Source organism: Anomaloglossus baeobatrachus, chromosome 12 (genome assembly GCF_048569485.1).
Source record: "Anomaloglossus baeobatrachus isolate aAnoBae1 chromosome 12, aAnoBae1.hap1, whole genome shotgun sequence".
Lineage (NCBI taxonomy): Eukaryota > Metazoa > Chordata > Amphibia > Anura > Aromobatidae > Anomaloglossus > Anomaloglossus baeobatrachus.
In genome coordinates this window covers 139,200,856-139,272,360 of record NC_134364.1, presented here as the reverse complement: position 1 = coordinate 139,272,360, position 71,505 = coordinate 139,200,856, and the positions used below count along the sequence as shown (strand labels likewise).

General features: G+C 51.4%; 1 protein-coding gene across 1 annotated transcript; it reads right to left on the bottom strand.

Annotated features, from left to right (window-relative positions):
• Window positions 1-23,009: 23,009 nt before the first annotated feature.
• MUC1 (mucin 1, cell surface associated) lies at window positions 23,010-64,478 on the bottom strand. Its single transcript, XM_075331288.1, has 7 exons — window positions 64,389-64,478; window positions 30,724-32,117; window positions 30,566-30,639; window positions 30,334-30,470; window positions 30,111-30,229; window positions 29,800-29,931; window positions 23,010-24,245 (listed from the first exon to the last, which is right to left on the bottom strand). Exons 1-7 carry the CDS (start codon window positions 64,435-64,437, stop codon window positions 24,177-24,179), a joined length of 1,974 nt encoding a protein of 657 aa, XP_075187403.1. The 5' UTR covers window positions 64,438-64,478; the 3' UTR covers window positions 23,010-24,176.
• Window positions 64,479-71,505: the final 7,027 nt, after the last annotated feature.

Genomic DNA, 71,505 nt, shown 5'->3' with positions numbered 1-71,505 from the left:
TAATTGTTATTGCATAGAATTATTGGAGTGCCATCATTAAGGGTACCGAGGTATATAAATATTCCATTAGCAGGAATCAGAGATATACATTTACCCTTGCTGTGAGACCTCCAATATTTGGCATTCTCAGCTCAGCAGCCTCATCTTATGCATTGTCCTGCAGTACCAAAAGTGGCCTGCAGACAAGGGGGGGGCGCTAGAGAGTAGTCGCGTGTAACAAATCAGTGAACAGCTGCGGATTTCTGAGGGACTTCCCCGCCTGTTCGTGACAAATTGGTGGCAAGCGGTGGGATATATAAAGCATTAGTGATCTGGTTTGAGCAATCATCCCTTTCACTAAAAACTTGCAAAAGTTTTGAGGATCGAACTCAGTGTTTAAATATACCTGGAACAATACTGTACGTGTAGCAGTTACCCCCTCCCTTCTCTCTTGTTTTCTATCCTATCTTTTATTTGGCAATTATGGAGGCTGTGTCAGAAGCCTGGTACAATTGTTTTGCCCGGGGACCAGGGGGTACTCAGATCCGGGCCACAGAGTCACTTCTGTGGGTATCACGATGGCGTGACCCGGTCTGTGATCCCAGGCTCCACAGTAAAAGGGGATTTGGGTAAGGGAGATTGTCCGTGACGCCACCCACGGTTGTGGTGATGGTGGAACACCACCGCTGCTCTGGAAGGGGATCCCGGGAGCGATGACAGGGAGCAGCGTAGTTGTTATGTCCCCTCCGTGGGTAGGGGGGTTGGTTGTCCCGGGGCCCAGTGATGGGGTAAGCAGGGGGCGGCAGGGCACAGTGCTGCAGTGCAGTGCCCGAGGGCACGGGTGTACTCACAATAAAGTCACACGGAGTCACTGGTGAACTAAGAATTGCCGGTGTCCGCAGCCTTCGGTACGGGGGTGTTTGTATCCCACACACGGTGCAGCAGCCCTGGTTGTTCTTTCCCTGCAGCAAGTGTCTTTCTCTCCACTCTCTTCCACTGCTCCTCAGCCGGGAACGGGGAATCACTCCCCTGTAGTGATCCGGGTACCCAGGTACCGATGGGCCACCGCCCGGCTCCGGCTACCTGTTCTGGCCCCTTCCTCACTGCGGCCTGTCCCGGCCCTCTCAGAGCACACTTCACTCCCAGCCGGGAGCTACTACTTCAGACCTCTCTCCTGTCTCCTCTCCACACACTGTCTGCCCCAGCTCCTCCCCTCTCCCCTGCCCTTCCCCCACACTGGGGGCTGTGCTTTGTCATGCTGCACCGTGTGAGATCATATTACCAAGGAGGATTAACTCTTTATGTGACACCCTGGCTGTGCCAGGGCGTCACACACCCCCTTGGTAAAACACGGCCCGTCCTCGGGCCGGCTAGGCACCGACATTTTATTAAACTGGAAAAGATAAAACATCAAACATTTTCAATCCTCCCAAAACGGGATGCACATCACTTTAACATTGCAGTAACAGTCCAACACTTTTAATAATAACAGGGTAACGGTTCCTTCAGTCACCCACCCAAACAACCTAGCCTTGGTGCTGCCCCTAAAACCCAGGCAGCACCCCTTGACCCCAGTCCAGACACGGTTCCAGATTGGTCAACGGGACCGGTACTTTGCTGCCGTTGCGGCCGGGCGGACTGCCGGAGCCGTCGTCATCTCCGTCGCGGCCGGGCGGAGTGCCGGGGCCGGTGGCAGGGTGGTGACAAAGGTGAGGCCTGGGGACCCCAGGTCTGGGTCCTCCCCAACAGGCGCTGCGGGCTCCGCTACCGGTAACAGGGGTAACGGCTCGATGCATCGCTGCGGCGGCCTCTTCCAGGAACCAAATGCTGGCAGAGTCCTGGCGTCCCTGCTTCCACAGTCCTTGTCACATAAGCTGCGGTTCATTTCTACTGCTCCCCCTTGGTACTCGGGAGCAGTCCTTCCAGCAACTTTTAAAGTTTCCCTTTCGCTTCCGGTCCTCCGGAGCTTCACTTCCGCCCGCGTTCTCGGGGGGGCGGAGCCTCTTTTTCGCGCCCAACGCTTGGGGAAGAAGGTGCTGGGCGGGAGATTTTCGCGCCCAAAATGGCGGCAAAGATGGTGACTTTAAGATTTTTGCAGCGGATCACCGCTGACAGTCCAGAATAAGGCGCACTTCCTCCAGATAACTGGATGGGTTCGATCCTGTTCGTGACGCCAAATGTTTTGCCCGGGGACCAGGGGGTACTCAGATCCGGGCCACAGAGTCACTTCTGTGGGTATCACGATGGCGTGACCCGGTCTGTGATCCCAGGCTCCACAGTAAAAGGGGATTTGGGTAAGGGAGATTGTCCGTGACGCCACCCACGGTTGTGGTGATGGTGGAACACCACCGCTGCTCTGGAAGGGGATCCCGGGAGCGATGACAGGGAGCAGCGTAGTTGTTATGTCCCCTCCGTGGGTAGGGGGGTTGGTTGTCCCGGGGCCCAGTGATGGGGTAAGCAGGGGGCGGCAGGGCACAGTGCTGCAGTGCAGTGCCCGAGGGCACGGGTGTACTCACAATAAAGTCACACGGAGTCACTGGTGAACTAAGAATTGCCGGTGTCCGCAGCCTTCGGTACGGGGGTGTTTGTATCCCACACACGGTGCAGCAGCCCTGGTTGTTCTTTCCCTGCAGCAAGTGTCTTTCTCTCCACTCTCTTCCACTGCTCCTCAGCCGGGAACGGGGAATCACTCCCCTGTAGTGATCCGGGTACCCAGGTACCGATGGGCCACCGCCCGGCTCCGGCTACCTGTTCTGGCCCCTTCCTCACTACGGCCTGTCCCGGCCCTCTCAGAGCACACTTCACTCCCAGCCGGGAGCTACTACTTCAGACCTCTCTCCTGTCTCCTCTCCACACACTGTCTGCCCCAGCTCCTCCCCTCTCCCCTGCCCTTCCCCCACACTGGGGGCTGTGCTTTGTCATGCTGCACCGTGTGAGATCATATTACCAAGGAGGATTAACTCTTTATGTGACACCCTGGCTGTGCCAGGGCGTCACACAATCATCAGAAGAAGGAGGTTCTTTCTGCACTCTGCAGATCCAAGTTGATTGATGGCCATGGCAAAACGAGGCAGGACCTCATTAAAGAACTTTTACAATGGGACGCAGAGCATGTCCGTCCCCCCAGTGCTGAAGAAGGGGAGGCAAGCCAAGCCCAGGACGGGACTGCTGCAGAATCCCCACCATCAACTGCGAGCCAGAGCAGTGACCAGGGCAACATGGACTCCTACCTGCAAATGGCCCTACAACAGTTCACTGCCGAGGACCGGCAGGGACGGCTGGACCTCATTCAGCAATATCGAGAGGCTGAGAGAGCTGAGCGCCAGGCTCAGGCTGAGAGAGCCGAGCGAGAGGCTGAGAGAGCCGAGCGAGAGGCTGAGCGAGCCGAGCGAGAGCGCCAAGCCCAGAGAGACCATGAATTGAATATCCTCAAAGCCCGGCAGCAGACATCTTCCTCACTAAACGGTGAGTCCAATAATGCCAGCAGCTTTAAGCCCCGACCGGAGCACTTTCCTGTGATGGAAAAGGACGGGAATTTGGACACCTTTCTGAGGGGATTTGAAAAGACTTGCTTGCAGTACCAGTTGCCCTCAACACAATGGGCACAATACTTAACCCCAGGGCTGCGAGGCAAGGCCCTGGACGCGTTTGCCAGTCTCCCTCAAGAGCAGAGTGGAGACTATGGGGCCATAAAGCAGGCCCTAGTACGGAAGTATCAGCTGACTCCAGAGGTGTACCGAAAAAAATTCCGGACCCTCCAGCTCGGACCTCATGACAGCTACAGCGATTTGGAGGGTGGGCTCCAGCGCACCTTTGACCAGTGGATCCAAGGACTGTCCGTTACAACCTTTGAGGAGTTAAAGGACCTCATGGTGAAGGACCAACTCCTACATGTCTGTCCTGTGGAGGTTCGACAGTTTGTTATGGACCGAGAGCCCAAGGAGGCCTCAAAAGCAGCCCAGATTGCCGACGCCTATGTGGCCAACCGTGCATCGGAGGTGCGGAAGCCGTCCACCACTAGCTGGAAAGGGGGTAAGATGACAACTACAACCACCCCTGCCCCTACCAGCCGACCTCCCGTAGGTCCTGTTTCATCCACCAGTGCCCGGCCCACCTCTGACACTCGCAGGTGTTTTTCCTGCAACCTGCCTGGACACCTCAGCTCTGGTTGCCCAGAGAGGCAGAAGAGGAACCCCACATCCAAGGCCCAAGGGCCTACTGGAACTGTCCTGTTGGCAAGGAAAGCGGGTGGTAGGGCCTGCGAAAACCTACACCCCGTCACCGTAGGCGGAACCCCCACTGTGGGGCTCAAGGACACTGGGGCCGACAGAACACTGGTCCGCCCTGAACTGGTACCCCCTGAAAACTTTATCCCGGGAAAACTCCTGACTGTCGCCTTGGCGGGGGGTGTCCACCAATCCTTCCCAATGGCCCTGATTCCCCTCGACTGGGGTGCTGGGAGAGGGTGGAGGGAAGTGGGGGTGGATGAACATCTACCAACCAATGTTTTATTGGGAACTGATCTGGGGCGATTAGTTGCACAATTTCTCCCTGATGATCCTCCCGAATCCAAAAAGTCAGGTGATACAAATGTTGTTGATCAGTCATGTGATGCAAATGTTGTTAAATCATGTGATGCAAATGTTGTTGATAAGTCATGCGACCCGAATTCGGATATCCAGAACGTGATTACAAATGTTGTGCATGGTAATAAAGTGGAGGTTTGTACAGGGGAACTCAGCCATGCCACACGGCAGGGTGACGTGGCTGAGGACAACCCCAAGGTAGCAAGTGTCTGTGCTGACAGAGATGGAGGCAGACATGAGAACCACGAGGACAGTGGCCAAATGCAGCTGAGCAGTGTCACAGCGGACAGTGACACAGCCAGTAGTACCTGTCAGGCTGATGGGGAAGAGTGGTTATTCCCCGGGGAGACAGCCTTCATCGGTGCTGTCACCCGAAGTCAGAGTGCCCAGAACGCAAATGAAACCCTGCCTTCTGACACCTCTTCACCCAGAGGGATAACGGAACTGGTGATGGACCCAGAGCAGGTCCCAGAGGGTCCCGGTGAGGTTGGAACCTTAACGTCACTTTTGGCTGCCTCTAGCCAAGAGTTTCAGGTGGCTCTACGAACTGATGCCAGTCTAGAGACGTTAAGGGACCTCGCAGAGAAGCCCTCCTCCGAGACCGATAAGGAGAGGGTATTCTGGGACCAGGGAAAGTTGTACCGGGAGACAATTCCCTGTAACCCCCAACAAGAGTGGCTGAAGGAAAAACAGCTGGTGGTGCCTCACCGCTTTAGGAGTGAGTTGCTGCGGATTGCCCATGAGATCCCACTCGCCGGACACTTGGGGGTTAGCAAAACCAAGGCCCGGCTGTCTCACCACTTCTATTGGCCCAAAATGGGGACAGATGTTGCCAACTACTGCCGCTCCTGTATCACATGTCAAAGAGTGGGAAAGTCAGGGCCTGCTCCCAAAGCTCCCCTGATCTCTTTGCCGGTGATAGAAGAGCCTTTCCAGAGGGTCGCTGTGGACATTGTCGGGCCTCTGGCCGTCCCCAGCAGCTCTGGAAAACGGTTCGTCCTTACTGTGGTAGACTATGCTACCCGGTATCCGGAGGCAGTGGCTCTGTCCTCAGTTAGAGCCGATAAGGTGGCAGATGCCCTCTTGACCATATTCTCCCGAGTAGGATTTCCCAGGGAGATGCTTACCGACCAGGGGACTCAGTTCATGTCTCGTCTAATGGAGGCTCTCTGTAAGAAAATGCAGGTGCGGCATCTGATATCAAGCGCTTATCACCCACAGACCAATGGTTTGTGTGAGCGATTTAATGGTACCCTTAAGCAGATGCTTAAGATGCTGGTTGAGTCACATGGACGCGACTGGGAGCGGTATCTCTCACACCTGCTGTTTGCCTACAGAGAGGTACCACAGGCCTCAACGGGATTTTCCCCCTTCGAGCTCCTGTATGGCAGACGAGTCCGGGGGCCTCTTGGTCTGGTAAGGGAATCCTGGGAAGAGGAACTGAATTCCCCAGAAGTGTCCGTTGTGGAGTATGTTATTCGGCTCCGTGACAAAATGCAGTCAATGACGCAGATGGTGCATGAGAATATGGCGCAAGCCCAGGCCAGCCAGAAGCGATGGTACGACCAACACGCTCGAGAGCGGGTGTACGAAGTGGGTCAGAAGGTGTGGGTCTTAGTCCCAATGACCCAGAACAAGCTTCAGGCGGCCTGGGAGGGTCCATACCTGGTGCATCAGCGCCTCAATGACGTAAACTATGTGGTCACCATCGACCATGCCAGGAAGAGGCAAAAGGTCTTCCATGTCAACATGATGAAAGCTCATCATGACAGGGAAGCCTTTGCTCTTCCTGTGTGTAGTCTTCCCGAGGAAGGCGAAAGTGAAGTCTTGGTGGACTTGCTCGCCTCAGCCCGGGATGGAGGGTCTATCGAGGAGGCGGCATTCAACCCACAGCTATCCTTGGACCAAAAGTCCCAGCTGCGGGAGGTATTCCGGCCCTACCTGATGACCTTCACGAATGTCCCAGGGAAGACATCCCTAGCCACCCACCAGGTGGACACAGGGAGTCATTCCCCAGTTCGTCAACCCCCATACCGTGTCTCCCTAGAGGTACAAAAGGACATAAAAAGGGAGATCGATGAAATGCTAGTCCTGGGAGTGATCCAGAGGTCCAAAAGTGCATGGGCCTCGCCTGTAGTCTTGGTTCCAAAAAAGGACCGGACAACCCGGTTTTGTGTGGACTACAGGAGGCTAAATGCAATCACAGCACCCGATGCGTACCCAATGCCACGCATCGACGAGTTACTGGATTGCTTAGCCGGGGCCCAGTACCTGACCATCATGGACCTGAGTCGAGGGTACTGGCAGATTCCTATGTCCAAGGAAGCACAGGAAAGGTCCGCCTTCATCACCCCATTCGGGCTGTATGAATCCCTTGTCATGCCCTTTGGCATGAGAAATGCTCCTGCCACTTTCCAGCGATTGGTCGACCAGCTGCTCGAGGGACTAGGAGGGTTTGCAGTAGCTTACCTGGATGACATTGCCATCTTTAGTCCCACTTGGGAGGAACACCTGGGGCACCTGGAGCAGGTGCTCAGGCGGATCCAAAGCGCTGGTCTGACTATAAAGCCAGGGAAGTGTCAGATCGGCATGACTGAGGTACAGTACCTTGGACACAGAGTGGGTGGCGGAACCCTGAAACCAGAGCCAGGGAAGGTTGATGCCATCACCTCCTGGCCTACCCCCAAGTCAAAGAAGCAGGTGATGTCCTTCTTGGGTACGGCAGGGTACTATAGGAAGTTCGTTCCTAACTATAGTGCTCTTGCTAAGCCGTTGACGGACCTCACCAAAAAGAAGCTACCGCAAGTAGTCACCTGGACAGATGACTGTGAACGGTCCTTCAGGGCACTAAAAGCTGCCCTCGCCAGTTCCCCAATCCTACAAGCTCCGGACTTCACCCGACGGTTCATAGTTCAGACAGATGCCAGTGCGTTTGGCCTTGGTGCAGTACTCAGCCAGGTAAATGGGAAGGGAGAAGAGCATCCGGTGATGTTTCTCAGCCGCAAGCTCTTATCCCGGGAAGTGGCCTACGCCACTGTGGAGAAGGAGTGCCTCTCTATAGTGTGGGCCCTGCGGAAACTGCAGCCCTACCTATATGGATGCAACTTCACCATAGTGACAGACCACAACCCTCTCAGCTGGCTACATCGGGTGGCCGGCGACAATGGTAAGCTACTGCGGTGGAGCTTGGCACTACAGCAGTATGACTTTACCATTCAACACAGGAAGGGTGTTGAGCATGGCAACGCTGATGGGCTGTCCCGGCAGGGGGATGCCAGCGAGGTAGGCTTAGGAGACGATTGGCAAATCAATCTCCCATGCTACCTCAAAAAGGGGGAGGTGTCATGTAGAACTGTTGAAGGGTCTTCATCCCCCTCTTCTTCACCAGCTACAGGTCGTCATGGCGATTATCTGATTGGCCTGGAAGCTTAAGGTATTTATGACTTTGGGTGATGGTAGAACTAAAGCCAAAAGCTGCAGAGAAAGACAATTCTTTGTAATATTGGCGGGAAAACTCCCAAAGCAGGTTTTGAAGTGCGACTTTAATGCTAGAAAGATGAAAAACACATTGCCAGAATCCCTGCGTCGTGCGGAACCCAGCGCACCGTCTCACCTGACGAGGAGATCGACGGAATCACGACAAATTAGTATTGGCCAGTAAAATTGTGCTAGAGGCGTTGTGTTTGGTATCAATGTAACTGTAAAATCGAGATATTAAATATGACGCTAATATCTTTCACCTGTGTGACCCAGGAGCAAAGATATGAAAGACCCTAGAATTATGGAACTTTGTGACCATCTCAAGCCCAGCCCACAAGTGACTGTAAAATGATGTCACAGGCAAGGGGGGCTAGCAAGAGCATAAGAGACAGTTCCTGTCTTGGGGGCTCAGTCAGCACGTGGAGGGCATCATGAAGGGTGATGCTGGCCGATTCTAACATCTCTTGGAGACCCTCCCTCCATAAGCTTGGACGTCACTTCTATGGCACAAGCTTAGTAAGTTTCACGTTTATACCTTTTATTTTAATGTAACTGTTATGCCGTAATGTGTATTGTTCCCTTTTGTAAATTCTTGTATATTCTTTAAACACTGCCTATTTTCGGATTAAATATATAAAAATTTAAGAGTTTCTTTCCTTATGCTTTATATACGAATCCAAAACCCCGAAGGGCCTTATGCTATCTGAAACGGGTTCCCAGCTACCTGTAGAAAGTCTGGGTGGTGGCAGCGTAATTGTTATTGCATAGAATTATTGGAGTGCCATCATTAAGGGTACCGAGGTATATAAATATTCCATTAGCAGGAATCAGAGATATACATTTACCCTTGCTGTGAGACCTCCAATATTTGGCATTCTCAGCTCAGCAGCCTCATCTTATGCATTGTCCTGCAGTACCAAAAGTGGCCTGCAGACAAGGGGGGGCGCTAGAGAGTAGTCGCGTGTAACAAATCAGTGAACAGCTGTGGATTTCTGAGGGACTTCCCCGCCTGTTCGTGACAGGCGCCACGACCATTTTTGGCCTTTGTCAGTTCAGGAGGGCACAGTTAAACTGTGGTGCTGCCCAATTGTCTACCATCTTCTACTGGAGCCCCTCCCTCCCTAAATTCGAACGTCACATCCATGGCACAAGTTTAGTAAGTTTCATGTTTATCCATTTTATTTTTATGTAATTGTCTACACTGTATTTGTATTGTTCCCATTTTGTAAAAGCTTGTATATTTTATAAACACTGATTATTTTTGGATTAAATATATAAAATGTAATAGCTCGTTCCTCCTGCTCTATAAACGATCCGATCCCCGAAGAGCCTTTTGCTATCTGTAACAGGTGTCCGGACTACCTGTGGAACGTCCGGTGGTGGCAGCGGAATTATTGTTGTGTAGAATTATTGGAGTGCTACCAGTAAGGGTACGGAGGTATATCTATATTCCATTAGCAGTAATCGGTGATATATACATTACTCATGCTGGGATACTTTCAATATTCGGCATTAGTAGCTCAGCAGCCTCATTTTCTTATTGTCCGGCAGTACCAAAACTGACCTGCTGACAAGAGAGGCGCTAGAGCGCAGTCTGATTGTGACAAATTGGTGAACAGCGGTGAATCTTGCGAGACGCCCACCCGGCTGTTTGTGACAGCCTGCCTACAATACGGCCCCCTAAATTGCAGCCGACCTAAAATACGAACCCCTAATTTGCAGCCAGCCTATATTATGGCCCCTAAGTTACAGCCAGCCTACAATACAGCCCCCTAAGTTACAGCCGGCCTACAATACGGCCCCCTAAGTTACAGCCGGCCTACAATACGGCCCCCTAAGTTACAGCCGGCCTAAAATACGGCCCCCTAAGTTACAGCCGGCCTACAATACGGCCCCCTAAGTTACAGCCGGCCTACAATATGGCCCCCTAAGTTACAGCCGGCCTACAATACGGCCACCTAAGTTACAGCCAGCCTACAATACGGCCCCCTAAATTACAGCCGGTCTACAATACGGCCCCCTAAGTTACAGCCGGCCTACAATACGGCCCCTAAATTACAGCCGGTCTACAATACGGCCCCCTAAGTTACAGCCGGCCTACAATACGGCCCCCTAAATTACAGCCGGTCTACAATACGGCCCACTAAGTTACAGCCGGCCTACAATATGGCCCCCCTAAGTTACAGCCGGCCTACAATACGGCCCCCTAAATTACAGCCGGTCTACAATACGGCCCACTAAGTTACAGCCGGCCTACAATATGGCCCCCCTAAGTTACAGCCGGCCTACAATACGGCCCCCTAAATTACAGCCGGTCTACAATATGGCCCCCCTAAGTTACAGCCGGCCTACAATACGGCCACCTAAGTTACAGGCAGCCTACAATACGCCCCCCTAAGTTAAAGCCGGCCTACAATACGGCCCCCTAAGTTACAGCCGGCCTACAATATGGCCCCCCTAAGTTACAGCCGGCCTACAATACGGCCACCTAAGTTACAGCCAGCCTACAATACGGCCCCCTAAATTACAGCCGGTCTACAATACGGCCCCCTAAGTTACAGCCGGCCTACAATACGGCCCCCTAAATTACAGCCGGTCTACAATACGGCCCCCTAAGTTACAGCCGGCCTACAATACGGCCCCCTAAGTTACAGCCGGCCTACAATACGACCCCCTAAGTTACAGCCGGCCTACAATACGGCCCCCTAAATTACAGCCGGCCTACAATACGGCCCCCTAAATTACAGCCGGTCTACAATACGGCCCACTAAGTTACAGCCGGCCTACAATATGGCCCCCCTAAGTTAAAGCCGGCCTACAATACGGCCCCCTAAGTTACAGCCGGCCTACAATATGGCCCCCCTAAGTTACAGCCGGCCTACAATACGGCCCCCTAAGTTACAGCCGGCCTAAAATACGGCCCCCTAAGTTACAGCCGGCTTACAATACGGCCCCCTAAGTTACAGACGGCCTACAATATGGCCCCCTAAGTTACAGGCAGCCTACAATACGGCCCCCTAAATTACAGCCGGTCTACAATACGGCCCCCTAAGTTACAGCCGGCCTACAATACGGCCCCTAAATTACAGCCGGTCTACAATACGGCCCCCTAAGTTACAGCCGGCCTACAATACGGCCCCCTAAATTACAGCCGGTCTACAATACGGCCCACTAAGTTACAGCCGGCCTACAATATGGCCCCCCTAAGTTACAGCCGGCCTACAATACGGCCCCCTAAATTACAGCCGGTCTACAATACGGCCCACTAAGTTACAGCCGGCCTACAATATGGCCCCCCTAAGTTACAGCCGGCCTACAATACGGCCCCCTAAATTACAGCCGGTCTACAATATGGCCCCCCTAAGTTACAGCCGGCCTACAATACGGCCACCTAAGTTACAGGCAGCCTACAATACGCCCCCTAAGTTAAAGCCGGCCTACAATACGGCCCCCTAAGTTACAGCCGGCCTACAATATGGCCCCCCTAAGTTACAGCCGGCTTACAATACGGCCACCTAAGTTACAGCCGGTCTACAATTCGGCCCCCTAAGTTACAGCCGGCCTACAATACGGCCCCCTAAATTACAGCTGGTCTACAATACGGCCCCCTAAGTTACAGCCGGCCTACAATACGGCCCCCTAAGTTACAGCCGGCCTACAATACGGCCCCCTAAGTTACAGCCGGCCTACAATACGGCCCCCTAAGTTACAGCCGGCCTACAATACGGCCCCCTAAATTACAGCCGGTCTACAATACGGCCCACTAAGTTACAGCCGGCCTACAATATGGCCCCCCTAAGTTAAAGCCGGCCTACAATACGGCCCCCCTAAGTTACAGCCGGCCTACAATACGGCCACCTAAGTTACAGCCAGCCTACAATACGGCCCCCTAAATTACAGCCGGTCTACAATACGGCCCACTAAGTTACAGCCGGCCTACAATATGGCCCCCCTAAGTTACAGCCGGCCTACAATACGGCCCCCTAAGTTACAGCCGGCCTACAATACGGCCCCCTAAGTTACAGCCGGCCTACAATACGGCCCCCTAAGTTACAGCCGGCCTACAATACGGCCCCCTAAGTTACAGCCGGCCTACAATATGGCCCCCCTAAGTTACAGCCGGCCTACAATACGGCCACCTAAGTTACAGCCAGCCTACAATACGGCCCCCTAAATTACAGCCGGTCTACAATACGGCCCCCTAAGTTACAGCCGGCCTACAATACGGCCCCCTAAATTACAGCCGGTCTACAATACGGCCCCCTAAGTTACAGCCGGCCTACAATACGGCCCCCTAAGTTACAGCCGGCCTACAATACGGCCCCCTAAGTTACAGCCGGCCTACAATACGGCCCCCTAAGTTACAGCCGGCCTACAATACGGCCCCCTAAGTTACAGCCGGCCTACAATATGGCCCCCTAAGTTACAGCCGGCCTACAATACGGCCCCCTAAGTTACAGCCAGCCTACAATACGGCCCCCTAAGTTACAGCCGGCCTACAATACAGCCCCCTAAGTTACAGCCAGCCTACAATACGGCCCCCTAAGTTACAGACAGCCTACAATACGGCCCCCTAAGTTACAGACAGCCTACAATACGGCCCCCTAAGTTACAGACAGCCTACAATACGGCCCCCTAAGTTACAGCCAGCCTACAATATGGCCCCCCTAAGTTACAGCCGGCCTACAATATGGCCCCCCTAAGTTACAGCCGGCCTACAATACGGCCACCTAAGTTACAGCCAGCCTACAATACGGCCACCTAATTTCCAGGCAGCTTGTAGCTGTAATACAGGCACGCTGCGGTATGTAGTGCCTGGATGCGGAGTACTTAATCATCACCCTATATCCTCCGGCTCCGCGTTGGGGGGAGACAGTGTTGATGTGTCCGGTTGTGAGCGGCTCGGACAGTCGTCCTGTTCTCTGTGATATCGGGGGCTGGTGGTTCTGGGTTGGGACTTTGTGTAGTTTCTCTCTCAAGGGCTGAGGAGGTAACACATACGGTACATAATGTGTTAATGTTATGATCTGCACAAAAGTTTTAGGCAGGTGTAAAAAAAATAAAATAAAAATAAAAGGCATTATAGTAATTAGAGCGTGCCTGCTGACACGGCTGCCCCCATACACAGTGCTGGGTGTGAGGCTGTGCCGCCGCTCCCTAATATTGTCTATAAACATCAGCCGCTGGCACCGCACCAACCGTCCAAAGGATGAAGCCAGAGGACATCATCTGGGCTGTGTGTGCAGGGCGCGGCCCTGGTGACCCGGGTCAAGGACTGAGGAATCTAGGATACATCAGACCCAAAAATAGCCACACCTTCTGCCAGCTATACATCCCACTCATCCCACCAGGGCTTCACTGCTGTGCTCCTGGTGTCCCGCTGATTTTAGTGCTGTGCGCCTGTTGTCCCGGTGATTTTAGTGCTGTGCGCCTGTTGTCCCGGTGATTTTAGTGCTGTGCGCCTGTTGTCCCGGTGATTTTAGTGCTGTGCTCCTGGTGTCCCGCTGATTTTAGTGCTGTGCGCCTGTTGTCCCGGTGATTTTAGTGCTGTGCGCCTGTTGTCCCGGTGATTTTAGTGCTGTGCTCCTGGTGTCCCGCTGATTTTAGTGCTGTGCGCCTGTTGTCCCGGTGATTTTAGTGCTGTGCTCCTGGTGTCCCGCTGATTTTAGTGCTGCGTTCCTGGTGTCCCAGTGTTTTTAGTGCTGCGTTCCTGGTGTCCCAGTGTTTTTAGTGTTGTTTTCCTGGTGTCCCAGTGATTTTAGGGCTGTGCCCCTGTTGTTCCTATGATTTTACTGCTCTGTTCCTGGCGTTCTGGTGATTTTAATGCTGTGTTCCTGGTGTCCCGGTGTTTTTAGTGCTTTGTTCCTGGTGGTGTCCCTGTGATTTTAGGGCTATGCCCCTGTTATCCCAGTGATTTTACTGCTGTGCTCTGGTGTTTTCATTGCTGTGCTCCTGGTGTCCCGGTGATTTTACTACTGTTTCCCTGGTGTCCCGGTGATTTTACAGCTGTATTCCTGGTGTCCCAGTGCTTTCAGTGCTATGTTCCTGCTGTCCCAGTGATTTTAGGGCTGTGCCCCTGTTGTCCCTATGATTTTACTGCTCTATTCCTGGTGTCCCGGTGTTTTTAGTACTTTGTTCCTGGTGTCCCGGTGATTTTAGGGCTATGCCCCTGTTATCCCAGTGATTTTACTGCTGTGTACCTGGTGATTTTACTGCTCTGTTCCTGGCGTCCTGGTGATTTTAAAGCTGTGTTCCTGGTGTCCCGGTTTTTTAGCGCTGTGTTCCTGGTGTCCCAGTGATTTTACTGCTGTGTTCCTGGTGTCCCGGTGATTTTAATGCTGTGTTTCTGGTGTCCCAGTGTTTTTAGGGCTATGCCCCTGTTATCCCAGTGATTTTACTGCTGTGTACCTGGTGATTTTACTGCTGTGTTCCTGGTGTCCCGGTGATTTTACAGCTGTATTCCTGGTGTCCCAATGTTTTTAGTGATGTGTTCCTGGTGTCCCAGTGTTTTTAGTGCTGTGTTCCTGGTGTCCCGGTGATTTTACTGCTGTGTTCCTGGTGTCCCGGTGATTTTAATGCTGTGTTTCTGGTGTCCCAGTGTTTTTAGGGCTATGCCCCTGTTATCCCAGTGATTTTACTGATGTGTACCTGGTGATTTTACTGCTGTGTTCCTGGTGTCCCGGTGATTTTACAGCTGTATTCCTGGTGTCCCAGTGTTTTTAGTGATGTGTTCCTGGTGTCCCAGTGTTTTTAGTGATGTGTTCCTGGTGTCCCAGTGTTTTTAGTGATGTGTTCCTGGTGTCCCAGTGTTTTTAGTGATGTGTTCCTGGTGTCCCAGTGTTTTTAGGGCTATGCCCCTGTTATCCCAGTGATTTTACTGATGTGTACCTGGTGATTTTACTGCTGTGTTCCTGGTGTCCCGGTGATTTTACAGCTGTATTCCTGGTGTCCCAGTGTTTTTAGTGATGTGTTCCTGGTGTCCCAGTGTTTTTAGTGATGTGTTCCTGGTGTCCCAGTGTTTTTAGTGATGTGTTCCTGGTGTCCCAGTGTTTTTAGTGCTGTGTTCCCGGTGTCCCGGTGATTTTAGTGCTGTGTTCCTGGTGTCCCGGTGATCTTAGTGCTGTGTTCCTGGTGTCTAAGTGTTGCGGGCGGGGGCCAGGCCGCTGCAGGGGCTGTTCGGATCCGAGTTCTTTACTGTGGCTCGAGTGGTAGCCGGACCCGGGCTCGTACAGCCGTCCGTCCGCACAACCGTAGAAAGGGGGTATTTACAGGGGAAACGTTTGTCAGTGACGCCACCCGTGGGTTGCGGTGAGAGTTGGCAGCACCACCGCTGCCTGGTGATTGGACGCCCGGGGCTGATGGAGCCAGGCAGCAGGATGGAATCCCCTCCACGGGTAGGGGAGGTGTAGTCCCAGGGGCCCAGGTGAACGGGAGTGGTGGCTACGGAGAGTGTCATGCAGGGTTGGACCGGGGATGAATGGTGTACTCCAGTTCCAAAGAATTGCACACAGACTCCAGTGGTAAACTCAATTGCCAGTGACCGGTTGCCTCCGGCGGGTGTATTCAGGTCCCACACCCGGGTGTAGCAAACAGAGGTCCCTTCCTCCTGCTCAGTGTTTGTGTCTTCAATGGGACGACTCCGCTTGAAACGGGGAAGTCCACTCCTGGTACTTTGACTTTGTAAGTTTGGGAGCTGTGGCCCGCGAAATCTGACCCTTGGGATCTCTGTGGGTTCTAGCGGACACCCTATCCCACTGTTGGGCTTCAGTTTCGCTCTCTTGGCTTACTGTGGAACAAGGCCTGAAACCTTGTCCCCAGCTGGTCAATTGACAAGGGGCTTGAAACCTTCCTCGCCCTAGGGTCCAGGTAGCCCGACTGTGCACGGCCTCCGGATCGGATTCCCGCTATCGGCACCGGCGGGCTACAACCCTTCCCCGGTCCACTTAAGGTCTTTCGTGACCGGATCTCCTCCGCCTGTGGTACTGCTTGCCGTCTGCCACCTAGCCCATAGTCCAGGGGCCCCAACACCTGATTCCACTGCACTTCACACTCCTCCACTTCCACTCTCTAGACTAGACTACTGTATTCCCTCCCCTGACACCTCAGGACCCCTAGGTGGTGCTCCCATTTGCCTGATCCCACCCACTGGTGTGTCCCTATTATCATGGGTGGTGACTAGGCTTTACTGGCTGGTGTTGTGCACCTGGGTGTGGGTTTTGTGTTGGTAAGCCAAGAAGGGTGGAGTCCTGCACCTGTGAGATTTGTATAACCTCTGTGACTACCTGGTTTTGCCAGGGCGTCACATAAGTGATTTTAGTGCTGTGTTCCTGGTGTCCCAGTGTTTTTATTGCTGTGTTCCTGATGTTCCGGTGTTTTTATTGCTGTGTTCCTGATATTCCAGTGTTTTTATTGCTGTGTTCCTGATGTTCCAGTGTTTTTATTGCTGTGTTCCTGATGTCCCGGTGTTTTTATTGCTGTGTTCCTGGAGTCTCAGTGATTTTAGTGCTGTGTTCCTGGTGTCCCGGTGATTTTAGTGCTGTGCGCCTGTTGTCCCGGTGATTTTAGTGATGTGTTCCTGGTATCCGGTGATTTTACTGCTGTGTTCCTGGTGTCCCGGTGATTTTACTGCTGTGTTCCTGGTGTCCCGGTGATTTTACTGCGGTGTCCCTGGTGTCCCGGTGATTTTAGTGCTGTGTTCCTGGTGTCCCGGTGATTTTAGTGCTGTGTTCCTGGTGTCCCGGTGATTTTAGTGCTGTGCGCCTGTTGTCCCGGTGATTTTAGTGATGTGTTCCTGGTGTCCCGGTGATTTTAGTGCTGTGTTCCTGGTGTCCCGGTGATTTTAGTGCTGTGTTCCTGGTGTCCCGGTGATTTTAGTGCTGTGCGCCTGTTGTCCCGGTGATTTTAGTGATGTGTTCCTGGTATCCCGGTGATTTTAGTGCTGTGTTCCTGTTGTCCCGGTGATTTTAGTGATGTGTTCCTGGTATCCCGGTGATTTTAGTGCTGTGTTCCTGGTGTCCCGGTGACTTTAGTGCTGTGCGCCTGTTGTCCCGGTGATTTTAGTGATGTGTTCCTGGTATCCCGGTGATTTTAGTGCTGTGTTCCTGTTGTCCCGGTGATTTTAGTGATGTGTTCCTGGTGTCCCGGTGATTTTAGTGCTGTGTTCCTGGTGTCCTGGTGATTTTAGTGATGTGTTCCTGGTGTCCTGGTGATTTTAGTGCTGGGTTCCTGGTGTCCCGGTGATTTTAGTGATGTGTTCCTGGTGTCCCGGTGATTTTAGTGCTGTGTTTCTGGTGTCCCGGTGATTTTAGTGATGTGCGCCTGTTGTCCCGGTGATTTTAGTGCTGTGTTCCTGGTGTCCCGGTGATTTTAGTGATGTGCGCCTGTTGTCCCGGTGATTTTAGTGCTGTGTTTCTGGTGTCCCGGTGATTTTAGTGATGTGCGCCTGTTGTCCCGGTGATTTTAGTGCTGTGTTCCTGGTGTCCCGGTGATTTTAGTGCTGTGTTTCTGGTGTCCCGGTGATTTTAGTGCTGTGTTCCTGGTGTCCCGGTGATTTTAGTGATGTGTTCCTGGTATCCCGGTGATTTTAGTGCTGTGTTTCTGGTGTCCCGGTGATTTTAGTGCTGTGTTCCTGGTGTCCCGGTGATTTTAGTGATGTGTTCCTGGTATCCCGGTGATTTTAGTGCTGTGTTCCTGGTGTCCCGGTGATTTTAGTGCTGTGCGCCTGTTGTCCCGGTGATTTTAGTGCTGTGTTCCTGGTGTCCCGGTGATTTTAGTGATGTGTTCCTGGTGTCCCGGTGATTTTAGTGCTGTGCGCCTGTTGTCCCGGTGATTTTAGTGCTGTGTTCCTGGTGTCCCGGTGATTTTAGTGCTGTGTTCCTGGTATCCCGGTGATTTTAGTGCTGTGTTCCTGGTGTCCCGGTGATTTTAGTGCTGTGTTCCTGGTATCCCGGTGATTTTAGTGCTGTGTTCCTGGTGTCCCGGTGATTTTAGTGCTGTGTTCCTGGTATCCCGGTGATTTTACTGCTGTGTCCCTGGTGTCCCGGTGATTTTAGTGCTGTGTTCCTGGTGTCCCGGTGATTTTAGTGATGTGCGCCTGTTGTCCCGGTGATTTTAGTGATGTGTTCCTGGTGTCCCGGTGATTTTAGTGCTGTGTTCCTGGTGTCCTGGTGATTTTAGTGCTGTGTTCCTGGTGTCCCGGTGATTTTAGTGATGTGCGCCTGTTGTCCCGGTGATTTTAGTGATGTGTTCCTGGTGTCCCGGTGATTTTAGTGCTGTGTTCCTGGTGTCCCGGTGATTTTAGTGTTGTGTTCCTGGTGTCCCGGTGATTTTAGTGTTGTGTTCCTGGTATCCCGGTGATTTTAGTGATGTGTTCCTGGTGTCCCGGTGATTTTAGTGCTGTGCGCCTGTTGTCCCGGTGATTTTAGTGCTGTGTTCCTGGTGTTCCGGTGATTTTAGTGATGTGTTCCTGGTGTCCCGGTGATTTTAGTGATGTGTTCCTGGTATCCCGGTGATTTTAGTGATGTGTTCCTGGTGTCCCGGTGATTTTAGTGCTGTGCGCCTGTTGTCCCGGTGATTTTAGTGCTGTGTTCCTGGTGTTCCGGTGATTTTAGTGATGTGTTCCTGGTGTCCCGGTGATTTTAGTGCTGTGTTCCTGGTGTCCCGGTGATTTTAGGGCTGTCTCTGTTGAGCAGTGGGACATTCCCCGCTGGGTACCCAGAGTGTAATCTCTGCGGCTCAGACATTTAACCCATTACACCATGGCATAGAGGGGGGAGATATGAGGGGCAGAGAAGGGTGAGGAGCTGAGCCCTCAGGTATGTAATGATATGGAGGAGGCGAGGCTGATGGAAAGTTCCTTTATTTATCACAAATCACAGAACAGTTTACATATAAATACTCTTGTCTGCCGTCACGTGGAGCCGATCACAGTCTACAACACCTGTACACGGCACAATCTGCACCGCTGAGGGGCACACAATCACATTACAGAGTACATGAGCGGAACAGTCCGCGGGGGCACGCAGGCGGAACAGGCCGCGGGGGCACGCAGGCAGAACAGTCTGCAGGGGCACACAGGCGGAACAGTCCGCGGGGGCACGCAGGCGGAACAGTCTGCAGGGGCACACAGGTGGAACAGTCTGCAGGGGCACACAGGTGGAACAGTCCACGGGGGCACACAGGCGGAAGAGTCCACGGGGGCACACAGGCGGAACAGGCCGCGGAGGCACGCAGGCGGAACAGTCCGCGGAGGCACGCAGGCGGAACAGTCCGCGGGGGCACGCAGGCGGAACAGTCTGCAGGGGCACACAGGTGGAACAGTCTGCAGGGGCACGCAGGCGGAACAGTCCGCGGGGGCACGCAGGCGGAACAGTCTGCAGGGGCACACAGGTGGAACAGTCTGCAGGGGCACACAGGTGGAACAGTCTGCAGGGGCACACAGGTGGAACAGTCTGCAGGGGCACACAGGTGGAACAGTCCGCGGGGGCACGCAGGCGGAACAGGCCGCGGGGGCACGCAGGCGGAACAGGCCGCGGGGGCACGCAGGCGGAACAGGCCGCGAGGGCACACAGGCGGAACAGTCCACGGGGGCACGCAGGCGGAACAGGCCGCGGGGGCACGCAGGCGGAACAGGCCGCGAGGGCACACAGGCGGAACAGACTTTAATGGCTACAGATGTCAGGTGCAGGTCACTGGTGATGTATTGGCATCGGGGTAGAGTGCGGGATGAGAGTTTGGCATTTAATAGAAGGGAGGAGGAACGGTGATACGTCCTTCATATCTGCAGAAGGGGATCATCCCAAACCTGCCCTCACCCAAAAATGAAGGCTGGGACAACGAGGGTCCTAATACACTCTGCAACATATCAGTGCTCACTATGTTGTCACATTACCGTAACCAGCACCTTAATTACAAGCCACATATCTACTCTCCACAGCCCCCCATGTCTAGTTACAGCATCCCCCCATGTCTGGTCACAGCCCCATCCCCCCATGTCTGGTCAAGCCCCCCCATGTCTAGTTACAGCATCACCCCATGTCTGGTCACAGCCCCATCCCCCCATGTCTGGTTATGGTCACAGACCCCCCCCCCACCCCCCCGTGTCTGGTAATGGCTCCCCCATATCTGGTCATAGCCCCATCCCCCCATGTCTGGTCACAGCCCCATGTCCCCCATGTCTGGTCACAGCCCCATATCCCCCATGTCTGGTCACAGCCCCATCCCCCCATGTCTGGTCACAGCCCCATAGCCCCCATGTCTGGTCACAGCCCCATCGCCCCCATGTCTGGTCACAGCCCCATGTCCCCCATGTCTGGTCACAGCCCCATCCCCCCAGTCTTCTGCTGCTCACGGTGGAGTGGGCAGGTGATGGGGGTCATTAGGCCTGTGTCCAGAGTGCAGTCACATAGGTGGTCTGCACAGGCCACGGGAGGCACTGTACAGGTGTCCACACTACGGCTGCTGAGAAGTGGATTACTACAGAGCCATGACGAGAAAGACGGAGAATCACTGCCAAAGCAAATAGGCGGCTCCAGAGCAAGCGAGTTTCTACAGGTTGCTGAGAGCATCACTATAGGGAGAGGACATTCCTACTGGTCACTGGGGCAGAAGATGGCACCGAGCAAAGAGGAACAGACAGGTCCCCGCTATACAACAGCTGTACACTCCTGTACGTAACAATCCCACAACGATGTCTCCATAACACACACCACACCTAAAATATCTGCACAATCCTCCAAACAACTGGACTGCCCTCTCTCCATATAAATAGAATTATCTAACAGCCCTACAGTCCCCTCTCCATGTATAACAGTCGTACAGTCCCCTCTCCATGTATAACAGTCCTATAGTCCCCCTCGCCATGTGTAACAGTTGTACAAGTCCTCTCTCTTCATTTATAACAGTCCTTTCTCTCCATGTGTAACAGCCATATAGTCTCCTCTCCATATCTAACAGCAGTATAGTCTCCTCTCCATATCTAACAGCAGTATAGTCTCCTCTCCATATCTAACAGCCGTATAGTCCCCTCTCCATATCTAACAGCCGTATAGTCCCCTCTCCATATCTAACAGCCGTATAGTCCCCTCTCCATATCTAACAGCCGTATAGTCTCCTCTCCATATCTAACAGCCGTATAGTCCCCTCTCCATATCTAACAGCCGTATAGTCCCCTCTCCATATCTAACAGCCGTATAGTCCCCTCTCCATATCTAACAGCCGTATAGTCCCCTCTCCATATCTAACAGCCGTATAGTCCCCTCTCCATATCTAACAGCCGTGTAGTCCCCTCTCCATATCTAACAGCCGTATAGTCCCCTCTCCATATCTAACAGCCGTATAGTCCCCTCTCCATATCTAACAGCCGTATAGTCCCCTCTCCATATCTAACAGCCGTGTAGTCCCCTCTCCATATCTAACAGCTGTATAGTCCCCTCTCAATATCTAACAGCTGTATAGTACCCTCTCCATATCTAACAGCCGTGTAGTCCCCTCTCCATATCTAACAGCCGTGTAGTCCCCTCTCCATATCTAACAGCCGTGTAGTCCCCTCTCCATATCTAACAGCCGTATAGTCCCCTCTCCATATCTAACAGCCGTATAGTCCCCTCTCCATATCTAACAGCCGTGTAGTCCCCTCTCCATATCTAACAGCTGTATAGTCCCCTCTCAATATCTAACAGCTGTATAGTACCCTCTCCATATCTAACAGCCGTGTAGTCCCCTCTCCATATCTAACAGCCGTGTAGTCCCCTCTCCATATCTAACAGCCGTGTAGTCCCCTCTCCATATCTAACAGCCGTATAATCCCCTCTCCATATCAAACAGCCGTACACTCCCCTTTCCATATCTAACAGCCGTATAGTCCCCTCTCCATATCTAACAGCAGTATAGTCCCCTCTCCATATCTAACAGCCGTACACTCCCCTTTCCATATCTAACAGCCGTATAGTCCCCTCTCCATATCTAACAGCCGTATAGTCTCCTCTCCATATCTAACAGCCGTACAGTCCCCTCTCCATATCTAACAGCCGTATAGTCCCCTCTCCATATCTAACAGCCGTATAGTCCCCTCTCCATATCTAACAGCCGTATAGTCCCCTCTCCATATCTAACAGCCGTATAGTCCCCTCTCCATATCTAACAGCCGTATAGTCCCCTCTCCATATCTAACAGCTGTATAGTCCCCTCTCAATATCTAACAGCTGTATAGTCCCCTCTCCATATCTAACAGCCGTGTAGTCCCCTCTCCATATCTAACAGCCGTGTAGTCCCTTCTCCATATCTAACAGCCGTGTAGTCCCCTCTCCATATCTAACAGCCGTATAGTCCCCTCTCCATATCTAACAGCCGTATAGTCCCCTCTCCATATCTAACAGCCGTATAGTCCCCTCTCCATATCTAACAGCCGTACAGTCCCCTCTCTATATCTAAGGGGTACTTCTCACATAGCGAGATCGCTAGAGAGATCGCTGCTGAGTCACGGTTTTTGTGACGCACCAGTGACCTCATTAGCGATCTCGCTGTGTGTGACACTGAGCAGCGACCTGGCCCCTGCTGTGAAATCGCTGATCGTTACACACAGTGCTGGTTCAGTTTTTGGACATTACTCTCCCGCTGTGAAGCACACATCGCTGTGTTTGACAGCGAGAGAACAACGATCTTAATGTGCAGGGAGCAGGAGCCGGCATCTGACAGCCTGCGGTAAGCTGTAACCAAGGTAAATATCGGGTAACCAAGCGAAGTGCTTTGCTTGGTTACCCGATATTTACCTTGGTTACTAGCGTCCGCCGCTCTCAGGCTGCCAGTGCCGGCTCCCTGCACACGTAGCCGGAGTACACATTGGGAAAATAACCAAAGCGGTTTGCTTATTAACCCGATGTGTACTCTGGCTACGAGTGCAGGGAGCCAGCGCTAAGCGGTGTGCGCTGGTAACTAAGGTAAATATCGGGTAACCAAGCGCTTGGTTACCCGATATTTACCTTAGTTACCAAGCGCAGCACCGCTTCCTTGCGTCGCTGGGGGCTGGTCACTAGTCGCTGGTGAGATCTGCCTGATTGACAGCTCACCAGCGACCATGTAGCGACGCACCAGCGATCCTGACCAGGTCAGCTCGCTGGTGGGATCGCTGGAGCGTCGCTAAAGTGTGACGGTGCCCTTACAGCCGTTTAGTCCCCTCTCCATATCTAACAGCCGTATAGTCCCCTCTCCATATCTAACAGCCATATAGTCCCCTCTCCATATCAAACAGATGTATAGTCCCCTCTCTATATCTACCAGCCATACAGTCTCCTCTATATATAATAAAGGTACAATACTCTCTTCAAATATATAAACTGTACAGTCTCCTAAAAAATAACGGTCCACTTTTGTCTTCATACGGTATTATATATATTTATGTACACATACATATACACCATATAACCCTCTCAATAATGTACAGTCCTCTCTTTACAGCGTCACATGAAATTGGATGAGTTCCTCCTCTTATTTCTATCTGAAGACCATGGACACGGGGGCTGGCACCATCAGACCTCGTATCTTATAAGGAGTGCTGGGGTTTGTAGTCCTTTTTCCAGTGTCCATTATTTTCTATTTTTTATGGGGATGATGGTGCAGATTGTAGTCATCATTCGCTTCTAGCAAATGTCAGCATTGAGTCCATATCTGTATCTGGGCTGTAGGCAGATATCACATATTGTCTTTGCCCTGAAGATGTCATCTTTTCATGAGGAGTTATTTATTAAAAAAGGAAATAATCTGGGTGGTGACCCTGGGCGGGCCGATGTCATCAGATGAGCTGTGCACAATGGTAGAAGACAATGGTTTCCAGCTGAGCACTGATACCACAAACGGAATGTGGTCAGAGACCACAGAAGACAATGGTGTGGAGCCAAGAGAATGAGGAAACTCCATAATCTGTAATGTCAGGAAGCCAAGATGCATTGATAAGGAGATGTGGAGACATCACGATGTAGAGATACAACAATATGATCATATGATGTACAGATACAACACATGGGTTCTTTAAGTGTCCGTTTACTCGACAGGTCCATAACACGTCTGTGGGCAGAAAGAGGCCTTGTGGCCCCCACCCTGGAGCTCCGGCCCCTTCCCCTAGTTTTGTGGAGGAGCTCACAAGTCATTAGTCTCTAGGCCTTGGTTGGAGTAGGAGTAGAGGTTCTTAGTCCCATTACCTGAAGGCTGAAGAGAGAGAAAGAGAAAGGGTTAATGTAAGATCCGAGGCTCTTCAAGCTGCAGGATATGAAAAGTCTCCAGCAATAAGAGGCTTAAGAAGAATGAGGACGTGACCACGGACGTGTTCAGTTACAGAAAGAATCCAATGACTTCCCCAGAACAATGGAAGGAATTGACTTAAGAGGACAAGAAGAATCAAGACACAAGTGTGCAGGAAATCAACGTGACTCAAGGAGAGTCGTGGTAGGGGGTGGACATTGTGTAAAAGTGCGGAGGGTACCCGGCGTCCAAGAGCACCTGTGGACCAGAGGGCTTTACCTCACTGTTGTCTTATGGAAGTTCATACAAATCAAGGGAGTAATGATTAACCCTGGAGGACACATCTCGTGCTTCACATCCCCGCAGAGGACAAGCTTCACACGTCTGAGCAAAAAAGATTGCTCCATGGAGCTGCCGGAACACTAGAAAGGAGAAGGGCTACAGGGGTCACCAGAAAGGAGAGGGGCTGCCGGGGTCACTAGAGAGGAGAGGGTCTGCCGGGGTCACCAGAAAGGAGAGGGGCTGCCGGGGTCACTAGAGAAGAGAGGGTCTGCCGGGGTCACTAGAGAAGAGAGGGTCTGCCGGGGTCACTAGAGAAGAGAGGGTCTGCCGGGGTCACTAGAGAGGGGAGGGGCTGCCGAGGTCACCAGAAAGGAGAGGGGCTGCCAGGGTCACGAGAGAGGAGAGAGGCTGCCGGGGTCACTAGAGAAGAGAGGGTCTGCCGGGGTCACTAGAGAAGAGAGGGTCTGCCGGGGTCACTAGAGAAGAGAGGGTCTGCCAGGGTCACTAGAGAAGAGAGGGTCTGCCGGGGTCACTAGAGAAAAGAGGGTCTGCCGGGGTCACTAGAGAAGAGAGGGTCTGCCGGGGTCACTAGAAAAGAGAGGGTCTGAGGGGGTCACTAGAGAAGAGAGGGGTCTGCCGGGGTCACTAGAGGAGAAGGGCTACCGGGGTCACTAGAGGAGAGGGGTTGCCAGGGTCACTAGATAGGAGAGGGGCTGCCAGGGTCACTAGAGAGGAGAGGGGCTGCCGGTGTCATAATGTGGCTGCATATCGTGGTGCAATGCTCTGCAAGAGGCTCTGCCATCCTGCTGGGACCAGTCACACCACTGCCAGGGACAGGAGATGTGACCTGCAGGCAGTATGGAAGCAGTGGGGGGGGTAATAATGGGGGACATGATGAGGGTCTGCCAGGCAACAGGTAGATGAAAGGGATTACAAAATGGGAAGAGAAATAGGAGGGGTACGGGGGGGGGGGGGTTGAAGAGGAAAAGGATGGGAAAGAAGACATGGAAGAGAAATAAGAGTAAGAGAAGGAGGAGAAAAAGAAAAAGTTAAATGGGGTGGATGACAAAGAGAAATCAGAGGAAAAGGAAGCAGAAGATGGGGAGAAAGCGGAAAGAGTGGAGGAAGAAGATTGGGGGAAAGTGGAAGAGGAATGAAGGAGGAAAATAAGGAAGAACAATATGAGGACAAAAACTAGGAGAACTAATGAGAGATAATAGGGGCGGAGGAAAAGTAGGAGAAAGCCAGGAAAGGGTTATGAGGAGCAAGAAAGAAGGAAGTACAGTGAGGGGAAAGCAATCCTGCAGAAGAAAGAATTGGAGGGAAAAGCTGTATATTTAAACAAAACAACGGAAATGAAGGCAAGGCGTGACGAAGAGTGAGCTGGAGAATAATGCTCGTACCCCAAGATTGTTTCACTTACACGTGAGACTGTGACCACAAACGTCCTCTAACTAAATACTCCATCCCCCAATACTCCTGTACCACAATACTGAGGGCCCAACATAGGAGTGAATAGAATAATGAATGCATAAACAGCTGTGGCTGCTTCCTCTTGTGTCACCTGCTCAATTCACATGTCCCAGCTGAAAAGTCAATCATTAACCAGGTGGAACAAGCCAAGAAATGTCTATAAGCAAAAATGTTTGAACTTACATCACAAAATTAAAGAGGCCACAACCCCTAAGTAGAGTTACCTCAGCTGAATGAACCATGAGCCCTGAGAGGAGCTGCTTCTATATCTGGAGCCAACAACCCTCAGAAGAACATTCTTTATAGACTGAACCATGAGCCCTGAGAGGAGCTGCTTCTATAGCTGGAGCCAACAACGCTAAGAAGAATCTTCTTTATAGACTGAACCATGAGCCCTGAGAGGAGCTGCTTCTATAGCTGGAGCCAACAACCCTAAGAAGAACATTCTTTATAGACTGTACCATGAGCCCTGAGAGGAGCTGCTTCTATAGCTGGAGCCAACAACCCTAAGAAGAACATTCTTTATAGACTGTACCATGAGCCCTGAGAGGAGCTGCTTCTATATCTGGAGCCAACAACCCTCAGAAGAACATTCTTTATAGACTGAACCATGAGCCCTGAGAGGAGCTGCTTCTATAGCTGGAGCCAACAACCCTAAGAAGAACATTCTTTATAGACTGTACCATGAGCCCTGAGAGGAGCTGCTTCTATAGCTGGAGCCAACAACCCTCAGAAGAACATTCTTTATAGACTGAACCATGAGCCCTGAGAGGAGCTGCTTCTATAGCTGGAGCCAACAACCCTAAGAAGAACATTCTTTATAGACTGTACCATGAGCCCTGAGAGGAGCTGCTTCTATATCTGGAGCCAACAACCCTCAGAAGAACATTCTTTATAGACTGAACCATGAGCCCTGAGAGGAGCTGCTTCTATAGCTGGAGCCAACAACCCTAAGAAGAATCTTCTTTATAGGCTTAACCATGAGCCCCGAGAGGAGCCATACCTATAGATGAAGCCACTAACCCTAAGAAGAATCTTCTTTATAGGCTTAACCATGAGCCCCGAGAGGAGCCATACCTATAGATGAAGCCACTAACCCTAATAGAAGCCACCTCTATAGCTGGAGCCACCAACCCTTAGAAGATCTCTTTCTGTAGACAGAGCCACCTCTACTGACTGAACCATGAGCCCTGAGAGGAGCTGCTTCTATAGCTGGACCCATCAACCCTCAGAAGAACATTCTTTATAGACTGAACCATGAGCCCTGAGAGGAGCCATATTTATAGCTGAAGACACCAACCCTAACAGAAGCCACCTCTATAGCTGGAGCCACCAACCCTCAGAAGAGCTCTTTAAATAGACAGAGCCACAAGCCCTAAATGGAGCCACCTCTGCTGACTGAACCATGCGCCCAGAGAAGAGCTGCTTCTATAGCTGGAGCCACCAAATCTCAGAACATTTTTATAGACTGAACCATGAGGACTGAGAGGAGAGATACCTAGAGATGATGCCACAAACTCTGACAGAAGGCACCTCTACATCGCAAGCAGACTTATTAGGCAAGTTGTATTTTAGCGGATTTTTTTTATTATTGTTCAACAACCATGTTCTCAATCAACCCAAAAGACTCATAAATATCAAAGCTTAATATTTTTGGAAGTTGGAGTGGTTTTTTTTTAGATTTGGCTATCTTAGGAAGATATCTGTTTGTGCAGTTAACTATTACTGTGCAGAATTATTAGGCAACTTAATAAAAACCAAATATATTCCCATCTCACTTGTTTATTTTCACCACATAAACCAATATAACTGCACAAAATTTAGAAATAAACGTTTATGACATGCAAAAACAAAACCCCAAAAAATGAGTGACCAATATAGCCACCTTTCTTTATGATGACACTCAACAGCCTACCATCCATAGATTCTGTCATTGCTTGATCTGTTTACGATCAACATTGCGTGCAGCAGCCACCACAGCCTCCAGACACTGTTCCCAGAGGTGCACTGTTTTCCCTCCCTGTAGATCTTACATTTTATGAGGGACCACAGGTTCTCTATGGGGTTCAGATCAGGTGAACAAGGGGGCCATGTCATTATTTTTTCATCTTTTAGACCTTTACTGGCCAGCCACGCTGTGGAGTAGTTGGATGCATGTGAAAGAGCATTGTCCTGCATGAAAATCATGTTTTTCTTGAACGATACCGACTTCTTCCTGTACCACTGCTCGAAGAAGTTGTCTTCTAGAAACTGGCAGTAGGTCTGGGACTTGAGCTTCACTCCATCCTCAACTCGAAAAGGTCCCACAAGTTCATCTTTGATGATACCAGCCCATACCAGTATCCCACCTCCACCTTGCTGGCGTCTGAGTCAGAGTGGAGCTCTATGCCCTTTACTGATCCAGCCTCTGGCCCATCCATCTGCCCATCAACAGTCACTCTCATTTCATCAGTCCATAAAACCTTTGAAAAATCAGTCTTGAGATATTTCTTGGCCCAGTCTTGACGTTTTATCTTCTGTTTCTTGGTTAGAGGTGGTGGTTTTCAGCCTTCCTTACCTTGGCCTGTCCCTGAGTATGTCGCACCTTGTGCTTTTTGATACTCCAGTAACGTTGCAGCCCTGAAATATGGCCAAACTGGTGGCAAATGGCATCTTGGCAGCTTCACGCTTGATTTTCCACAATTCATGGGCAGTTATTTTGCGCCTTTTGCCCAACGCGCTTCTTGCGACCCTGTTGGCTATTTGCCATGAAGCACTTGATTGTTTAGTGATCACGCTTCAAACGTTTGGCAATTTCAAGACTGCTGCATCCCTCTGCAAGACATCTCACAATTGTGGACTTTTCAGAGCCCGTCAAATCTCTCTTCTGACCCATTTTGCCAAAGGAAAGGAAGTTGCCTAATAAGTATGCACCCTTTATATAGGGTGTTGATGTCATTACACCGCACCCCTCCTCATTACAGAGATGCACATCACCTGATTTACTTAATTGGTAGTTGGCTCTCAAGCCTATACAGCTTGGAGTGGGACAACATGTATAAAAATTATCGTGATCAAAATACTCATTTGCCTAATAAGTCTGCACGCAATGTATAGCTGAAGCCACCAACCTACAGAAGATCTTTTTTAATAGACAAAACCACAAGCGCTAAGTGGAGCCACCTCTGCTGACTGAACCATGAACCCGGAGAGGAGCTGCTTCTATAGCTGAAGCCAGTAAACCTCAGAGGATCCTTCTCTATAGACTGAACCATGAGCCATGAGAGGAGCCATATCTATAGCGGGAGCCACTAAACCTCAGAATATCTCCCTCTATAAATGGAACCACAAACCCTTAGAGAAGATGTTTGTAAAAATGGAGCCATGGGCCCTGAGAGAAAAACTGTTTTTCTAAGTGGAGCCAAGAGCCACAAACCCTTATAGAAGCCACTTGTTTTGATGCACCCACCAAACCTTAGAGGAGCAATATCTATAAATGAAGGCACCAATCCAGGGAAAAGACAACTCTGTAGATGGAGCCATTGGCCCTAAGAGGAGTGATCACTAAAGATAAGCCTGGGACGAATCAGGGCTATATAAGAAGTCATGTAGAGAAGCAATATGAACATATTTTATAGATAAGCTGCACCTCTACAAAAAACACCACAACCTTCTAAACAATTGTGGCCATCAGTTCACTCCACAGTCTGAGAAAAAGCTCTACACATTACCTCAGCCAAGTCACATGCAATTAACAGCCCAAGCCTTGAGTATGAGGAGCACTTACGTCATGTTTGGTTGGGGCCACATATCGTCCATGGGTTTGGTAGGATGTATAATCATTCATGGAGTGGTAGGAACCACGGGTCGCAAATACATCCATGTATCCAGTCGACCTTCTTCTGCACAACATGATGGACTGAGAAGAAAATAACCAGTTAGTAGGATACAAGTGGTAGAGGAACCTCTGGAGAGCCAGGACACACGAGCGATGATCACTACATAGACAGAATTGAGCCCTTACTCTTCCTAGGTCACTGCGTCCCCCTTCCTCCCTAACAATTAAAGGTAAATGTTGTAAATGGGGATTACGCTCACCATGATAATCAGGAAAATGGTAGCAACCAGCAGTATGATGGCGACCAGAACCAGCAGAGCGATGCCCCATCCCGGGACTGTGTCTGAAGAGGCACCAGATGATATTGGACTGGCACTGACTGTAAGAAAGAGAATCATGGTCTTATTATAGGAGTCTTATTATAGGAGTATAATGGACAGAGAACGGTATGTCACACGCACGGTTCAGACCCAGGAATCTCACCTTGTAGGTCAGTGATTTTGAGTCCATTGAGTTCATTTGAGTTGCTGGACAACTGTCTGTCCAGGATGGCTTTAGCGTTTTCAGCAGTCTGAGGTCCTGTAAAGTCAACTCTGGTGTTGGCGATCACAGATCCAGGGCTGATGAGAGGAAATTACCAATGACGTGAGACTGAAGCCAAACAAGAGGAGACACCCAGCCTCTGAGATCAAGCCCGAGTCCCACTCATACTCACCTGAAGGTCAGGATGTTGGCTCCGGCATACGTTGTTTTGGTGGAGCAGGTGGAGCAGTTATAGACAAGATTGAACTGTAAGAAACAAAAGCAGTATAAACAGTGAAAAAAGTGTTCAACACCGCCACGTATCGGCCACAGAGGACACAGGCTGCTTACCATTGTTTTAATGCCTGCCTCCAATTTTTTAAATTCTTCAGAGGTGGAGTCAGTCATTAAGGTCGAATAAACGACATTGGTAATTCGCATTTGTATGTAAACATTTGTGACTGCTGGCTGCGTAGATGCTGTCGTAGCAACTGTTGTTGTTGTAGGTTCTGTGGTATTGACACCTTTAGTGGTAGATTCTGTGGTATTAGAAGGAGTTGTAGCAGTTGTAGTAGGTTCTGTTACACTGACACTTTTAGTGGTGGTCTCCGTGGTATTGGAAGGAGTGGTGGCAGTCATAGGTTCTGTAGAATTGATATCTTTAGTGGTAGATTCCGTGGTATTAGAATGAGTCGTAGCAGTTGTGGTAGATTCTGTGGCACTAACATCTTTAGTGGTAGATTCTGTGGTATTGGAAGGAGTGGTAGCAGTTATTGTAGGTTCTGTAATATGGTCACCTCTAGTGGTAGATTCTGTGGTATTGGAAGGAGTGGTAGCAGTTATTGTAGGTTCTGTAGTATGGTCACCTCTAGTGGTAGATTCCGTGGTATTGGAAGGAGTGGTAGCAGTTATTGTAGGTTCTGTAATATGGTCACCTCTAGTGGTAGATTCTGTGGTATTGGAAGGAGTGGTAGCAGTTATTGTAGGTTCTGTAGTATGGTCACCTCTAGTGGTAGATTCTGTGGTATTGGAAGGAGTGGTAGCAGTTATTGTAGGTTCTGTAGTATGGTCACCTCTAGTGGTAAATTCCGTGGTATTGGAAGGAGTGGTAGCAGTTATTGTAGGTTCTGTAGTATGGTCACCTCTAGTGGTAGATTCCGTGGTATTGGATGGTGTGGTAGCAGTTATTGTAGGTTCTGTAGTATTGTCACCACTACTGGTAGATTCCGTGGTATTGGAAGACGTGGTAGCAGTTATTGTAGGTTCTGTAGTATGGTCACCTCTAGTGGTAGATTCTGTGGTATTGGAAGGAGTGGTAGCAGTTATTGTAGGTTCTGTAGTATGGTCACCTCTAGTGGTAAATTCCGTGGTATTGGAAGGAGGGGTAGCAGTTATTGTAGGTTCTGTAGTATGGTCACCTCTAGTGGTAAATTCCGTGGTATTGGAAGGAGTGGTAGCAGTTATTGTAGGTTCTGTAGTATGGTCACCTCTAGTGGTAGATTCCGTGGTATTGGAAGGAGTGGTAGCAGTTATTGTAGGTTCTGTAGTATGGTCACCTCTAGTGGTAGATTCCATGGTACTGGAAGGAGTGGTATTAGTTGTGGTTTCTGTGACATTGGGAGTGGTATCAGTTGTAGTGGTTTCTGTGACATTGGCAGTAGTAGTCTCTGTGGTATGTTGATCCATTGTTGTCGGTGCTGTATTTTGATCTGCAGTTGTAGGAACAGTCGATTCTGCTTTAATCTCTGAAATGGAAATTAACATACAAAAATCAACATCTCTGTAGAGCAGAAGCCTCAAACACGTGGCCCCTGAGGCTACTTCTTGTGGCCCGCAGACACCCGTGACTATTGCGGCCCGCTACACGGAGCCACCACCATCAGCGATTTCCTTCAGGTGAATATATAATTTGCGGCTCCGCACAGAGAAGCAGGTCTCTACACATCCTTACTAATGGCAGCTACCGCCGGCCAATCAGAGGCCAGCAGCTAGTGTGGGTCTATTCTGATTGGCTGGCGGCTGCCATCAGTAAAGATGTGAGGAGAGCAGTGCTGCAAATCGTTCCCCAGTAGGAAAACGCAAATGGCGGCGGCCCAGTGTACCAGACCGCAATCGTCACAGAGACTAGGTGCCTGCGTGCTGCATGCAGGTAAGGAAAACACCAGAGGAACGGAGGAAAGGTGAGAAAAATCTTTTTTTTTTTTCTTTTGTATGTGTGCAACATTTTAACGGGATATTACTACAGGGTTGGACATTAGTAAAGGGGACAATATGGGCACATTACTATAAGGGAATGATATGGGCACATTACTACAGGGGACAGTATAGGCACAAGATGGGCACAATATGAGCACATTACTACAAGGGGCAATATGTGCACATTACCACAGTGGACCTTATGGGCACATTACTACAAGGAGACAATATGGGCACATTACTTCAAGGGGACAATATTGGCACAGGAGTAGTCCTGGGGGGGATAATAGGAGTAGTCCTGGGGGGAGAGGAGGATAATAGGAGGAGTAGTACTGGGGGGAGAGGAGTCTAATAGGAGGAGTAGTCCTGGGGAGAGAGGAGGATAATAGGAGGAGTAGTCCTGGGGGGAGAGGAGGATAATAGGAGGAGTAGTCCTGGCGGGAGAGGAGTCTAATAGGAGGAGTAGTCCTGGGGGGAGAGGATAATAGGAGGAGTAGTCCTGGGGGGAGAGGAGTTTAATAGGAGGAGTAGTCCTGTGGGGGAGGTGTCTAATAGGTGGAGTGGTCCTGAGGGGAGGAGTCTAATAGGAGTAGTAGTCCTGGGGAGAGAGGAGTATAATAGGAGGAGTAGTCCTGGGGAGAGAAGAGTATAATAGAAGGAGTAGTCCTGGGGGGTGTCTAATAGGAGGAGTAGTCCTGGGGGAGAAGAGTATAATAGGAGGAGTAGTCCTGGGGGGAGAGGAGTATAATAGGGGGAGTAGTCCTGGGGAGAGAGGAGTATAATAGGAGGAGTAGTCCTGGGGAGAGAGGAGGATAATAAGAGGAGTAGTCCTGGCGAGAGAGGAGTATAATAGGAGGAGTAGTCCTGGGGGAGAAGAGTATAATAGGAGGAGTAGTCCTGGGGGGAGAGGAGTATAATAGGGGGAGTAGTCCTGGGGAGAGAGGAGTATAATAGAAGGAGTAGTCCTGGGGGGGAGCTGTCTAATAGGAGGAGTAGTCCTGGGGGAGAAGAGTATAATAGGAGGAGTAGTCCTGGGGGGAGAGGAGTATAATAGGGGGAGTAGTCCTGGGGAGAGAGGAGGATAATAAGAGGAGTAGTCCTGGCGAGAGAGGAGTATAATAGGAGGAGTAGTCCTGGGGAGAGAGGATGATAATAGGAGTAGTAGTCCTGGGGGGAGAGGAGTATAATAGGAGGAGTAGTCCTGGGGAGAGAGGAGTATAATAGGAGGAGTAGTCCTGGGGGGAGAGGAGGATAATAAGAGGAGTAGTCCTGGGGAGAGAGGAGTATAATAGGATGAGTAGTCCTGGGGAGAGAGGAGTATAATAGGAGGAGTAGTCCTGGGGGGAGAGGAGGATAATAGGAGGAATAGTCCTGGGGAAAGAGGAGGATAATACGAGGAGTAGTCCTGGGGGGAGAGGAGGATAATAGGAGGAGTAGTCCTGGGGGGAGAGGAGTATAATAAGAGGACTAGTCCTAGGGGGAGAGGAGTATAATAGGAGGAGTAGTCCTGGGGGGAGAGGAGTATAATAGGAGGAGTAGTCCTGGGGGAGAAGAGTATAATAGGAGTAGTAGTCCTGGGGAGAGAGGAGTATAATAGGAGGAGTAGTCCTGGGGAGAGAGGAGTCCAGGGTGGAGAGGAGGATAATAGGAGGAGTAGTCCTGGGGAGAAAGGAGGATAATAGGAGGACTAGTCCTGGGGGAGAGGAGTATAATAAGAGGAGTAGTCCTGGGGGGAGAGGAGGATAATAGGAGTAGTCCTGGGGGGGAGGTGTCTAATAGGAGGAGTAGTCCTGGGGGAAGAGGAGGATAATAGGAGTAGTAGTCCTGGGGAGAGAGGAGTATAATAGGAGGAGTAGTCCTGGGGGGAGAGGAGGATAATAGGAGAAGTAGTCCGGGGGAGAGAGGAGGATAATAGGAGGAATAGTCCTGGGGGGAGAGGAGGATAATAGGAGTAGTAGTCCTGGGGAGAGAGGATGATAATAGGAGGAGTAGTCCTGGGGGGAGAGGAGGATAATAGGAGGAGTAGTCCTGGGGGGAGAGGAGGATAATAGGAGGAGTAGTCCTGGGGGTGAGGAGGATAATAGGAGGCGTAGTCCTGGGGGGAGAGGAGGATAATAGGAGGAGTAGTCTTGGGGGGAGAGGAGGATAATAGGAGGAGTAGTCCTGGGGGGAGAGGAAGATAATAGGAGGAGTAGTCCTGGGGGGAGAGGAGGATAATAGGAGGAGTAGTCCTGGGGGGAGAGGAGGATAATAGGAGGAGTAGTCCTGGGGGGAGGAGTATAATAGGAGGAGTAGTCCTGGGGTGTGAGGAGTATAATAGGAGGCGTAGTCCTGGGGAGAGAGGAAGATAATAGGAGGAGTAGTCCTGGGGGGAGAGGAGGATAATAGGAGGAGTAGTCCTGGGGGGGAGAGGAGGATAATAGGAGGAGTAGTCCTGGGGGGAGAGGAGTATAATAGGAGGAGTAGTCCTGGGGGGAGAGGAGTATAATAGGAGGAGTAGTCCTGGGGGGAGAGGAGTATAATAGGAGGAGTAGTCCTGGGGGGAGAGGAGTCTAATAGGAGGAGTAGTCCTGAGGAGAAAGGAGTATAATTGGAGTAGTAGTCCTGGGGTGTGAGGAGTATAATAGGAAAAGTTGTCCTGGGGGCAGAGGAGGATAATAGGAGTAGTCCTGGGGGGAGAGGAGTCTAATAGGAGGAGTAGTCCTGTGGGGGAGGTGTCTAATAATAGGTGGAGTAGTCCTGGGGGGAGGAGTCTAATAGGAGTAGTAGCCCTGGAGAGAGAGGAGTATAATAGGAGGAGTAGTCCTGGGGGAGAGGAGGATAATAAGAGGAGTAGTCCTGGGGAGAGAGGAGGATAATAGGAGGAGTAGTCCTGAGGGGAGAGGAGTATAATAGGAGGAGTAGTTCTGGGGAGAGAGGAGGATAATAGAAGGAGTAGTCCTGGGGAGAGAGGAGTATATTAGGAGGAGTAGTCCTGGGGGGAGAGGAGTATAATAGGAGGAGTAGTCCTGGGGAGAGAGGAGTATATTAGGAGGAGTAGTCCTGGGGGGAGAGGAGTATAATAGGAGGAGTAGTCTGGGGGGAGAGGAGGATAATAGGAGGAGAAGTCCTGGGGAGAGAGAAGGATAATAGGAGGACTAGTCCTGGGGGAGAGGAGGATAATAGGAGTAAGTCCTGGGGGGAGAGGAGTCTGAAAGGAGGAGTAGTCCTGGGAAGAGAGGAGTATAATAGGAGGAGCAGTCTTGGGGGGAGAGGGGGCGTGGCCGAGCGGGCACAGTGTGCGGGGGCATGGCCCAGCGGGCACAGTGTGCGGGTGGCGTGGCCGAGCGGGCACAGTGTGTGGGGGGCGTGTCCGAGCGGGCACAGTGTGTGGGGGGCATGGCCGAGCGGGCACAGTGTGTAGGGGGCGTGTCCGAGCAGGCACAGTGTGTGGGGGGCATGGCCGAGCGGGCACAGTGTGCGAGGGGCGTGGCCAAGCAGCCAATGCGTGCAGAGGGCGTGGCCGAGCCGAGCGGCCAATGCAACAGTTGTCACTGTAATGACGTCATCTTGGAGCAAGGCAGACATACAGAATAAGGAAATTATATATATATATATATATATATATATATACAGTGCCTACAACTAGTCTTCAACCCCCTGCAGATTTAGCAGGTTTGATAAGATGCAAATAAGTTAGAGCCTGCAAACTTCAAACAAGAGCAGGATTTATTAACAGATGCATAAATCTTACAAACCAACAAGTTATGTTGCTCAGTTAAATTTTAATACATTTTCTACATAAAAGTGTGGGTCAATTATTATTCAACCCCTAGGTTTAATATTTTGTGGAATAACCCTTGTTTGCAATTACAGCTAATAATCGTCTTTTATAAGACCTGATCAGGCCGGCACAGGTCTCTGGAGTTATCTTGGCCCACTCCTCCATGCAGATCTTCTCCACGTTATCTAGGTTCTTTGGGTGTCTCATGTGGACTTTAATCTTGAGCTAGTTCCACAAGTTTTCAATTGGGTTAAGGTCAGGAGACTGACTAGGCCACTGCAACACTTTGATTTTTTCCCTCTTGAACCAGGCCTTGGTTTTCTTGGCTGTGTGCTTTGGGTCGTTGTCTTGTTGGAAGATGAAATGATGACCCATCTTAAGATCCTTGATGGAGGAGCGGAGGTTCTTGGCCAAAATCTCCAGGTAGGCCGTGCTATCCATCTTCCCATGGATGCGGACCAGATGGCCAAGCCCCTTGGCTGAGAAACAGCCCCACAGCATGATGCTGCCACCACCATGCTTGACTGTAGGGATGGTATTCTTGGGGTCGTATGCAGTGCCATCCAGTCTCCAAACGTCACGTGTGTGGTTGGCACCAAAGATCTCGATCTTGGTCTCATCAGACCAGAGAACCTTGAACCAGTCTGTCTCAGAGTCCTCCAAGTGATCATGAGCAAACTGTAGACGAGCCTTGACATGACGCTTTGAAAGTAAAGGTACCTTACGGGCTCGTCTGGAACGGAGACCATTGCAGTGGAGTACGTTACTTATCGTATTGACTGAAACCAATGTCCCCACTGCCATGAGATCTTCCCGCAGCTCCTTGGAAAGGGTTTTGTACCCCTTGCCAGCCTTGTGACCCTCCGTGATCTTGTCTCTGATAGCCTTGGAATGCTCCTTTGTCTTTCCCATGTTGACCATGTACGAGTGCTGTTCACAAGTTTGGGGAGGGTCTTAATTAGTCAGAAAAGGCTGGAAAAAGAGATAATTAATCCAAACGTGAAGCTCATTGTTCTTTGTGCCTGAAATACTTCTTAATACTTTAGGGGAACCAAACAGAATTCTGGTGGTTTGAGGGGTTGAATAATAAATGACCCTCTGAATAAACGTTTCACAATTTAAAAAAAAAAAAAGAGATAACATTCTTTTTTGCTGCATTTCACACTTCCAGGCTGATCTACTGTCCAAATGTCATAATGCCAAGTTAATTCTGAATGTGTAAACCTGCTAAATCTGCAGGGGGTTGAATACTACTTGTAGGCACTGTATAGATATAATATATAAAGCTGAGTGTATGTATGTATGTATGTATGTATGTATGTATGTCCGTCTGCTAAAGGAATCCGCACCTTCTCATTTACAACCACGAAATTTTGCACAGACACCCCGTGTGACTCCGGGAATGTCATAGACTATGTTTGAACGGGAAAATTTAACCCTGCGCTTTACAGCTACACTCCAAAAAACCTGCCTCCATTAAAGTCAATGGAGCTGCAAGCTATTAGGTTATTAGTTTATTCATAGGAGGTGTAATTGGTTGCTATAGGAACAAAATCTATTGTTAGTATAAGAAGCTTATGTGTGAGGTAATAAGATGTCGGTGGGTAGACGGATAGAGAGAGACAGAAAGAGACAGAGAGAGACAGACAGTCAAAGAGACAGACAGAGGCAGACAGACATTCAGGGAAAGAGACAGCCAGAAAGACAGATAGGGACAGACAGGGAAACAGACAGACCGAGAGACAGACAGACAGAGACAGACAGGGAAAGAGACAGCCAGACAGGGAAAGAGACAGGGAAAGAGACAGGGAAAGAGACAGAGACAAGTAAAGAGACAGGGAATAAGACAGAGACAGATGGGGAAAGAGACAAACGGGGAAAGATAGACATGGAAAGAGACAGACCCGGAATGAGACAGACCGGCAACAAGACAGAGGAGGAGCGAGACAGACGGTAAATGAGACAGATGGTGAAAGAGACAGACGGGGAAAGAGACAGATGGGGAAAGAGACAGATGGGGAAAGAGATGGGGAAAGAGACAGACCTATTTGAGACAGACCTGGGATGAGACAGACCTGGAACGAGACAGACGGCGAAAGAGACTGACAGATAGATAGAGAGAGCCAGACAGACACAGAGATAGAGAGATACAGACAGAGAGACTGATACAGAGACAGAGAATGATACAGAGAAAGACAGAGAGACTGATACAGACAGATAGACACAGGCACACAGAGATAGACAGACAGAGCCAGACAGACAGAAACTCGGAGAGAGACAGAGAGACAGTTACTATCCCAGGCAACGCCCAGGTACTACAGCTAGTGTATATATATATATACACACTGAAATAAAAAAAGTGCACATTTGTTATAATAAACAAGTGAAAAATGTTCAAGAAAACGTAATCCAAAAGGTGTATGGAAAAAATATGCGATCACTAAAAATGTCACTGGGTCCAGCAAAGAATGCGGCCCCCCAAATAAAAATGTTTTCTGTGTGTCCCATATACCCAGCCGAGTTTGAGACCCCTGGTGTAGAGCAGTGTACAGCGTCCTCTCCCTGCCTTGTGCTAACATTTGTCAATGACGCATAAATGTAGATGTTTCCTGTACAAGCAGAATGTGGAGAGAAACGAAACTTGCCTATGTAGAAAGAATGAACCCATGGAGGGAGAAGAGACCCAACATCCAACCATGGAAAGGACGACACTCTGGAGGGAAAAGACACCTGACCATAGAGAGCAGATGAGACTGTGCAGAGATTAGAGAGAGACTTGACCACGGAAAGCAGATGAGACGGAGAAGAAAGTACATATGGTAGGGCTTTGCTATCACCATAGGTAGTCGGTGCTCAATATAGAGGGTTAAGAGACCTGACCATGGAGAAAGGATAAGACTGTGGAGGGAGAAGACACCTGACCATGAAAAGAGCATGAGATTGTGGAGAGATTAGAGACCTGACCATGGAAAGAGTATGAGACTGAAGAGGAAAAATATCTGACCATGGAAAGAGAACGAGTCTGTAGAGGGAGAAGAGACCAGACTGTGGAGAAAGAAGACACCTGACCATGGAGAGAAGATGAGACTGAAAAGAGATAACACCTCACCATGAAGAGAGGAAGACACTGTGGAGAGAGAAGAGAATTGGCCTTGGAGAAAGGATGAAATAAGAGGGAAGAGACCTGACTATGCAGAGAGGATGACATTGTGGAGAGAGAAGAGACCTGACCATGGAGAGAGGACAAGACTGTGGAGAAAGAAGAGACCTCACCATTGAAAGAAAATAAGACTGAAAAGGGAAAACCCCCTCACAATGAAAAGGTGATGAGACTGCTTGGAGAGAGGAGACCTGTATATAGACAAAGAACAAGATTATGTAGAGAGAAGGGACCTGACCAAGCAGAGAGGAAGAGACTGTGGAGAGAGAAGAGACCTGAACATGGAGAGAGGATGAGACTGGAGAGAGAAGAAACAGAGGGCAAAAACTGCGGAGGATATTAGACCTGACCATGAAGAGAGGACGAGATTGTGGAGTCAAAAGAAACCTGACCATGGAGAGGTTAAGACTGAAGAGGGAAGAGACCTGACCATGGAGAGAGGATGAGACTGGAGAGAGAAAAGACCGGATCATGGACAGAGGACGAGACTGAAGAGGGAAAAGATCTGATCGTGGAGAGAGGACGAGAGTGTGGAGAGAAAAGGGACTTGACCATGGAGGAAGATGAGAGCTGACCATAGAAAGCGGATGAGATTGTGGAGGGTGAAGGGAACTGACCATGGAGAGAGGACAAGACTGTGGAGGACATCAGACCTGACCATGTAAAGAGGAAGAGACTGAAGAAGGAAAATAACTTGTGACGTCCTGGCCTATCAGGTCGTCACAGGGTATTGTGCAATCTGCTCTCCTGCACAGTATCCACTCTCCTTGGTTACGGATCCTGGTCCTTTGGTGTTGCTAACAGCTTGGCCAATCAAAATCCTAGGAACACTTCCCACTTGAACCTACCAGACACACCATTGGGGGGCCTGAAGGGAATAGGGCCGTCCACATGGGGGGGTTGGTGAGGAGAAAGTGAGGACAGTGACAGTTGAGAGTGAAGGAGAGAGGAGGTGAAGTGGCACTCGTGAGGAGAGGCCACGGAGAAGAGCTCCTGTGTACTAGGTGGCAGACGTTGGTCTGGGCCTAATAGGAGCTGGAACCCGGTCGCAGGGGACAGTGTTAAGGGGCACGGACTGCCGAGGAGGGCAGCCGGCGGCCTTGAGCTATCACCGGGCAGGGGCCAGGGCACAACGGGGTACGTGGACCCCAGGCCGGAAAGTAGCTTCACGCGTTCCGGTAATTTACCCGACGGGGGTGAAGACTTCAAGTGTCATCCCCAACCCGCTCCAAAATCGGGGTACTAGCGCACCGATGGGATAGGACTTTCCCACTACAGTCCAAAGAAATCCTACGCGTGAACCCTGAGAGCAAGCTCACTCCATTAGCCATATGGGTGAGCGGGACCCGGAGAGTTTCATACCAACGGGTCCAATCGAGACTAAGGTGCCAGGGACAGGGCCACAGACCAACAGTAACACCAAGGGCACGGATCCAGGCATGCTCCCCGCAGGCTGCAGTGTTCAGAATTCTGGTTTACAAGCTGTCGGTGTAGTTATTCCAGGACTGAGTGAGTACATTGGAAACCCCTGTTCCTATCCCCTAACGGCACCCAAACACCATCCATTATCAACGGGCCCCGGGACACAAACTCCCTACCCACGGAGGGGTTAAACATCAGGCTGCCACACCATCGTCACCAGGCTCCCCAACGGCAGCGGTGGTCCCTCACCTTACCACGCACTGTGGGTGGCATCACGAACTTTCCAAAAAACCCCTGTACATATCTCCACCCCCCCTTCTTTTAATCGAGTGGCCGCGCGACCCCCGGGTCCAGAGACCCCTCGAGCCACCGTGGATCCGGATCCGAGCGGCAGCAGCCAGTCTGCTTGCACGGGGGCGGTACAAACTCACCATGAAGAGTGGATGAGACTGGAGGGAGAAAAGAGGTGACCATGGAAAGTGGACGAGACTGTGAAGGGAAAAGAAACCAGAACATGAAGAAAAGACAAGACTGTGGAGAGGGAAGAGACGTGACTATAGAGAAAGGACAAGACTGTGGGGGCAGAAGAGACCTAACAATGGAGAGAGGATGAGATTGTGGATAAGGAAGAGACTTGACCATGGAGAAAAGATGAGACTTCGGAATATATCAGACCTGACCACGGGGAGAGGATATGACTGTGGGGAACATCCAACCTGTCCATGCAAGAGGATGTGTCATTCTTTCTCCCTCCAGTGTCTTATTCTTCCTCCATGGTCAGGTCTCTTCTCTCTCCAGTCTTGTCCTCTCTTCATGGTGAGATGAGACCATGACCATGGAGGAAGAATGAGACACTGGAGGGAGAAAGAATGAGACACTGGAACGAGATGATTAATGACCATAGAGGTCAAGATTGTGGAGGGATAAGAGACCTGACCATGGAGAGAGGACAAGACTGGGGAGGGAGATGAGGTCTAACCAAAGAAAGCTGATAAGATTGTGGAGGGAGAAGGGACCTGACTATGGAGAGAGGACAAGACGGTGGAGGACATCAGACCTGACCATGCCAAGAAGATGAGACTGAAGAGGGAAGATATCTGACCATGGAGAGAGGACGAGAATGGAGAGAGAAGAGACCTAACCACGGAGGAAGAATGAGACACTAGAGGGAGATGAGAAATTACCATAGACAGACTTCGAAATTATGGAGGGATAAGAGATCTGACCATGTAGAGGGGACGAGACTGGGGAGGGAGATTAGACCTGACCATTGAGAAAGGACCCGTTTCCCTCATAAACATGTCTACTGCTCTATAGCGGGAAAGAAGTGCGGCTCAGCACATTGTGTGATACCGTTCACATACAAGAATGTGTAATGCAGACAATGTCGGAGACTTTCTCCTTCGGCTGTTATGATAAGTCAGAACAACTTGTAGGAACTTGTAAATCTCATGTCTGTCTCTAACAGCTGCTGATGCCTCCAGCGATGTCTTACGTAGCTAGAAATATGCTGACCAGTGTGAAAGATATCCAAGTAAAAACTGCGTTTCTTCAGTAAATATTTATGGTCTAAACAGAACATGTTTTGAGGCTTTCACCTTGTTCTTCAGATGAAACGAAAGGATAAGGATCACCACAAGCAGGGGCATAACTACCACGGTCTCAGAGGTCGCCTTCTTGACCGGGCCCACAGGGGTAGGGGCCCGGCAGCCGCCCTGCAGATCAGCAGCCAGCTCCTTTCTGTGAGAGAGGAGCTGCGCTATTCAGTGGCAGATTACGTGGCTGCTATGTGCCCATGAGTCGCTGTAAGTGATGACAGGTGAGGGGGGCCCGGTGCAGCCGCTGCTGACACCGGGCCCCCGTCACCCATCATCGCACACAGCAATGATGAAGAATGGAGAGGAGCTCTCCGCTCCATTCTTCATTTTCCCCCTGTGCCTGCGCTTTCAGAGCATGGTGACATCATCACTGCGCGCTGCTGTGCTGACGCATGCAGAGCGCAGGACAGGAGGATGTTGATCGGAGCAGCAAGGGAACGAGGAGAGGTGAGGACTTCAGTGGCTGATATATAGCCTGTGCAATTGTTGTACTGGGACACAGGGGAGGGGTCCCTCGCAACTAAAGGAGGGCCATGCACTGTAATAATTATTATATATTTCCGGAGTCTGACTCACTCACCAGGAAACTACTGAGTGCCGATGATCCCCGGAACCAGTAAGAGACCCTTCCTATGCTGCTCAGTGCTCTGCAGGACACTCTGCCCCTCCCCCAGCTAAGAGCGAGGGGAGAAGATGGAGGCCGCAGCCAAAGAGGAGCAGCTGATTCCTAAAGTTTTGTGTGTGTGAAGCTGATTTCTGCAGGAGCGGACGTCAGAACTGAAAGGCAGCAGAAAGATGGAGGCTGCACAGCTCCACATCCACAGCAGGAGTGGAGGTCAGAACTGAGGGGCAGCAGGAAGATGAAGGCTGCACAGCTCCACATCCACAGCAGGAGTGGAGGTCAGAACTGAGGGGCAGCAGAAAGATGGAGGCTGCACAGCTCCACATCCACAGCAGGAGAGGAGGTCAGAGCTGAGGGGCAGCAGAAAGATGGAGGCTGCACAGCTCCACATCCTCAGCAGGAGAGGAGGTCAGAGCTGAGGGGCAGCAGAAAGATGGAGGCTGCACAGCTCCACATCCACAGCAGGAGAGGAGGTCAGAGCTGAGGGGCAGCAGAAAGATGGAGGCTGCACAGCTCCACATCCACAGCAGGAGTGGAGGTCAGAACTGAGGGGCAGCAGGAAGATGAAGGCTGCACAGCTCCACATCCACAGCAGGAGAGGAAGTCAGAGCTGATGGGCAGCAGAAAGATGGAGGCTGCACAGCTCCACATCCACAGCAGGAGAGGAGGTCAGAACTGAGGGGCAGTAGGACGATGGAGGCTGCACAGCTCCACATCCACAGCAGGAGAGGAGGTCAGAGATGATGGGCAGCAGGAAGATGGAGGCTGCACAGCTCCACATCCACAGCAGGAGAGGAGGTCAGAGATGATGGGCAGCAGGAAGATGGAGGCTGCACAGCTCCACATCCACAGCAGGAGTGGAGGTCAGAACTGAGGGGCAGCAGGAAGATGAAGGCTGCACAGCTCCACATCCACAGCAGGAGAGGAGGTCAGAGCTGATGGGCAGCAGGAAGATGGAGGCTGCACAGCTTCACATCCACAGCAGGAGTGGAGGTCAGAGCTGAGGGGCAGCAGAAAAATGGAGGCTGCACAGCTCCACATCCACAGCAGGAGTGGAGGTCAGAGCTGATTGGCAGCAGAAAGATGGAGGCTGCACAGCTCCACATCCACAGCAGGAGTGGAGGTCAGAGCTGATGGGCAGCAGAAAGATGGAGGCTGTACAGCTCCACATCCACAGCAGGAGAGGAGGTCAGAGATGATGGGCAGCAGGAAGATGGAGGCTGCACAGCTCCACATCCACAGCAGGAGTGGAGGTCAGAACTGAGGGGCAGCAGGAAGATGAAGGCTGCACAGCTCCACATCCACAGCAGGAGAGGAGGTCAGAGCTGATGGGCAGCAGGAAGATGGAGGCTGCACAGCTTCACATCCACAGCAGGAGTGGAGGTCAGAGCTGAGGGGCAGCAGAAAAATGGAGGCTGCACAGCTCCACATCCACTGCAGGAGTGGAGGTCAGAGCTGATGGGCAGCAGAAAGATGGAGGCTGCACAGCTCCACATCCACAGCAGGAGTGGAGGTCAGAGCTGATGGGCAGCAGAAAGATGGAGGCTGTACAGCTCCACATCCACAGCAGGAGAGGAGGTCAGAGCTGAGGTGCAGTAGAAAGATGGAGGCTGCACAGCTCCACATCCACAGCAGGAGAGGAGGTCAGAGCTGAGGGGCAGCAGAAAGATGGAGGCTGTACAGCTCCACATCCTCAGCAGGAGAGGAGGTCAGAGATGATGGGCAGCAGGAAGATGGAGGCTGCACAGCTCCACATCCACAGCAGGAGTGGAGGTCAGAACTGAGGGGCAGCAGGAAGATGAAGGCTGCACAGCTCCACATCCACAGCAGGAGAGGAGGTCAGAGCTGATGGGCAGCAGGAAGATGGAGGCTGCACAGCTTCACATCCACAGCAGGAGTGGAGGTCAGAGCTGAGGGGCAGCAGAAAAATGGAGGCTGCACAGCTCCACATCCACAGCAGGAGTGGAGGTCAGAGCTGATGGGCAGCAGAAAGATGGAGGCTGCACAGCTCCACATCCACAGCAGGAGTGGAGGTCAGAGCTGATGGGCAGCAGAAAGATGGAGGCTGTACAGCTCCACATCCACAGCAGGAGAGGAGGTCAGAGCTGAGGTGCAGTAGAAAGATGGAGGCTGCACAGCTCCACATCCACAGCAGGAGAGGAGGTCAGAGCTGAGGGGCAGCAGAAAGATGGAGGCTGTACAGCTCCACATCCTCAGCAGGAGAGGAGGTCAGAGATGATGGGCAGCAGAAAGATGGAGGCTGTACAGCTCCACATCCACAGCAGGAGATGAGGTCAGAGCTGATGGGCAGCAGGAAGATGGAGGCTGTACAGCTCCACATCCACAGCAGGAGTGGAGGTCAGAGCTGATGGGCAGCAGGAAGATGGAGGCTGTACAGCTCCACATCCACAGCAGGAGTGGAGGTCAGAGCTGATGGGCAGCAGGAAGATGGAGGCTGCACAGCTTCACATCCTCAGCAGGAGTGGAGGTCAGAGCTTAGGGGCAGCAGGAAGATGGAGGCTGCACAGCTCCACATCCACAGCAGGAGTGGAGGTCAGAGCTGAGGGGCAGCAGGAAGATGGAGGCTGCACAGCTTCACATCCTCAGCAGGAGTGGAGGTCAGAGCTGAGGGGCAGCAGAAAGATGGAGGCTGCACAGCTTCACATCCTCAGCAGGCGTGGAGGTCAGAGCAAATGGGCAGCAGGAAGATGGAGGCTGCACAGCTTCACATCCTCAGCAGGAGTGGAGGTCAGAGCTGATGGGCAGCAGGAAGATGGAGGCTGCACAGCTTCACATCCTCAGCAGGAGAGGAGGTCAGAGCTGATGGGCAGCAGAAAGATGGAGGCTGCACAGCTCCACATCCTCAGCAGGAGTGGAGGTGAGAGCTAATGGGCAGCAGGAAGATGGAGGCTGTACAGCTTCACATCCACAGCAGGAGTGGAGGTCAGAGATGATGGGCAGCAGAAAGATGGAGGCTGCACAGCTCCACATCCACAGCAGGAGTGGAGGTCAGAGCTGAGGGGCAGCAGAAAGATGGAGGCTGCACAGCTCCACATCCTCAGCAGGAGAGGAGGTCAGAGATGATGGGCAGCAGAAAGATGGAGGCTGCACAGCTCCACATCCACAGCAGGAGAGGAGGTCAGAGCTGATGGGCAGCAGAAAGATGGAGGCTGCACAGCTCCACATCCTCAGCAGGAGTGGAGGTCAGAGCTGATGGGCAGCAGAAAGATGGAGGCTGCACAGCTCCACATCCACAGCAGGAGAGGAGGTCAGAGATGATGGGCAGCAGGAAGATGGAGGCTGCACAGCTCCACATCCACAGCAGGAGAGGAGGTCAGAGATGATGGGCAGCAGGAAGATGGAGGCTGCACAGCTCCACATCCACAGCAGGAGTGGAGGTCAGAACTGAGGGGCAGCAGGAAGATGAAGGCTGCACAGCTCCACATCCACAGCAGGAGAGGAGGTCAGAGCTGATGGGCAGCAGGAAGATGGAGGCTGCACAGCTTCACATCCACAGCAGGAGTGGAGGTCAGAGCTGAGGGGCAGCAGAAAAATGGAGGCTGCACAGCTCCACATCCACAGCAGGAGTGGAGGTCAGAGCTGATGGGCAGCAGAAAGATGGAGGCTGCACAGCTCCACATCCACAGCAGGAGTGGAGGTCAGAGCTGATGGGCAGCAGAAAGATGGAGGCTGTACAGCTCCACATCCACAGCAGGAGAGGAGGTCAGAGCTGAGGTGCAGTAGAAAGATGGAGGCTGCACAGCTCCACATCCACAGCAGGAGAGGAGGTCAGAGCTGAGGGGCAGCAGAAAGATGGAGGCTGTACAGCTCCACATCCTCAGCAGGAGAGGAGGTCAGAGATGATGGGCAGCAGAAAGATGGAGGCTGTACAGCTCCACATCCACAGCAGGAGAGGAGGTCAGAGCTGATGGGCAGCAGGAAGATGGAGGCTGTACAGCTCCACATCCACAGCAGGAGTGGAGGTCAGAGCTGATGGGCAGCAGGAAGATGGAGGCTGTACAGCTCCACATCCACAGCAGGAGTGGAGGTCAGAGCTGATGGGCAGCAGGAAGATGGAGGCTGCACAGCTTCACATCCTCAGCAGGAGAGGAGGTCAGAGCTGAGGGGCAGCAGGAAGATGGAGGCTGCACAGCTCCACATCCACAGCAGGAGTGGAGGTCAGAGCTGAGGGGCAGCAGGAAGATGGAGGCTGCACAGCTTCACATCCTCAGCAGGAGTGGAGGTCAGAGCTGAGGGGCAGCAGAAAGATGGAGGCTGCACAGCTTCACATCCTCAGCAGGCGTGGAGGTCAGAGCAAATGGGCAGCAGGAAGATGGAGGCTGCACAGCTTCACATCCTCAGCAGGAGTGGAGGTCAGAGCTGATGGGCAGCAGGAAGATGGAGGCTGCACAGCTTCACATCCTCAGCAGGAGAGGAGGTCAGAGCTGATGGGCAGCAGAAAGATGGAGGCTGCACAGCTTCACATCCTCAGCAGGAGTGGAGGTGAGAGCTAATGGGCAGCAGGAAGATGGAGGCTGTACAGCTTCACATCCACAGCAGGAGTGGAGGTCAGAGATGATGGGCAGCAGAAAGATGGAGGCTGCACAGCTCCACATCCACAGCAGGAGTGGAGGTCAGAGCTGAGGGGCAGCAGAAAGATGGAGGCTGCACAGCTCCACATCCTCAGCAGGAGAGGAGGTCAGAGATGATGGGCAGCAGAAAGATGGAGGCTGCACAGCTCCACATCCACAGCAGGAGAGGAGGTCAGAGCTGATGGGCAGCAGAAAGATGGAGGCTGCACAGCTCCACATCCTCAGCAGGAGTGGAGGTCAGAGCTGATGGGCAGCAGAAAGATGGAGGCTGCACAGCTCCACATCCACAGCAGGAGAGGAGGTCAGAGATGATGGGCAGCAGAAAGATGGAGGCTGCACAGCTCCACATCCACAGCAGGAGTGGAGGTCAGAGATGATGGGCAGCAGAAAGATGGAGGCTGCAGAGCTCCACATCCACAGCAGGAGTGGAGGTCAGAGCTGATGGGCAGCAGAAAGATGGAGGCTGCACAGCTTCACATCCACAGCAGGAGAGGAGGTCAGAGCTGATGGGCAGCAGGAAGATGGAGACTGCACAGCTCCACATCCACAGCAGGAGAGGAGGTCAGAGCTGAGGGGCAGCAGAAAGATGGAGGCTGCACAGCTCCACATCCACAGCAGGAGAGGAGGTCAGAACTGATGGGCAGCAGAAAGATGGAGGCTGTACAGCTCCACATCCTCAGCAGGAGTGGAGGTCAGAGCTGAGGGGCAGCAGGAAGATGGAGGCTGCACAGCTTCACATCCTCAGCAGGAGTGGAGGTCAGAGCTGAGGGGCAGCAGAAAGATGGAGGTTGCACAGCTCCACATCCACAGCAGGAGTGGAGGTCAGAGCTGAGGGGCAGCAGGAAGATGGAGGCTGCACAGCTCCACATCCACAGCAGGAGTGGAGGTCAGAGCTGAGGGGCAGCAGGAAGATGGAGGCTGCACAGCTCCACATCCACAGCAGGAGTGGAGGTCAGAGCTGAGGGGCAGCAGAAAGATGGAGGCTGTACAGCTCCACATCCTCAGCAGGAGTGGAGGTCAGAGCTGATGGGCAGCAGGAAGATGGAGGCTGCACAGCTCCACATCCTCAGCAGGAGAGGAGGTCAGAGATGATGGGCAGCAGGAAGATGGAGGCTGCACAGCTCCACATCCACAGCAGGAGTGGAGGTCAGAGCTGAGGGGCAGCAGGAAGATGGAGGCTGCACAGCTCCACATCCATAGCAGGAGTGGAGGTCAGAGCTGATGGGCAGCAGGAAGATGGAGGCTGCACAGCTTCACATCCTCAGCAGGAGTGGAGGTCAGAGCTGAGGGGCAGCAGGAAGATGGAGGCTGCACAGCTCCACATCCATAGCAGGAGTGGAGGTCAGAGCTGATGGGCAGCAGGAAGATGGAGGCTGTACAGCTCCACATCCACAGCAGGAGAGGAGGTCAGAGCTGAGGGGCAGCAGGAAGATGGAGGCTGTACAGCTTCACATCCTCAGCAGGAGTGGAGGTCAGAGCTGAGGGGCAGCAGGAAGATGGAGGCTGCACAGCTCCACATCCATAGCAGGAGAGGAGGTCAGAGCTGATGGGCAGCAGAAAGATGGAGGCTGCACAGCTCCACATCCACAGCAGGAGAGGAGGTCAGAGCTGATGGGGAGCAGAAAGATGGAGGCTGCACAGCTCCACATCCACAGCAGGAGTGGAGGTCAGAGCTGATGGGCAGCAGAAAGATGGAGGCTGCACAGCTCCACATCCTCAGCAGGAGAGGAGGTCAGAGCTGATGGGCAGCAGGAAGATGGAGGCTGCACAGCTTCACATCCACAGCAGGAGAGGAGGTCAGAGCTGATGGGCAGCAGGAAGATGGAGGCTGTACAGCTTCACATCCTCAGCAGGAGAGGAGGTCAGAGCTGATGGGCAGCAGAAAGATGGAGGCTGTACAGCTTCACATCCTCAGCAGGAGAGAAAGTCAGAGATGATGGGCGGCAGAAAGATGGAGGCTGTACAGCTCCACATCCACAGCAGGAGAGGAGGTCAGAGCTGATCGGCAGCAGAAAGATGGAGGCTGTACAGCTCCACATCCACAGCAGGAGAGAAGGTCAGAGATGATGGGCAGCAGAAAGATGGAGGCTGCACAGCTCCACATCCTCAGCAGGAGTGGAGGTCAGAGCTGATGGGCAGCAGGAAGATGGAGGCTGCACAGCTCCACATCCACAGCAGGAGTGGAGGTCAGAGCTGAGGGGCAGCAGAAAGATGGAGGCTGCACAGCTCCACATCCACAGCAGGAGAGGAGGTCAGAGCTGATGGGCAGCAGAAAGATGGAGGCTGCACAGCTCCACATCCACAGCAGGAGAGGAGGTCAGAGCTGAGGGGCAGCAGGAAGATGGAGGCTGCACAGCTCCACATCCACAGCAGGAGAGGAGGTCAGAGCTGATGGGCAGCAGAAAGATGGAGGCTGCACAGCTCCACATCCTCAGCAGGAGAGGAGGTCAGAGATGATGGGCAGCAGAAAGATGGAGGCTGCACAGCTCCACATCCACAGCAGGAGAGGAGGTCAGAGCTGATGGGCAGCAGGAAGATGGAGGCTGCACAGCTTCACATCCACAGCAGGAGAGGAGGTCAGAGCTGATGGGCAGCAGGAAGATGGAGGCTGTACAGCTTCACATCCTCAGCAGGAGAGAAGGTCAGAGATGATGGGCGGCAGAAAGATGGAGGCTGTACAGCTCCACATCCACAGCAGGAGAGGAGGTCAGAGCTGATGGGCAGCAGAAAGATGGAGGCTGCACAGCTCCACATCCACAGCAGGAGAGGAGGTCAGAGCTGATGGGCAGCAGGAAGATGGAGGCTGCACAGCTTCACATCCACAGCAGGAGAGGAGGTCAGAGCTGATGGGCAGCAGGAAGATGGAGGCTGTACAGCTTCACATCCTCAGCAGGAGAGAAGGTCAGAGATGATGGGCGGCAGAAAGATGGAGGCTGTACAGCTCCACATCCACAGCAGGAGAGAAGGTCAGAGATGATGGGCAGCAGAAAGATGGAGGCTGCACAGCTCCACATCCTCAGCAGGAGTGGAGGTCAGAGCTGATGGGCAGCAGGAAGATGGAGGCTGCACAGCTCCACATCCACAGCAGGAGTGGAGGTCAGAGCTGAGGGGCAGCAGAAAGATGGAGGCTGCACAGCTCCACATCCACAGCAGGAGAGGAGGTCAGAGCTGATGGGCAGCAGAAAGATGGAGGCTGCACAGCTCCACATCCACAGCAGGAGTGGAGGTCAGAGCTGAGGGGCAGCAGAAAGATGGAGGCTGCACAGCTCCACATCCACAGCAGGAGAGGAGGTCAGAGCTGAGGGGCAGCAGGAAGATGGAGGCTGCACAGCTCCACATCCACAGCAGGAGAGGAGGTCAGAGCTGAGGGGCAGCAGGAAGATGGAGGCTGCACAGCTCCACATCCACAGCAGGAGAGGAGGTCAGAGCTGATGGGCAGCAGAAAGATGGAGGCTGCACAGCTCCACATCCTCAGCAGGAGAGGAGGTCAGAGATGATGGGCAGCAGAAAGATGGAGGCTGCACAGCTCCACATCCACAGCAGGAGAGGAGGTCAGAGATGATGGGCAGCAGAAAGATGGAGGCTGTACAGTGTGTGTGTACACAGTATACAGTGCCTACAAGTAGTCTTCAACCCCCTGCAGATTTAGCAGGTTTGATAAGATGCAAATAAGTTAGAGCCTGCAAACTTCAAACAAGAGCAGGATTTATTAACAGATCCATAAATCTTACAAACCAACAAGTTATGTTGCTCAGTTAAATTTTAATACATTTTCAACATAAAAGTGTGGGTCAATTATTATTCAACCCCTAGGTTTAATATTTTGCGGAACAACTCTTGTTTGCAATTACAGCTAATAATCGTCTTTTATAAGACCTGATCAGGCCGGCACAGGTCTCTGGAGTTATCTTGGCCCGCTCCTCCATGCAGATCTTCTCCAAGTTATCTAGGTTCTTTGGGTGTCTCATGTGGACTTTAATCTTGAGCTCCTTCCACAAGTTTTCAATTGGGTTAAGGTCAGGAGACTGACTAGGCCACTGCAACACCTTGATTTTTTCCCTTTTGAACCAGGCCTTGGTTTTCTTGGCTGTGTGCTTTGGGTCGTTGTCTTGTTGGAAGATGAAATAACGACCCATCTTAAGATCCTTGATGGAGGAGCGGAGGTTCTTGGCCAAAATCTCCAGGTAGGCCGTGCTATCCATCTTCCCATGGATGCGGACCAGATGGCCAGGCCCCCTGGCTGAGAAACAGCCCCACAGCATGATGCTGCCACCACCATGCTTGACTGTAGGGATGGTATTCTTGGGGTCGTATGCAGTGCCATCCAGTCTCCAAACGTCACGTGTGTGGTTGGCACCAAAGATCTCGATCTTGGTCTCATCAGACCAGAGAACCTTGAACCAGTCTGTCTCAGAGTCCTCCAAGTGATCATGAGCAAACTGTAGATGAGCCTTGACATGACGCTTTGAAAGTAAAGGTACCTTACGGGCTCGTCTGGAACAGAGACCATTGCGGTGGAGTACGTTACTTATGGTATTGACTGAAACCAATGTCCCCACTGCCATGAGATCTTCCCGGAGCTCCTTCCTTGTTGTCCTTGGGTTAGCCTTGACTCTTCGGACAAGCCTGGCCTTGGCACGGGAGGAAACTTTCAAAGGCTGTCCAGGCCGTGGAAGGCTAACAGTAGTTCCATAAGCCTTCCACTTCCGGATGATGCTCCCAACAGTGGAGACAGGTAGGCCCAACTCCTTGGAAAGGGTTTTGTACCCCCTGCCAGCCTTGTGACCCTCCACGATCTGGTCTCTGATGGCCTTGGAATGCTCCTTTGTCTTTCCCATGTTGACCAAGTATGAGTGCTGTTCACAAGTTTGGGGAGGGTCTTAATTAGTCAGAAAAGGCTGGAAAAAGAGATAATTAATTCAAACATGTGAAGCTCATTGTTCTTTGTGCCTGAAATACTTCTTAATACTTTAGGGGAACCAAACAGAATTCTGGTGGTTTGAGGGGTTGAATAATAAATGACCCTCTGAATGAACTTTTCCCAATTAAAAAAAAAAAAAAAGAAATAACATTCTTTTTTGCTGCATTTTACACTTCCAGGCTGATCTACAGTCCAAATGTCACAATGCCAAGTTACTTCCGAATGTGTAAACCTGCTAAATCTGCAGGGGGTTGAATACTACTTGTAGGCACTGTATATATCTCTGTGCATAAATTGTATGTGTGTATGTGCCTGTGCTTATATTATATGTGATTGTATATATATATATATATATATATATATATATATATATATATATATATATATAATTAGCTAAAGTGGTCACGTGTGACATTATTACTGCAGCCTGTAAACACAGCCGGAGCAGCAGAGACACCACTGGACCAGGGGAGAATAAGTAACTCTGATTTTATTTTTTCCAAGTGCAAGATGATAAGCACAACAAGACTTAAAATGGAAGACCCCAAGAGGCAGGGGGAGGGGTTTGTGAGGGGGGGCATGGTCAATTCTTGCACAGGGGTCCTTTGCTCCCAGTGTCCGCGCACGTCCCTGGAGGATTTGTTGTTTTTTATTTTTTTAATCAGAGTACACGGTGGCCAGAGGCCTATGGGGGTGCCTTAAATGGTATGGGGGCTATATAATACACTATGAAAGACACCTTATACATACTTTGGGGATACATTATAATACATAGAGGTATATTGGGTGCAATAAACGGTATGAGGGCTGCATAATATAATATGAAGGACTGTGGGGCTGCATTATAATACATGGAGGCCTATGGAGTGCAATAAACGGTATGGGGGTTGCATACTACGTTATAAAGGACTATTGAGTGCATTATAAAACATTCAGGACTATGGAGCTGCATTATAATATATGGAGGACTATGAGGGCTGCATTATAAAATATGGAGGACTATGAGGGCTGCATTATAAAATATGGATGACTATGAGGGCTGCATTATAAAATATGGATGACTATGAGGGCTGCATTATAAAATATGGAGGACTATGAGGGCTGCATTATAAAATATGGATGACTATGAGGGCTGCATTATAAAATATGGAGGACTATGAGGGCTGCATTATAAAATATGGAGGACTATGAGGGCTGCATTATAAAATATGGATGACTATGAGGGCTGCATTATAAAATATGGAGAACAGTGGGGGAATTATAATACTTGGAGGACTATGGGGTGAATTATAATATATGGAGGACTATGGGGGGTGCATTATAAAACATGCAGGACTATGGGGCTGCATTATAATATATGGAGGACTACAGGGTGCAGTATAATATAAGGAGGACTATGGGGGGTGCATTCTAATATATGAAGGGTTATGTGGGACCCATTATATTATATTGAATGGTATGTGGGGGCCATTATAGTATTTGGAGAGCTATATACGAGGGGAGGCAAAGATACAAGCATGAGATGGGAAAGTTTTGAGGCTCTTTCCCTCAGCACCCAGCTTTCCCATGCTCTGATATCATGAGAAAGCTGGGTGCTGAGGGAAAGATGTAAAGCAGAGCATGGGGAAGGTGGGTGCTGGGGACAAGATATCAGGACATAGGAAAGCTGGGTGCTGAGGGAAAGAGCCCAGTGTCAGCCACACTATCCCGTACCCCGAGTGTCAGCGTTATTATCCCGTACCCTGAGTGTCGATGTACGGTTGGGGGGCCCAGGTCCTACTTTGTACCTGGGCTCTTCAAACTCTAGTTACGTCACTGACTAGATATATCACCCAGACCTACTACACCCACTAATACCAACAACACAGAAGTTGGTTATAGCATTGGCTGATCTATAGAATATAGGATGTAATTAATAAGATCTGTGCACAACACCTAAAATGACCGTCTCTTCCAGCCAGAGCTGTAGACAAAAAACACCAGAGCAGAATGAGGCCCCCGCTCAGATATTTACCCCTCATTCTTAACCGTATTAGAGGAAAGGTGATAGTCATGGCCTCTCCAAAGCTTCCAGCTCTTCCTTCAGTCCCAGAAGGATCAGGCGATTCGGGAGCCAGAAACATCCCAATCTACAAGTTGTGAAGGCTCCACCTCGAACATCAAAAACTCGGAACATGTCAGAGGCAGACGCTACAGCCCAACAATTGACCTGTTCCTCCCAGCCATATGACCTGGAGATCAGCATAGATTCTGTGAGAAAATCAGCCAATCTGAAGAGCGTTTCTACAAGACCATTCGTGTGTCATTGAAAATTTACACATGGTTTAGAAAAAAAAAATGCTGCAAAATTAGGCAAAGAGATGCTAACTCCTGGAGAATTAGCCCTACTGATTGACACCCCAGAATCCACACACATACAAGCCCTGAATGGTAACCAAAATACAGATGAAGAGTCTGCAGAATAAGGAGGACAGAATTTATAGAGCTGAAAACTGAGGTTTGGAAAATCATCAGATTCCGCCCTGAGGGGTAAATACTTACACTGAAAATAAAAGTCAACAAACGGAAAGAGAGAAAGTCACGAAGAGGAGGAAATTAAGAGAGGAAAGTGTAATAAACACAACAAGCAGAGGACGTTGTGCGTCATCAGGTTCTCAGCAGCTCGAAACCCTTCACCGAAAGGAATTCACAACAGAATAAAGGACCCGGCTGTCACCCGGCTTTACCAGGAACAGACCAAACCGAGAAGTGGCCAAATAAATATCTATTGGGGCCAGTCAAGAATAGTCAAGATCCCAATGCTGCCTTCGGCAATATTGGTTAATTCAATGGGATGTTGACCGACAATATTGACCTGAAAAGGGCCGATTCCCATGATATTTATTGGTTCGACCACTAATTTTGTGTGTTTGGTGGTCTTCTGACTGTTCCCCCAAAAGCAGATGTCCAGAGGCTGAGAAATGGTCTACACTTTGTTTTCAGGAGATACGTTCCTGTCAGAGGAGTCTTGAAAACACAGATGAATCTGAAGGGGACAGAGATGTTTCGAAACAAGAGAATGGTCTGAAGGATGACAGAGTGATCTGGTAAGGGCAGAGGTTTCTAGCGGGGGGGACAGAAGAGATTGGAAGGGGCCATGTAGTCTGGAGGGGATAACTTAGTCAAGAGTTTGTAGGAGGATCAGGATTCTCAAAGCTAGCAAAATAGAGTAGATAAATTGGGAGGGGAACAGAACAGCTATGAAGTGGGGAGGAAAGTCTGGAGATGGACAGAAGAGTAAAGTGGAGACAGGATTTTGAAGGGACATGGAAATCTGGAAGGGACAGAGGTATCAGGAGAGAGAGTCTGCCAATAAGCAGAGGCTTCTAGAAGGGGCAGAATTATCTAAAGGAGACAATGGAGTAAGGCGAAAAACAAATGGGTAATGAAGGAGCAGAATAGTCTAGAGGGCACAGGAGTCTAGAAGGAGATAGAAGTCTGGAGGAGGTACAGGCGTGTGGAGAGGACAAAAGAGTCTGGAAGGATCCTCAAGGGAACAGAAGCATCTGGGGGAGGACAGAGGTTTCAGAATAAGACAGAGGAAACTAGAGGGGAAAGGGGTGTGAAGAGGATAGAAAAGGATGGTAGATTACATTGGTTCCAGTTTCCTTGGCTGAGTGTACATATTTATAAGCGATATAGCGGCTGTATCCCAGGTCCACACCCTGTCCATCTGGCCATTGCGGTGTGTTAGCTAGATCACTGGTCTCTATACTTCCTCTTCCAAAAAGGGCAAATCATGAAACGCAATATTAGCCTTGTGCCAGTGTGTTATCTTAATCACCACAGAGCCTACAGAACAAGTGAATCATAGATTACAGAGTTCATATTATATAATGGAATCAAAAGAAAGCAGCTGGATCTGTCGCGGGCGGGGAGGAGGGTGTCAGCACACCGCGCTCACCCCTTCTGCTCGGGTCCGGCAGCTGCTCACCGGTGGCTCGAGCCGTGGGCCGGATCCCGGGGTGTCTCGAGCGACACTCCTCGCCCGTGAGTGAAAGGGGGGTGTTTGATGTGGGGATTGTTATAGTTCGTGACGCCACCCACGGTTGTGGTGATTGCACCACCGCTGCTCAGTGTGGGGGTCCCGGGGATGGTGATGCGGAGCAGCCAGGTGTTGTGTTGCCCCTCCGTGGGTAGGGGTTGGTGATCCCGGGGCCCGGTGATGAGATGTGAAGTGTAGGGCCTGGAGGGCGCAGGGGCGCGGGGGCAGCGCTGTGCCTTGCGGCACTATGGTACTCACTCAGCCTGACACACGGACACAGTTTGTACGGTAAACCAACGGCTGGTAGGACGGTCCCACAGACGGCTGCACCTGCACTCCCGGTAGGTGACGGTGACGTTTCTCTTCCTTGCACCTATGTTGTCTGATGGTAGCGGTGGATTCCCTCCGGTTACCCGCTCCCCGACTGCAATCTGGGCCGGAGGAGCTCTACACTTTGCCCGCAGGCGCTGGCCCTGGGGAAACTGGTGCCCTGGCGGTGGCGGTGTCTCCCCGGTAATGGTCGGGCTGTTGCCGTCAATCGGGACTTGGTTGCTGGGGGATCTGCGTCCCCGTCACTGACGGATTTGGCAAATCTGGCGACTCCTAGCCTTGCCGGGGTCCGAGAGGCCCCTGCCCTGGTGCTGACTGTCCTTCGGAACACTGCTCCAGACCACCGGGCACACAGCCAACGGGGTCCTTCCAGGAACTTCCAAACGGTCCCCCTCCAAACAGTCACCGCCGTCGCTGACCTTGCTGTTCTGGCCCTACACACGGCTGGGCTCTCAGGCTTCCTTTCCTTCTGTCACTTTCACTTAGTTGTTTTCTTTTGCCCTGCCTGGGCTACTCCTCCACTCCTTCCGCTTCCTCCTCCCTGACAGAACTGCCCTCAAGCTCGTCCCTGAGCTATCTGCTCTCAAGCCCTGCCTGGGCTAATCTGCCTGGTTACTTCCTGCCTCCAGAGTTGTGAGCTCCTTGGTGGGCGGAGCCAACCGCCTGGCCCACCCCCTGGTGTGCATCATCAACCTCTGGAGGAAGGCAACAAGGATTTCTGGTTAGCAGGTGTGCCTACCTGGAGTGTGGGGTGTGGTGGTGTTGTGACCTGTGTCCCCTGGCTTGCCCAGGGCGACACATTCCCCCTTAGCAAAATGCAGACCGTCCGCGGGCTGCCGTCCTACACCGGTTTTATTTTTCTGTAAAAGGGGATAACAAGGGTTAAACAAACATCAATAACATTTTTAATCAAAAACTCTTCCCAAGACGGGAGGCACATTTTCTTAAACGTTGCAACGGTGTACGGTCACGGTTTCCGCTCTCTCCCACCCAAGCAACCTGGCCCTGATGCTGCCCCTAAAACCCAGGCAGCACCCCTTGACCCACAGTCCAGCACAAGTTACCCGAGCGGGATCTGTCCTTCCCCTCCAGAGGGTGGCCACCGGTTCCTTTGGTGGCTGGGCCCCGGCCTGCTCTGCTCAGGGCCCTCCCTCCAACCTGCCTCTCCGGAGGCGGCATTGCGGAAACAGTAACGGTACCCAACATATTTACAAGCCACTTAACGTTTGTGGTGCCCTGCAAGTTCACGGGCTTGTCCATGGATAGTTCCCATGCAAAACTTAAACGGTCCCCACGGGGACAACGGTGCCGGCTCCAGCCGGTTGCAAATCACACGGTGAATCAGGTGAAAAACTCGGTAATCATTTTCACTTATCATTTTTCAAGACTTTTCAAACAACAACAAAATGGTGGTCCCAACGGGGACTGGACAACGGTGCTCCGCTGCCCTGGAAGCGGCTCAGCAGTCCATTCTCACTCGTGGGTCTCTAGTGCCACCTTCACATGGTGCACCGCTCTGGACCCCAATGGTAGCTCGCTGCGGGCAATCTTCTTCCATATACATGCGGGCATGCACATCCGCTCTATACCCCTCTCGGGCTTCGATCTCTCTGCGCAGCTGCTGTTGCCGTCGCTCCCAGCCGGGAGCACTTTCTGTTTGCTCCGGTTCAGCGTGTGCGGGGGACGGGCCCAGCCAGAGTCCCTCCGTGTCGGCTACGACCGGCACCTTCAGTAATGAGGGACCCCGCTGTGACATGGCCTGCTCTGCCTCCTGGCAGCTGCATCCCCGCCGTGCCTCCGGTGCATCTTTGCTGACGGCTTCAGCCTTCGGCTTCTTCCATAGAAGCAGTTCAGGGTGGTCATGAGCTTCTGCTGCAGGTCGGTCCGCCGGGGCGGATTGGCAGGGTACCGCTACCGGTGGTGGTGGTAGCGGGCCTAGTGGCGGGGCAGCAGCAGCTAACGCGGGTAGCGGGAGAGGCAGCAGGGTGAACGGGTGTAGGCCGGGCCCCTCAGCCGCAGCGGCCGATCCCTCGGGAATACAGGGACGTGGGTCTCTTACCCGTTCCTCCAAATCTTCCTCCACCTCGCATCTCCACATAGCAGCCACCGCTTCCACCATGTCGGCCTCCCACTCCTCCAAGAGGAGCTGCATGCGGACCTGCAGACGGCTGCTTAGCTGGGCGGTCCGGACTTCCACCCACGCCGCCATGCCGGGCGCGGGGACCACGGTGTTGTTGGTCGGACTCAGCGTCTGTAGCAGCGGCCTCTTCCAGGAACCAATAAATGGCCGCAGGGTCCTGGCGTCCCCGCTTCCACAGCCACGCTCACATGCGGACAGCCGCCATCGCGTCCTCCTTAGCTCTTTCCGGCCCCTCCTCTCCCGGGGCGGGGTTTTGGCCTTCGCGCCTCTACTGCTCGAGAAGACGCTCGAGCGGGAACTTTTCGCGCCAAAGATGGCGGCTTCTGAAATTTTCCTGCCGGATGCCTCCGGCGGTAACAAGGCGCACCTCTACCTGACGGCAGAGCGGTAAGATCCTGTTCGTGACGCCAAGTTGTCGCGGGCGGGGAGGAGGGTGTCAGCACACCGCGCTCACCCCTTCTGCTCGGGTCCGGCAGCTGCTCCTGGTGGCTCGAGCTGTGGGCCGGATCCCGGGGTTTCTCGAGCGACACTCCTCGCCCGTGAGTGAAAGGGGATGTTTGTTGGGTGGGGATTGTTATAGTTCGTGACGCCACCCACGGTTGTGGTGATTGCACCACCGCTGCTCAGTGTGGGGGTCCCGGGGATGGTGATGCGGAGCAGCCAGGTGTTGTGTTGCCCCTCCGTGGGTAGGGGTTGGTGATCCCGGGGCCCGGTGATGAGATGTGAAGTGTAGGGCCTGGAGGGCGCAGGGGCGCGGGGGCAGCGCTGTGCCTTGCGGCACTATGGTACTCACTCAGCCTGACACACGGACACAGTTTGTACGGTAAACCAACGGCTGGTAGGACGGTCCCACAGACGGCTGCACCTGCACTCCCGGTAGGTGACGGTGACGTTTCTCTTCCTTGCACCTATGTTGTCTGATGGTAGCGGTGGATTCCCTCCGGTTACCCGCTCCCCGACTGCAATCTGGGCCGGAGGAGCTCTACACTTTGCCCGCAGGCGCTGGCCCTGGGGAAACTGGTGCCCTGGCGGTGGCGGTGTCTCCCCGGTAATGGTCGGGCTGTTGCCGTCAATCGGGACTTGGTTGCTGGGGGATCTGCGTCCCCGTCACTGACGGATTTGGCAAATCTGGCGACTCCTAGCCTTGCCAGGGTCCGAGAGGCCCCTGCCCTGGTGCTGACTGTCCTTCGGAACACTGCTCCAGACCACCGGGCACACAGCCAACGGGGTCCTTCCAGGAACTTCCAAACGGTCCCCCTCCAAACAGTCACCGCCGTCGCTGACCTTGCTGTTCTGGCCCTACACACGGCTGGGCTCTCAGGCTTCCTTTCCTTCTGTCACTTTCACTTAGTTGTTTTCTTTTGCTCTGCCTGGGCTACTCCTCCACTCCTTCCGCTTCCTCCTCCCTGACAGAACTGCCCTCAAGCTCGTCCCTGAGCTATCTGCTCTCAAGCCCTGCCTGGGCTAATCTGCCTGGCTACTTCCTGCCTCCAGAGTTGTGAGCTCCTTGGTGGGCGGAGCCAACCGCCTGGCCCACCCCCTGGTGTGCATCATCAACCTCTGGAGGAAGGCAACAAGGATTTCTGGTTAGCAGGTGTGCCTACCTGGAGTGTGGGGTGTGGTGGTGTTGTGACCTGTGTCCCCTGGCTTGCCCAGGGCGACACAGATCCAGAGCAGAAATTCCATTACCATCTCCCCATCACATGTGATCACTTTATTAGTAAGAGAAATATTCTCGGTTATACTGTCCATTTTTTGGGCTACATATGGACCCCATGACGGTGCCTTATATATCAACTATGTAATAATCACCTCAAATCACCCATAAACTCAAATAAGTATTCATCAGAATGAACCCCTCTATCCAGCTATGCTCAACCTTTCCATTCATTTCCTGCCTAAAATACATGTAAGGTCTAGTAGTTATATAAGAAGTGGTAGTACACGATCAATAAGAATCAGATCAAGCAGCCATAACATGTCTTATCATATGTTCTATGTGCTCATGTATGTACAGGACTTAAAGGGCTTAAGGTGGTGTCACATAGCGACGACAACGACGTCGCTGCTAAGTCACCATTTTCTGTGACGTAGCAGCGACGTCCAGTCGCTGTCGCTGTGTGTGACATCCAGCAACGACCTGGCCCCTGTTGTGAGGTCGGCGGTCGTTGCTGAATGTCCTGCTTCATTTTTTGGACGTTGCTCTCCCGCTGTGAAGCACACATTGCTGTGTGTGACAGCGAGAGAGCGACGAATTGAAGCGAGCAGGGAGCAGGAGCCGGCTTCTGGCAGCCTGCAGTAAGCTGTAACCACAGTAAACATCGGGTAACCAAGAAGCCCTTTCCTTGGTTACCCGATATTTACCTTAGTTACTAGCGTCCGCCGCTCTCACGCTGCCAGTGCTGGCTTCCTGCATACGTAGCTGGAGTACACATCGGGTAATTAACCCGATGTGTACTCTGGCTAGGATTGCAGGGAGCCAGCGCTAAGCGTTGTGCTTTGACGCTGCCAGTGCCGGCTCACTGCTCCCTGCACACGTAGCTGGAGTACACATCGGGTAATTAACTTGGTTACCCGATATTTACCTTAGTTACCAGCGCACACCGCTTAGCGCTGGCTCCCTGCACTCGTAGCCAGAGTACACATCGGGTTAATAAGCAAACCGCTTTGCTTATTTACCCGATGTGTACTCCGGCTACGTGTGCAGGGAGCAGGGAGCTGGCACTGGCAGCGTGAGAGCGGCGGACGCTAGTAACTAAGGTAAATATCGGGTAACCAAGAGAAGTGCTTTCCTTGGTTACCCGATATTTACCTTAGTTATGCTTCCACGCGTCGCTGCTAGCTGGGGGTTGGTCACTGGTCGCTGGTGAGATCTGCCTGTTTGACAGCTCACCTGCGACCATGTAACGACGCAGCAGCGATCCTGATAAGATCAGATTGCTAGTCGTGATCGCTGCTGCGTTACTATGTGTGACACCACCTTTAGAGGTTGAGATTGAGAAAGGAATCTGTAGTGTGGCAGATGGATTAGGAAGAGACAGGAGACCATAGGTGACAATGATCTATGGAGGAGACAATGGGGCCTGGAGGTGAACAGAGAAGTCTGGAAAATGACAAAAAAAAAGTTGAGGGAATAGAGCAGTCTTGAGGTAGCCAAAAGTCTTGAAGTAACAGGGGTTTGGAGAGGAAAGTTGGGTTTACAGGAGGAAGGAGCGATCTGGGAAGGACTGAGGTTTGTAGAGCGGGATCGTTGAGTCTGACAGGGGTATCAAAGTGCAGGGAAGGCAGAGGAGTCTGTAGGAGGGTTTAAAAGGGGCTGAGGAGTCTAGAGGGGGCAGAAGAAACTGGAAGGGGGCAGAAGAGTCTGGAAGGGGGCAGAAGTCTAGGCTAGACAGGATTTTGAGGAAACAGAGTAGACTTGGAAAAAAACAGGAATTTGGATGAGACAAAGGGTTCTGGAGATATGCAGAAGAGTCAAGGGACGGAGGTGTTTGGAAGGAACAGAAATTAAGGAGACAAAGGTAAATCTAAAGGAAGACAGAAGGGTCTTGAGGGGGAAAGGGGTCTGAAGAGAAAAGAAGAGTTTAGCAAGAACAATGTTTATTTCATAATGGAGAGCGAATAAACCAGTTAGTGGCCTTACTTTGGCCTTCACCACTGAGCAGCGTCTTCTATGTCAGCAGTTGTGTCACAGGTCCACGCCCTGTCCACCCGGCCATTACTTATCTATATACTTCCTCTTATATAAAAGTCAAATCAGGAAAAGTGATAAATCGTTTTGTGCCATTATATTCGTCACCATGAACTCTACTAAACATGTTTACAACAGATTTGGGGGGTTCTGATCACATTTTGACATGAAAAGAATACAGCTAGATTCTGAGCAGATCTTCTTCCAGCATCTCCACATCTCATGTGATCACCACAATAATAGGAGAAACATAGGAAGACCATCTGTGATGCCTTTTATATCAACCATACAATAGCCACCCCAAAACGCCCATCTCTGAAGTGGAGAGGAAAATCCGAGGTTACAAAGTCTGGAGGTGTCTGGAAAGGACTGTAGCAGACAGGCATGTGTAGAAATCTGGAGGTGTGTGGAGGGGAACACGGCTGTGTAGATTGGGACAAGAGTCTAGAGAGAGACAGAAGTCTGGTGGGAAACGGGAGTACAGAAAGGGCAATGAAGCCTGGATAAGAAAAAGATGTCTAAAGGGGGCAGAAGAGTCTGGATAGAGACAGAAAAGTCTAGAGGGGACTGGTGGGGTCCAAGGTGTCTTTAGAGGACATAGGAATGTTTAGGGGAAAGAGGAGTATGAATTGGATAGAGAAGCATGGAGGGGGAAAGAGAGAATCCTGGAATAGACAGGGTACAGAACTATGGACATCAGCCATTCTGTCCTGAGCTCACGCCCTGTCCATCCTGTTACTCTGTTATCGGGATCCCTTATCACTACTCTTCTGGTCAGCATATGATTAACTTGGTGTCCTCGAGATATATCCTGGCTACTATTGTTTTTACAAAACATTTTGAGTCAGTTGAATTAATGAGAATTGGGATTCACAACATATTGTGGGGTTCATATTATATAATAATTTAAACAGAATAGTCTAGATAATGAAACCGATTTCTCAGAATCCCATCATTTTATGTGATCACTACAAAATAAGAATAACCTCAGTTTTGGGGCACATGCGCACCCCATCGCGGTGCCATTTATACCAACCATTCTATCATCACTGCAATTCATCCATAAACACCAATCATGTTCAGCTGGGTTTATGCCTTCACTGTTGTTCCCCCGATATGCCAATCCTGCCTTTAATATTTGCTGGGTCAGGTATTTGGATTAATAATGGAAGAACATAATCAATAAACAGGTGATCTGCCTCTACAGTCCATATGTTCTATGTTCTCATACATGGGGACGTCATATCTTACCCAAGAGTGCACACGCATCTCTGCTACATCATATATCAATAAATAATTATGGCTCAATTTACCGACCGGGGCTTTCAGAGGTCCATGTGATCCATGTACAGAAGTAGCAGAGCTCAGTATGTTGTACAGTTAATACAGTTAACATCGAACACTCAGTTTGGCTACACATATTTATATATTCCTATCCTTCCATCACCAGTACATACACATCCATATGTCCCTCCGGTTTCCCTTATTTCTCCCATAATCCAGGACTTTCCCTGCAGCTGTTTGGCATTGATAGATTACGTATAAAGTTTAACTTACGGAGCAGATGGGAGCAGGAGAGGATGATGAGGAGAGTAGTCGTGATCATCCTGAGGCTCTGTGTGATTCTGCTGGAGCTAACAGTCTGAACCGCTGCTGCCTGTGACTTTCTGATTTCACGCTGCAGCCACCTGTAGGCAGGTGCATGTCCCCACCCCCGCTCCAGCCGGGAGTGATAGGCTGCATCCTGCTGTCACTCATTGCACCAGTGAGGTCACAAAGCAAATTTGTCCAGATCTATTCTTAGCTCCATACCTGTCACCAGTTCACCCCTTCCTGACCATATAGTCACCTTACTGTTTAGGAGCCAGGGTCCCAAAATAAGTGCCAAAGACCCCAAAAAAGTGCCAGAGACCTCAAAACAAGTGTCCGGAAGCCCCAAAACAAGTGTCCGGAGGCCCCAAATCAAGTGTCCGGAGGCCCCAAAATAAGTGTCCGGTTGCCCCAAAACAAGTGTTCGGAGGCCCCAAAATAAGTGTCCGGAGGCTCCAAAACAAGTGTCCGGAGGCCCCAACACAAGTGTCTGGAGGCCCCAAAACAAGTGTCCGGGGGCCCCAAAACAAGTGTCCGGGGGCCCCAAAACAAGTGTCCGGAGGCTTCAAAACAAGTGTCCGGAGGCCCCAACACAAGTGTCTGGAGGCCCCAAAACAAGTGTCCGGGGGCCCCAAAACAAGTGTCCAGGGGCCCCAAAACAAGTGTCCGGAGGCTCCAAAACAAGTGTCCGGAGGCCCCAACACAAGTGTCCGGAGGCCCCAAAACAAGTGTCCGGGGGCCCCAAAACAAGTGTCCGGGGGCCCCAAAACAAGTGTCCGGAGGCTCCAAAACAAGTGTCCGGAGGCCCCAACACAAGTGTCTGGAGGCCCCAAAACAAGTGTCCGGGGGCCCCAAAACAAGTGTCCGGGGGCCCCAAAACAAGTGTCCGGAGGCTCCAAAACAAGTGTCCGGAGGCCCCAACACAAGTGTCCGGAGGCCCCAAAACAAGTGTCCGGGGGCCCCAAAACAAGTGTCCGGGGGCCCCAAAACAAGTGTCCGGAGGCTCCAAAACAAGTGTCCGGAGGCCCCAACACAAGTGTCTGGAGGCCCCAAAACAAGTGTCCGGGGGCCCCAAAACAAGTGTCCGGGGGCCCCAAAACAAGTGTCCGGAGGCTCCAAAACAAGTGTCCGGAGGCCCCAACACAAGTGTCTGGAGGCCCCAAAACAAGTGTCCGGGGGCCCCAAAACAAGTGTCCGGAGGCTCCAAAACAAGTGTCCGGAGGCCCCAACACAAGTGTCTGGAGGCCCCAAAACAAATGTCCGGGGGCCCCAAAACAAGTGTCCGGAAGCTCCAAAACAAGTGTCCGGAGGCTCCAAAACAAGTGTCCAGAGGCCCCAACACAAGTGTCCGGAGGCCCCAACACAAGTGTCCGGGGGCCCCAAAACTGTAGTGTATACAGGAAAATCCAGAAACTGTGCAAATGTTTACTCTGTCTGCTAATCCCAGGCTTCCACCAGTCACACACCAGAAAGACAGAGTTCATATGATGCACCGAAAGAGAGGTTGAGCCCATATGATACACTGAAACGGAGGCAGAGTCCATACGGCTCACCAAAGCAGAGGCCGAGCCCGTACGGCTCATCAAAAAGGAAACGGTGCACCAAAACAGAGGCTGAAGCCCGTACAGCACACCAAAATGAAGCCGGAGCCCGTACAGCACACCAAAATGGTGACAGAGCCTGTATGGTGCACAGAATGGAGGCTATGCCTGTAGCTGAGCCAAGAAGACACAGGGAAAAGCCGAGCCCATGCGGAGCACCGATATGGAGGCAGAGCCATGCTCACATATAATAGGATCAGATACACACCTAGTATCACACGATGAGATTAGATACAGCTCACACAGTATCACACTCTTGTCCTGGGGTAGTTAAATGGGGGGTTTCTGCAGAACAATGCTCTGTAAACAGCAATCATTGTCTCCTGTGCTCACTGTAGCACTGGACAATGGGGGGCAGTGTATATGGCTCGGGGGAGGGGGGGACCATTCAAGGTGCCATATATACAGAGTAATCAGTCTCCTGGTAAATATTTAGTCCAGAATGGGGTGAGGGTCTGGGCTGATTCTGGGGGGTTTAATCCACACATTGCCCTGAAGAAGACTGTCCAGCAGCACAGAGTATTTCAGGAGGGGAGTGTACACACTGGGAAGAATAGTGTTTACAGCTGCACAGAGTGTTTCAGGAGTGGTATAGAATGCCAGTCACAATGATGGGGGTCATGGTCGTCTGATAGAAAGCAAAGCAACAAACAACATCTTGCACCAAAGATCTGGTCCGGTGATCTTCACAGACAATCGTCCCATCTCAGGGAGTTGTCCCTATGTTACAAATTCCTCCCCTCCCCCAACACAATGTATCTCGTAAAAATGTCCACATCAGTCTGTGCCAACCCGGACGATAAAGCCAATGACGCACCAGTGACAAAGCAAATGTCCTAATGGCTTTGTTACCTTTCTCCTCTGTATCTTCATGGTGCGCCCTGATGGAGGAGCAGCATCGTCCTCTAACCAGGCCACCGCTCCGGGGAGACCACCAGGCCACCGCTGAGGGGAGATCACCAGGCCACCGCTCCGGGAAGACAACAAGACCACCGCTCCGGGGAGACCACCAGACCACTGCTCCTGGGAGACCACCAGGCCACCGCTCCAGGGAGACCAGGCTACCTTTCTGGGGAGACCACCAGGCCACCGCTCCGGGGAGACCACCAGGCCACCGCTCCAGGGAGACCAGGCTACCTCTCTGGGGAGACCACCAGGCCACCGCTCCAGGGAGACCAGTCTACCTCTCTGGGGAGACCACTAGGCCACCGCTCCGGGGAGACCACCAGGCCACCGCTCCAGGGAGACCAGGCTACCTCTCTGGGGAGACCACCAGGCCACCGCTCCAGGGAGACCAGTCTACCTCTCTGGGGAGACCACTGGCCACCGCTCCGGGGAGACCAGGCTACCTCTCTGGGGAGACCACCAGGCCACCCCTCCGGGGAGACCAGGCTACCTTTCTGGGGAGACCAGACCTTCCCAGCGACATGGTCTCAAATTAGCTGCTTGTTTTTGATACAATCGAATTCTGAAATTAGAAAACAAAAGAATTTATTAAAATACAAAAATGAACAACCAGAATGGTCCTTTTATTTGAAAGGTCATCATCATCACCCTCATGACATTGATAGTCACTATCACCACTCACTTCGACATCGTCACCTGGTCACAGGAGTCAGAAATGGAGTTGCCCTTCAACCCCCCCCCCCCCCCCCGCCCTTTTTCTGCCTCCAGAGACCTCTTTACCTGAATGTGCCGCTTACTCCCCTTCTTGAGCCACCATCACAATGTGCCACATGTGCACCCACCTTGTCCTCCAAGATGTGAGTGCTGCCTGGACCTGGGTAAAACCCCACGCATGACCCTCAGATCTCACCTCTGAGCCCTTCATGTATCACCAAAACAAAGGGGCACAAGCTGCTGACCACAGGCACCAAAAAAGGACCCAGAATAATGTCTGTGAACCCAACTTTCATGCCCTGGCATTAACCCCGGGGCATTAGGTGAATATTTTATCTAGCTGGATATGGATCTATGGTTGAGCACAGACATGAGCCTGACCTCCGTACAGTGACAAATAAGTTGGCAGTGGTCAGGACCCCAGTGATCAGTCATTATATCCTATGGAGTGGTAATAATACATTTCAATCTTGGGAAAAATCCTTTAGTGGCCTCAAGGGCAAGTCCCTGGTGTCCACCACCCTGCGGAGGCCCTCTGAAAATAGTCCTCATCATGGTCACATAATATCCTCCAGTGTTACCAGTAATGCTCACATTACCTTACCTTAAGGGATAATCTGCAAAGTAGAGGGGAAGTTGTGACCTCAGAGCTGGCCATCAATGACCCACGTAGATGCGCAGGGTCGGGCTGGGCCGGGGGGGGGGGGCTGCTCTCCCAGCTATTGTAGAGGGCCGGCCGCCTGCTGTATAATGTCATTATACCACATACCACAATTCATTGTGCGCGGCCATGTCTCCTGTACTGTGGCCGGGCACACAGACACTTCTACAGGTGCAGACAGTGCTGACCGGCCGCATAGTACTGGAGACACAGCCGTGAGCAGTGCACGGCCACGTGTGTTATAATGACGTCATGCAGCGCATGCTGCCTCCAGCCAAAGAGCCTCAGACAAGAGTTGTAGCTAGATCCCAGTAGTTAGAAGCTGCCTGGGTAGTGGGCGTGACCGGCTTTGTTAGTGGGCGTGGCCATGTTTCCTCCCGTCCACTAGAATCATGCAGGCTTCGCCCGCCCCCCCTCTCCCACTCTCCCCCTGCACCCCTCATCTGGTGGTCTTACCTCAGACCCCCGCTTCTATTCTAAAGAACTCCAGGACATCTGTACGCAGGTGTCTGTCTGTGTATACAGCTGTACGCAGGTGTCTGTAGGTGTATACGGCTATACGCAGGTGTGTTATGATCCGGAACCATGGAAGACCACCATAAATCATTGGTAAAAGGTGACAAGAGCATTGGCAACTAATCTGGCCGCCATCCCCTTACTGACCATCAACACTAGAAGTAGCCGAGGGGTGAACTAACATCCTGTGCACCGCGAACCCAGCCGGAGAACTAGCTATCCTAAAGGAAGGAAAGATGAATAACTCTCTGCCTCAGAAAATAGATTGCCAAAGAGTAGCAAGCCCCCCACATTCAAAGACTGCGGTGATATAGGAAAACACAATACACAGATAGATGATAGGATTAGCAAAAAGGTGAGGCCCTACTGACTAAATAGGACAAGATAGGAAAGGGACTGATGGTGGCCAGAGAAAAACCCTACAAAAATCCAAAAACCTGATAGTACAAAAAGCCCTCAGACTAGATCTGAACTCCGTCCTATACCAGGCGCTCTTGTCATACCAATGAACAGAAAGCAGTAACCATTACAAATTCAAGAAGCAACAAACACATGGACTTATAGGAGTAATACTCCACACATAGCTGCAGGGAGCTTCCCAGCTAAGCAACTGAGGGGGAAGATCCCTGCATGCAAATAAACTGACAATAACCACAGCAAATGACAAACTCAGATAAGAGCAAAAAGAACCAAACAACAAATAAAGAGCCAAGCACTTATCTGGGGTAGATGTGGTCTGGAGCAGGATGAAGCAGGCTGGTGAACAAAGAACAACTGACATCCGGCATAGCCTGCCAGCAGACCAGGGTTTAAATAGGCAGAGAGTTATCAATGGAAACGCACATTGCTCAACACACCTGGTCTATGTCCAAACCATTCCTGGCCACAAGAGGGAGCCTCACAGCAGCAAAAGCATAACTAACATTCACAACACAGGTGTGTGTAGGTGTATACGGCTGTACGCAGGTGTGTGTATGTGTACACAGCTGTACGCAGGTGTCTGTAGGTGAAAAGGAGATAAGGCACAAATATGATTCAAAAATGTTAATTTTTATTAATGATGGTTAAAAGACAATACAAAACAGTACAAAAGGTCATACAAGACATGGAATAGGTCGCCAATGGTGTGGAAAAGGAGAAAATATTCCTTTATGAATGGTTAGGGGGGTAAGGAAAATGCCAAACAGAACCAGCCAAAAAAGTAATTTAATGTATATGTATAGATTATATAAATTATACATACATCAGTGTCATGATGTAATGAAAACACCCTATAATAGGTATATGCAAAACCTCAGAGAGTCTATGTGGGTGCACGTTAGAGGAATACATGTACATATATATATACCAGGCATGTAAATAATCATGTGCCTCTCATAGAAACATCACTTGAATAGTAAGCAAGGTGAAGCCCACACTCAGCGAACACAACTCTGCTTAATGGTTATAGGACTTCATAGACACATTAAGTAGTTAGAAGTACCAAGGGCAGAAGAAGTGTGCAGGAGAATAGAAAGCAGCATGCGCTTAGATTCAGAAGAGCTTATTGCATTACCTGATGGTGTGTGAGGCTGGCTCTGGAGGCAGGGGTGGACCTTCTAACAGCTGTTTCGCAAACGCTTTTTCTAAAGGAAGTGGCACTACCCCCGAGGGATACTACTGTGTTATCTCCTCGGTGTATTAATCATGGCCAAATTTATGTACTAATCAGGTGTCTGTAGGTGTATACGGCTGTATGCAGGTGTGTGTATGTGTATACGGCTGTACACAGGTGTGTGTGTAGGTGTATACGGCTGTACGCAGGTGTGTGTAGGTGTATGCGGCTCTACGCAAGTGTGTGTATGTGTATATGGCTGTCCACAGATGTGTATAGGTGTATACGGCTGTACGCAGGTGTCTGTAGGTGTATACGGCTGTACGCAGGTGTGTGTAGGTGTATACGGTTGTACGCAGGTGTGTAGGTGTATACGGCTGTACGCAGGTGTGTAGGTGTATACGGCTGTATATGTGTACACATCTCTGTACTGTATGTTTACATGTTTCTGGGGTTGTGTATGTTTGTAAGATGCCTGTATGTAAGGCTACGTGCCCAACATCAGGGTTCACAGTGTTTTAGATTCAGAGTGTTTTCGCTGCATTGTACAGTACAAGCACAGTGGATGGATTTCTAGATGGATATGCAGACCGTGTGTGATCCCTACGGAGACATCTTTTTTTTCCCCAGCAGCGTACATGACAAGGGCCAATAGAAGTCTATGGGGCCGTGAAAAACTCGTAAAGCACACAGATAGCATCAGTGTATAGTCCGTGTGCAATCCGTGTTCCGTACGAGTTTAACATTGAAAATAAAGGATAAGCTTTGTAATTGTTGTACATGTAGTTAGCTGGATTATGGTACTGTATCTATGTAGCAAGTGTGGTTTTGCTCCTATATCAATACAGTAAGCTTAGTTCTGTTACTGTAGTTATTTAGGAGGCTTGGTGTCCTGTTGCTGTTTCTATGTAGTAGACTGAGTAAGTACGATTTAGTTCCTGTATGGGTACAGCAAGCTCGGTTCTGCTCCTGTATCTCTGTAGTAAGCTCGGTTCTGCTCCTAAATATCTGTAGTAAGCTTGGTTCTGCTGTTGTATCTCTGTAGTAAGCTCGGTTCTGCTCTCATATCTCTGTAGTAGGCTCAGTTCTGCT

Bases quoted from the DNA above. Each gene is read 5' to 3' on its own strand.
- MUC1 (XM_075331288.1), bottom strand. From the start codon at position 64,437: ATGATCACGACTACTCTCCTCATCATCCTCTCCTGCTCCCATCTGCTC. The intron at 30,230-30,333 runs GTGAGATTCCTG...TCTTTCTTACAG, and splicing joins CAAAATCACTGACCTACAAG to TCAGTGCCAGTCCAATATCA. The intron at 29,932-30,110 runs GTGAGCGTAATC...TTTTCTTCTCAG, and splicing joins CCATTTTCCTGATTATCATG to TCCATCATGTTGTGCAGAAG.